The sequence below is a fragment of the Marmota marmota genome, unplaced genomic scaffold (genome assembly GCF_001458135.2).
Source record: "Marmota marmota marmota unplaced genomic scaffold, marMar, whole genome shotgun sequence".
NCBI classification, from domain to species: domain Eukaryota; kingdom Metazoa; phylum Chordata; class Mammalia; order Rodentia; family Sciuridae; genus Marmota; species Marmota marmota.
This window is the reverse complement of record NW_026000240.1, coordinates 20,320,389-20,392,477: the sequence shown is the minus strand read 5'-3', so window position 1 is coordinate 20,392,477 and position 72,089 is coordinate 20,320,389. Positions and strand designations below refer to the sequence as shown.

The 72,089-nt window shown below is 36.0% G+C and overlaps 1 long non-coding RNA gene across 2 annotated transcripts; it reads left to right on the top strand.

Moving 5' to 3' along the window:
- Positions 1-29,589: 29,589 nt before the first annotated feature.
- LOC125613544 lies at positions 29,590-70,672 on the top strand. Of its 2 annotated transcripts, XR_007344078.1 has the most exons (7): positions 29,590-31,530; positions 31,943-32,107; positions 44,386-44,626; positions 46,780-46,896; positions 47,408-47,436; positions 56,608-56,725; positions 68,860-70,672. It is a non-coding gene; the product is annotated as an uncharacterized LOC125613544 (long non-coding RNA). The 2 variants fall into 2 exon arrangements; XR_007344079.1 differs by lacking the exon at positions 56,608-56,725.
- Positions 70,673-72,089: the final 1,417 nt, after the last annotated feature.

Here is a 72,089-nt window from a genome sequence, read left to right as displayed (position 1 = left end):
TAGAGCTTTGTCTCCTTGTTATCCCTTTCCTCCATGTAGATATAAGTAAAACATGATTTAAAGCTGATATTCTATTAAGTGCCTTTCAACATTTATTTTAAATGTATCATTTCTTGGTCTGACATCAATTCATCCTAATGTCTCAGATAAAACTTCCACTGTAACAGCCTGTGATTTCGGCTCAGGTGACATGAGGTGACTGAGAGGCACTACCTTGCAGGCACGCTGTACTCCAGTTTTTCCCAGAATGACTTTATCTGCTTATTTTTGGAGAACTATCAGTAACACACCAAAAATGAGAGCAGCTGTCTTGGGCCTTAAGTGTGGAGACAGGTGGGTGATGGGCAGGAGGAATTCAGGAGTCAGAGAAAGCCCAGGGCGGTGGGTAGCTGTGGAACGTCCTGTTCCATTTCCTGATCTGAAAGACACGTGAAATCAACTTTGATGCCTGCTCTCTCTTCCTTCCACGCACACGCCCTTTGTGTCTCTTCTGATTATAGGCATTCTAGGTATTTGGACTTACTATCACAGACTATAACATTCAGAGGGGAGAATTTAGGGCTCTGTACTACAGCAGCCTGTGGATTTCTCTCCATAATACCTTAGTTGAAGAGAGGAACTGTATCTTGATTATTATTTTCCCTGAGCCCCTAAGAGCTTGCCTCATGTGCAACCAGTAAGCCTTCAGCGAATGAATGATTGAGACAGAGAGGGAGGCATGGAGACCGAGATTTCCCCAGCTCCTGCTTTCTAGAAAGAGTTTTGTCTCCTTGTTTATCCCTTTTAGAAGAGTTGGGGTGGAGAAAGAGAAAACTACACTTAACATTTGTTTGTAACAATCTTTCTTCAGTTAAAGTGCTTCCTCTTTCATCTGTGCCCTGTGAATGCATGTGTGGGAAGAAGTTATAAAATTATTTGGAAAAAACATTGACAGATAATTGCATTGTATGAATCTATACATATTCATAAATATATATTCTTTATTTAGAGCTATGCGTCATCATATCATGTGCCATATTCGTGCTTAGAATTCATTTGAAAAAGATGATGTCTAACTTTTATTATCCCCAAAACATGGGTGGCTTGCTTTTTTTGTTTGAGAGAATAATCCTTCCTTCTTGTCTTTGCTTTAGTATCCAAAATAAGCTTTTGAAGGTGCCCCCCCCTTTTTTATTTTTCTATTTTCTGTAATAAATGCCAAAAAAATCCCCGAGGTTTTTAAACAGGGGTAGACACTGTTATCCCTCTGGCTATTTTCTTCTCTTCCAGTGATTAGAGTTTACTGTTCTACAGCTCTTCAATAGGATTTTCCTGGAAATGGAGTTACATGTAAAAGTATTAACTTATGGCATTATGTACAGCATCAGGAAGGATAAAATATTATGAAGAGAGAGAAGCTGCATTATTTTGTTTAATAGGATTGGTGCAATAAATAGTCCCTAAAGAGCATGCTTCAGTTCCACTTGGTACATTCTTTCTAAATTTGCCATGAAATGTATTTTACTGATAAGAGTCTGCTTTGTGATCCATTTCTCTAAAAGGCTGGTTAAGAGAGCCACACTATAAGACATTTCTACAGAGTCTTGTGGTACTTCACTGAACATAAGAATTTCCATTCTGATACTGGTGGGAACAAAACACATATCTTACCAGCTCATGTTTTGTGGCTCTCCTTCTCACTTGGAACATGAAATACTGAGCCTTACAAATCAACACTTTATGTACATTTATGTCTCAACAACATAGCTGCTTGTTTTCAGTAGGATACATAAACAAACGTAAAACTTTTCTAAGAAAATATTATGAAAAATTTTTGAAAAATATATCAATGAAAAAAATCATTGTAGCCCTCAAAAAATGGGACCTTTGCTTTTCTTTTAGACAGGAGAGATCAAATGGAACTGTTTATTGTTAGGTATATATCTCTTTCTGACTCTAGCACAGATTTTCCAAAGAGAAGTCAGGTATGAATTTTTACCAGATTAGGATTAAATTCTTGACTTCAAATGGAAGGTCTCTTCCCCACAGTGGCTCTCAAAGTACTCACCTGGAAAATGGGGTTCAATTAGGTTCCACCTGCTCTGATCTCTGCTTATAAGGCTGAGGACAATGTCAACAGGCCAGGGAGGGCTGTACTGTCCTGATCTCTCCTCTTGGTGATTTTGTTATATCTATGAAGAGATCTAGCTATCCTTTGATGCAGTTGGTGATGGTCCCTCTTCATAAACATGCCCTTAGAATGGTGTCTGAGAAAGTCCTAGAGATCATAGTGATAAACAGACTCTGAATTCAGCATCTATTGACTGGAGCTTTCTTTGGATTTCCATACATTTTGGAAAAAAGTAATGTTTTAACTGGTTTTTACAGCCCTGGCCATCTGGAGGAGTCCTAAATAGGGCTCTGTGGGCCACGAGGTATTTTTTATTATCACATATAGAGATTTGAGGTGGTTTGACTTGTGCATCTCCATTTTGAGGGTTATTTATTGAAACTAACTCTCCCAAGTGATGTTCACAACCAACCTCTCAGAGGTTTCTCTCACACTCTTAACAATACAAAAAGCACTAGAGAAACTAAACTTGGTAGTGTTGCATTCAGAAATTTCCTGAAGAGTTTTGTTTTGTTTCTGTACTGGGGATGGAACCCAGGGGTCTTATGCAAGCTAAGCAAGTGCTTTACTAGTGATCCACACACCAAACCTCTGAGATTTTTATGCATATGAAATCAGGAATAGAGATCTTAAAATGAACAACCCAAAATGTTAATGCACTTCAAAGTAAGAAAAAATGTAGTATTTACTTTCTAGAAATTATAAGGAAAAAAATCAAAAAGTGTTATGGAATGTTTGGATGTGAGTTTGTGATATGGATATGGTAGGTTTGGATGTATGGCATCCCTCAAAATATTCCATTAAAGTAAGAATATTCAAAGGGGGAAATGATTAGATTGTGAGAGCTGTAACTTCATCAGTCCATTCCAGTTTGATGGACTGATTGGGTGCCATAGCAGGCAGGTCCGGTGTGGCTGGAGGAGGTGGGTCAACGGAGGTGTGACCTGCAGGGGTGCATCAACCCTGTGGCCCCTCCCCTCACTATCTAGGCTTCTCTATCCCACCACGAGCTGAGCAGCTTTCCTTTGCTGGGTCTCTCCTCCAAGATGTGCCACCTCACCTTGGGCCATACCAATGGAGTCAGCCATCTATGGACTGAGACCCAAATACATTTTTTCTGTTTCAGTTGTTCTTTGGGGAGTTTTGGTCACAGTGATGCAGAAACTGACTAAAACAAGAAGCATTCTAGGTCACGGATTCATTGTGTTGAGGTTGATTTACATACTTGAAAAAAAATGTTCACAAACCTTATATTTCTAAACTGTTCTCTCTATTTTTGGACATTGATTTTGGAGTGTGTGTGTGTGTGTGTGTGTAAAGTAGATTTCTAATAGTGAACACCCCAATTCATAACATCACAAGTATAGAAGATAAGAATTTTATTTACACTGCTTTGAATGGTGCCTATTGTCCTCTGAAAAAATTACTCTCAAATACAAAATCAACATAAAGAAAATGGGACTGATAAGAAAATGGAAATCTTCATATCTAAAATAGATTACAGGTCAACTATAAATAGATTCCACAAGAATTATAAATATGATAGCGATAATAAGGAATGATAGAAATATTAATATAAAGAAATCATCATGGATCAAAGATAAAGGTACTAAGTATAATGCTGGCTCTTACTAGAAAGTGGTTCTGTTATGATTGCTTGGATATGAACTGATTTGAGCTTCCCATTATTTTTCTGTTTGGCCAATTTCCAGCAGTCTTGGAGGAGCAGCTCAAGAGAAGTAAATTCTATTGTATCATGGTTGGAAAGGTGCCCAGTAAGTAACAAGCTTTTTGATACAGAGGCCCCAGATCCTCATATATGCTATACTAAAGAATCAGCTTCTCTCTGTTTTATGTTTTGTCTTGTCCCTAATCCCAAACTTCAAGAAAATATAAATTCTGCTATTAATTGAAATACAAAATTCAAAACCATATTTGCTTCCACAAATATCACCACAATTTTAAACTGCTAAGATATCAACTTATTCTTTTTCACCTTTCACTCTTCTTTGTCTAATGCTATCTAGTTATTATCCTAAATAATAAAATATGTATTTTTAAATTTTGTTTGAATGATATCTGAGTTATATATAATTTATTCTATAAGACACAATCAAACTTCTTTGTAAGCTTCCATTTTTGTGAGCAATATATAGTTGATCCTACTAGTGAAAATTTTTTAACTTTTCACTGAATATTTTGGCAGAATTATTTTTATGGATATTGCTAATAGGAAAAAATACTGATCTATGGAAATAAGTATTAAGGTTCCTCAAAAGACTAGACATGGAACAACTATATAATCCAGTATTTATAGTAAAGAATTAACATCATCATGCTACAGAAATACATGCCCACCCATGTTTATAGTAGCATGATTCACAGTAGCCAAAACTATGGAACCAGCTTAGGTGACCATCAAAAGGTAAATGGATTAATAAAACGGAACACACATGCATGCACACACATATATTTAGACATAAGGAAGGATGAAATTATGTCATTTGCCGGAAAGTGGATGGAAATTGAGAATATTATATTAAGAGAAATAAACCAAATTCAGAAAGTCAAGGAAACTAGAGAATAAAAAGGAAAAGAAAGGTGGGGGAATCTCATAAAAATCAGAGGGAGATCAGTAGATAAGAGAAAAGGGACGAGAAGGAGATAGGAGAGGAGGGAAAGAAAAAATACTGAGGAATGATAGTGGCCAAATTAAATTGTTTTCCTCTTTGCATGTATAGGTAATGAATCCCAGCACAACTATAATGCACTGATAAAAAATATGAAGCAAAAGGAAAAAAATACCTTTTAAATCACCAAATTATAAATCCTTAACACATGGAATTGTGGGAAATAATTTGAGTCTGTCATCTCATTTGATACTTGAGTGATAGGTCTAATGCTTTTAAAATAAATATGTGTGTACATCATATATAATATGTATGATAAATTTTGTGTATACATAATACACATGCTAACAGTGTTTCTATGCTGTTATAAATGCTAAACTTCTGGCTTTACTTGCACATTTCAAGTAGAACATAATTTAGATACAATTTTGTATTAATTGCATTGTACAATTTTGTATTAATTGTGTTGCATTTCTTTATAAGATGTTAGAAAGAATATATTGGTTATAGTCTTATGATGTGATAATATGCAGTCTGGAGTCCTAAAGGAAAAAAAAAATAAAACCTCTATGGAGAAACTGGGTAGTAACTCTATTTGAGGAAAGTATGGTTAAAATGTTTAAATACTTAAGAAAGGAAAACATTCAGAAGATCTCACAGTTTCACGTCAGTTCTGCTCTTTTTGCTCTAGTTTATCTACTTTCTAGTAGCAATTTCATAAATTAGTTTTGAATAATTTGTTACAAGGCAATTTATTATATTCAAAAAGAACCTTCATGAAAAGATGTGCTTCATCTTCTATTTCACTCAAAATAACGTTTTTTCCCCCTTTCTCATTTAAATTTTCAGCTTCATACAGTCATCACGCTTGACTTCATGTTACCTCTTGAAGTGCTTTATGATCACATAATTGGGAACAAGGAGGAACTAAATGCACCTAAGCAGAAATGGCTGCTGCTCACCAGCTACCTAATTATTGTCAGGAAAGCTAAAAATGTAGAATGTCTGTCAACTTTCAAAGCAGCACACATGGAGAGCAGCGGTGGGGAAGATGGAAATCGCAGCTGGAGGTAATGATTACTCTGAATGTCTTGCTACAGCAAACATAGCATTTGGCAATTCATGAACGTTCCTTTTAAATGTTCAGAACTCTTTGCAAAACAAACCATACATTAACTAAAACACCAATGACTGAACTGCCTACACACAAAGCCAAACATAATTTTGGGGAAGGTTATTTCTATGCAATTTCAGAAAGAAAGAACCATGAATCTTTTCCTTCAGAAACTGACTTGGATGACAAGGAAGTTTGAGATTAAATAATACAGAGACTTTTGCTTCTCTGACATCTAATATGCAGAGCCATGCCCCATAATTCTGGTTTGTTATTTTTAAAAATTTAAGGACAATGTCTACCCAAGTGATTTTTAAAGTGTGGCTATCCATTGTTAAATCATTCATAGTACATGAGCTTTACTTTCTAGCATTGTTTTGTTTTTTAAAAATGAATAGAACAAATTATGTTCCATGCTTTTATAATTATGTCAAAACACATTCTATTGTCATGTGTAACTAAAAAGAACAAAGAGAATGTATTCTATACAAAATAAAAAATTAATCATATTATTCCCTTGATTAAAGTCATTTAAAATCTACTCTTAGCTTTCAGAATAAAATCTAAACATCTCACTTAAAATAAATCAATCACCCCCTGGGTTTTCTCCCCAGCACATGGCACCCAAATCCATTCATTAAAATTCCCTCTGGGATATTAAGCCCCTCTTTCGGGAGGAGTAATGGCCTCTCTGGCCCCTTTAGCATGGAGGAAAGTGTTCTCACATTGGTCCCTGCCCACATGCTCCTTCTCTGTCCAGTGACCACCATGAGCTGCTGTTCCCTGTAGTGTTGGCTGTCCCACTGTTTCCCTGGAACAGAGAGAGGCATCTCCTGATTTAGCAGTAACTGAAGGATACAGATGGACAGATGGACAAACCACACTATTTGTTTGTTTGTTTGTTTACTATGACCCTTGGGAAGTAGTCAACAAAATCTTTTTAAAGTGGATGAATAAGTAACCTTTTTTCCCCAAAAAATATCACCATGCAACACTGCTGGGCTTCATTGAAGAAGTACTGTGAAGTTTTGGCCTTTGTTCTTTTGAAAGCGTCTTTCCAAGAATAGTACTAGGGCCTCATTGCCGGAGAAATGGGGTTCCATTGCAAAGCCCTCTACCATTGTAGACAAAATCTGCATTGTTGGGAAGAAACTGCTTTTGTGTCCCAGAGGAAAGATTATCTGCAAAAAAGGGCTGAAGGTGATAGTTACCTTGAGATCATCACCTTTCGTCTTTCTCCTAGTTGTGTTTTTCTTTTTCCTCACAGAAACAATTTTGTAACAATAAATATCATTTTTTAAAATGTTCATTTTAATTGTTTGCAATCCTGGTAATATTGTTAAGAAAATGAGAGTAGAGGAGAATAAGGGGACAATAAAATGTATTGAGTATCTCTGTATTAAAAACAGTTATCCCTGGCAGACACAGAGGTCCCTATTCAAGAAAAATAAATAAAATTATAAAAAGTGACTTGTACAGATTCTCAAGCTGAGGACAGACAGAGGTAGGATTGGAAGTCAGGAGTCTCTTACTCTAACCAGCATTTTTTCATGATTCAGCACTTCTTTAAAATCCTGAAGGAGTGAGAAAAGCGGAAGTCATTCAGTGAATGTGCCTTTGCACAGAATCTGTGGGAAATATGGAAGACGGTTTTTGAAGAATGGATATTTGAAGGACTTAACAGGGGAGGGTTGGTGCTTTCCTGGTGGTTGCAAACTGAGAAGTTATGAATATTGTTCTGGTCAGATGATTTTCTACTGAAATTATATGCAGAGGTCTTTGAAGTGTGGCTTCCTGGTGTCAGTTGGAATGGTAAAACTCAGTTACATTACCCATTTTATGGAGCTGTAATGAGCTATTAAAACACATTTGAGGGAGTAATATGAAAAGTCTAAATAATCATTAAAGTACCATTCTAATATTTTTGTGCTAGTTTGGAAGGCTACAAATCAAAGGTTTTTCAGGTTTCAACACCTCTCAGAATACATATATAAGATTCTGGGGGCTGGGATTGTGGCTCAGCGGTAGAGCGCTCACCTAGCACAGGCACGACAGGGGTTCGATTCTCAGCACCACATAAAAAGAAAGGCAGTGTGTTGTGTCCATCTACACAAAAGATTCTCTCTCTCTCTCTCTCTTTAAAAAAAAAAAGATTCTGGAAATCATCTGAAGTTAATATTCTCCATGTATTCTAAGGATAACATTTCTTTGAGATACAAGTACATGTTATAAGTTGCACAGTCAAATATATTTGGGAAGCATAGAATTAAACACAGTTAACAGAGGAAAAACTTAAATGTGCTAATGTACCCTTTGAAGCTGCAAGGGGTAGGAAGCAATGTTTACCAGAATTCTTTGACCCTGGACCCTTGAAACTGAAAGAATCACTGAAGATATTAGTGTCTTCCAAAGTCAACAGTACTTTAGTCACACATTCAAAACATTATACTCTCAACAAAGAGGTGGTTATCCCTTAGAAATACCATGACCTCTCTTCCCACCAGTCAATTTACGGATGAATATTTTTCTGTACAAATACTGAATGTTGCAGGATTTGTTCTAAATAGCTTTTTGTAATTTCCTGACTAATGATGACAAAGTCCACCTTCCCCTCGGCTTCTGAGTGTTGAGTCTTTTCTACAGACCATAGGCAGAGGTTTAAGATTGGAATTAACCTATGGAAGAGTTCTGATTCTGATTCATCAGGAACTGGAATGTGAGTTCTCTATTCTCCACTACCCTTTGCCCTCTGTAATACAGGTCTTAAAAATGGCAGCATCTTTTACAAAATTCTGACAATAGCATCCTTATTTTTTTTTTAACAACACCACTCTAGAATCTACAGAATCTATCTTGAGAAATGCCTCCAGATTACAATAACACTACTTTATTCAGATGTCAAAAACATGATCCAAAGCATGAATCATTTGTTCAAAGTAAACAATGCCTTTCTGCTGAGGAGTAGTTGTCACTTTGAAAGGAGAACCCTCGATTTGTTTAAAATCACACACACAAAAATTAATCTCACAACTTAAAGGAGAAAGTGAGTCTACCACTCAAAGGCTGAAGTCATTTACTTTGATGGGCTGCATATACTCCAACTGAAATTTACCCAAATATGAGTTTCTAAGCTGGAAAAGGAAAGACATGTCTCTGGAGGGATCTGGGAAGAATTTTCTTTTTCCATACAGTTCTCCAAAAGTTCTACCACATATATATCTCCAAAAAAACAACAACAAAAAAATGAGGTTGATTATATGTTGAACAGATTCATGAAGAAATGTGAAATGAGCACTTTCAGGGACTTTGGAGGCATCTGTTTGTGGGTTGGTCACAGGTCCCTGCAGATCTGCAAGGGAAGGCTTCATTTCCAACACCATGTCCACTAGTCACACTGCTTTCTTGAACTTTCCTCTTACTGACCGAAGCGGTATTACAATCACAATCAGGGAAAGAGGTTAAATTGATTTTCTTCTGTGGATTGAAAATACACACACTTTTGCATTCTATCAGCATCTTTTAAAAATTTTTCTTGTGCAGTACAGTTATGAAATATCTCACAAACTACAGGATTTTTTTGATAATTCACAACTGAAGATTTCTTTGTTTTAGAAAATAGGACAGTACTGAGATGAGAAGGAAGTCAGTGAATTTTGGTGCGGTTGGTTTTCATGAAATACTTAGGTTTGTTTATATGTAGAGATTTATACAGCAAAATTTTCAGAAAATGGTATTTTTATTCAGGGAATATTTAAATCAGTTTTTTTTCACTGCTGTGACCAAAAAGCTGACAATAATAATTAATGATAATAAAAAAATTTATTTGGAGGTTCATGGTTTCAGAGGTCTCAGTTCATAGACAGCTGGCTCCTTTCCTCACAGCCTGAGATGAAGAAGATCACCATGTCTGAAGGGTGTGGTAGAAGAAAGCACCTCCAGATCTGGAACTAGGAAGCAGAGAGAGAGAGCTTCCCTCACCATGGACAAAATATAAGCCCCAAGGGCATGTCCCTATCTATGGTCCTCCCCCAGCCACACCCTACCTGCCTACAGTTACCTCCCAGTGAATCCCTATGACTGACTTAATACACTGATTAGGTTAAGGCTCTCATAACCTAGTCATTGTACCCCTGAACTTGCTTTCATTGTCTTACACATGAGCTTTTGGGGGACACTTAATTTCAAAGTCATAACAGGGACAATTTTGACCCCACACCTCTTCCTCCAGTTTGAGCAGTGATGGATGGTCAGTATGGGTGCAGCTTCCACAAGGTTGGACATAGTCCTTAATCAATTGGAACTTGAGGCTTCCCACCTGCTATCTCCCTTTGCTGGCTGATTATTTATTGCCATTACCTTCTCCTACTGTCAATTTCTTCTGCAGCTGAGCATTGTCAACATTGAGCTCTGAGGCAGAGCTACCAACTGAATCAGCTCTGGTGCTGTGGTGGGGCCTCTGGGGGCAGAGTTTACTTCTCTAATCTGGGTGCTTACTGCAGGCTGTGCTGAGCTATCCATCCAGGACTGCTGCCCCTCCCCCAGGACCTACCCTTGCACCCCCAGCCAAAGCTTTCTCTCTTGTGCTGCTAACATCCCAGTTTCCTAGAGCCCTGCCCTGATGCCTCCTTTTTAGTCTTCTATATTCACGATCCCCTTTATCTCATGTGTTTGTTCATTCTTAATCCATTTATTGATTTTGAGGCAGAGGAAGTGCCCTGCTTATTTATTTTATTTTATTTTTCAAATTAATACAGGTTCTTATAAATTGGCCCAGGCTGGCCTCCAACTTGCAATCCTCCCTCCTCAACTTTCTGAGTAGCCGGGGTTCACAGGAGCATGCCCCTGCCCACAGCTAGATAATGTTTACTGAGAAGTTGTTATGTTCTATAGGCTGTTTCAGGCTAAGCAATTTTAGAGAAAAAGCAAAACTAATTTTTGACCCCACTGGATAAAGGTGAATGCCTGGGCTTCAGATCATCTACAGCCACCATCGCCATTTAGTCTTGGCTCTAATCATTAGAAGGTGATTTTTTTTTTTTTTTTTGGCTTCCTATGCCGGATGTTAAACCTCCATAAACAGAAAGAGTTCTTTGTACATGATCAAGGCCTCTGGTATAGCAATTCTGTACTCTTTCGTGTCTGTAAAAAAAATCAACACTAAAAGGTTACTCACGGACATAATCTTACAGAACAAATCTCATTTCATGAAGCCCTTTAGTTTTTCTAACCTGCCATATTCAGAAAACTGAAAATCTTGATTTCTGCACCAAAATAACTCATGCCGTTCAGCTTATTTCTATGAGCCATGCTTCATTAGTAGAGTGTTGTAAAATATCTCAGGGAAATGCTTGTCAAAATGAGCTGAACATTACCTTAAAATGTGAATTATGTTTTACAAATTAGTACACGACAGAGTCTGCCTAGATTTCTATAGATGCACAGCACTAACACCAGTAGGAGATTTAAACTTTAGAAATATATTTACTAGAGGAAAAACATTGATAGGTTTGACATTTCAGTTTTTAGGGTTATATCAATTCATTATCTATTATAGGACTAATGAGTTAATTTGAGGAAATACTTTAAATCATATGTCTAAATGACTAAAAGTCTTGGCTATCAGTCACAGGAACCAACCGGTTACAATGTCCTATTTGGAGAATCAGCTAAGATGTTTATGCGTTAATCAACCGAGATGCAATTGATACTTATATTCCTTTGGTGCACTGTTCCTTTAGGGTGAATCTAAAAGTTGATGATCATGATTTTCAAGTGGGTTTTAAGTGTTTTCTGCCAATTTTAATTCTCATCACTGAAAAACTCCTTCCCACTCCATCCCCTACTTCTGGATTTTTAAAGGATTATAATTTACTCAGATTTTTATAATGAACAGATCTTAATTATCTAATCATGAGTTTTGACAAGTCTAGTCACTATCCCAACCAAGATGTAGAGCATTTCCATTGCTCCAGAAAGTTATTTCTCCTTGAGTTCTAGTTGAGGTTCCTGCTCCATGGACATGCACAGGAGTGATTTTCATGTGGATAAATTATTTATTTTTGTCTGTGTTGAACTGTATATAATGGAATCTCAAATTCTACATTTTTTTTTATACCAGAGGTGCTTGACCTCTAAGCCACATCCCCAGTCCTTCTATATTTTACTTAAAGACAGGGTCTCACTAAGTTGCTTAGGGCCTCACTAAATTGCTGAGGCTGTCTTCCAACCTGTGATCCTCCTGCCCCAGCCTCCCTGAGCTGCTGGGATTAGAGACCTGCATCACCACACGCAGCTACAAACTTTGCACCCTTCACCCCCTTTGTCTAGATCTTCTTTTCTATGATTCCTATTTACAAGGTTCAAGTACACTGTTGTATCAGTGTTTTCTTTTTATTGCAATGAAACATGCCATTGAATACATAAACTACAATATATTTACCCACCCTCCTGTTAGTGAAATTTTGGGTTGTCTCCAGTTTGGGGCTTTTATCATTTAACACTGCTATGAACATTCTTTTACAAATCTTTGGGTGTAAATACTTAGGATCAGAATTGTAGGGTTATATGTTAATTACATGTTCAACATTATAAGAAAGTTACAATTTTCCAAATTGTTTTAATCATATTTCACTGACATTTGAATACACAGGAGTTTCACCTACTTCACATCTTTGTTAATATTTGGTGTTCGGTGTCCAAAATGGTTTATCATCTTGAACTCAATTTCCATTTTTCCCAGTGGTTAATGATGTTCAACATCTTTTTTAAACGTTTAAGGTTTATATATTTTATTTTGCAGTGTCTGAGTCTTTCACCTACTTTGAAACTGTTTTAGTTTTTATTTAATTATGTGTCTTGATTGTATTCAGGGTATAAATATTTTGCTGGACATTCCTACTGAGAATATTTTCACTTTTCATTTTGTGGCCTTTGATAAGCAGAAGTTTCCTATTGGATACAGTCCAGATCTTACTTATTTATCCTGTTTCGTTTGATCTCTCACTTTCCATTTGTCCTCTGGATCCTCACTATTCCTAGTATTTACCTATCTCAAGATTATAAAAATACACCATTTTCCTCTGAATGCTTCATGATTTTAGCTTTTATATTGTTTATCGTGTCAGTGAGCGCAGAACACATTTCATGGATGATGGGGCACTGGGAGAGTTTTGACCCTTGATACAGATATTTACTTTTTCTACCATCAAATCTGAACTAATAAAAATAAAAATTAAGAAAAACTTTGCTTCTTCCTTTGAATTTCTATGGAATCCTCATTTTGAATATCAATTGATCATACAAATGAAAAGTCATCATTGAGCTCTTTTCTTTATTACTCTGTGTTTTTAAATGACTTTTTTTTTTTTTTGCTTTTTCTTTTTCTTCTCCTTATATTTACTTACTAAGGTTTTTTTTTTTTTTTTTTTTTTTGTAGTAGTAGTAGTAGGGATTAAACCTAGAGGTGCTCTGTTACTGAGCCACATCCCCAACCTTTTTAATGTTTTAATTATGTATCTTTATTGTATGTTTCATTTTGAGACAGGGTCTCACTAAGTTGCTAAGGGTGTCCTCAAATATGAGATCCTTCAGCTTTAGCCTCTGCAGTCACAGGGATTACAGGATGCCCCGTGAGGCCTGGCTACTATAGTTTTGAAGAACTAAAATAGGGTAGTAAGGAATTTTTTTTTTAGTTTGAGACAGGTTCTCATGAAGTTGCTTAGGGCCTTGCTAAGTTGCCAAGCCTTGTTTTGAACTTACAATCATCCTGCCTCAGCCACCTGAGCCAACATGCCTGCTATATTATAGACTTAAACAACAACAAAAACAAATCTTAGAATTCTTTTTTTTTAGTTGCATTATATCTAGAGACCAATTTGTGGAGAATTACATCTTCATGATTTTTATTCCTCTTATTCATGAACATGATAGAACTTGCCATTCAAGTATTTTAAAATATGTCTCAGTAGTGTTTGTTTGTTTTTGTTTTCATTTTTTTGTTTGTTTTTTTTTTTGTTTTTTGGTAATGGGGATTAAACCCAGGGGTGATTAATCACTGAGCCATATTACCAGTCCTTTTGTATTTTTTTTTTATTTTGGGACAGGATTTATTTTTTACAACATGGTACTTTTCTGTTCTATCCATTTACTTGCAAATTATATAATTTCATTCTTCTTTGTGGTTACATAAATTTCCACTGTTTTTGTAAGCACATTTTCTTTATCCATTCCTCTATTGACAGACACCTGGGCTCATCCCCTCAGTTGTCTTTTGTGAGTTGTGCTGCTGTAAACATAGGTATGCATGTATCTCTATTGTAAGCTGATATTAATTCTTTTGGGTATATGCCTAAGAGTGGGTTAGCTGCGTCGTATGGTGGTTCCATTCCTGGTCTTTTGAGGAATCTCCATATTTATTTCCACAGGAGTAGTAATTTCTATTTCCATCAACAGTGTATAAGAGTTACTTGTTGTCGGGCACAGTGGTGCATGCCTATAATCCCAGCAACTAAAGAAGCTGAGGCAGGAGGGTAGTGAGCTCAAAGCCAGCCTCAGCAACTTCATGAGGCCCTAAGCAACTCAGCAAGATCCTGTCTCTAGTTAAAATATAAAAAGAGCTTGGGATATGACTCAGTGATTAAGCACCCTGAGTTCAATACCCAATGCCAAAAAATAAAAAATATATATATATATTAAAATGTTACTTGGTTACTTGTTTCCATCATTGCCAGCATTTATTCCTATTTATATTCCCGATGACTGCCATTTTATCTGGAGTGAAATAAAATCGCAGTGTAGTTTTGATGCTTCTCTCTGATGGCTAGAGATGTTGAACAGGTTTTCATTTAACAATCAATCATTTGTACTTTGTCTTTTGAGAAGTGACTGTTTAGTTCATTTGTCCACATATTCAGTGGGTTAGGATTTTTTTGTCTTTATATATTCTAGTTATAGTTATTTTGTCTTTATATATTCTAATTATTAATCCTCTGTTGGAAGAGTATCTGGCAAAGACTTTTTTCCAATTTGTAGTTTTTTTTTTTAAACTCTGTTATTTCTCTATTGAAATCATCTTGGCTTGGAACTTCCTTATTGGAAAGTTTTTACAACAAACTCAATTTCCTCAGTGGATATAGGACTATCCTCTGTGTTGTGTGTGTGTGTGTGTGTGTGTGTGTACATGCATCATTGATGACTTGTATAAAGTTGTATTTTTCAAGGAATTCATATTTCCACCTAAGTTTATAAAATTCCTTGGCATAATGTTTTTCATAAATTTACCTTGTTTAATGTTTATAGGATTTATACTGGTGTCCCTTCTTTTACATTAATTATTGTCCATTTGCTATTTTTTTTCTTTTTCTTGGTCAGTTTTACTTGTTTGTCCATTGTACTAATCTATTTCTCAGCTTTATAATTTTTAACTTATACAGAAAAACAAAAAATGTCCATATTAAGAGGGTAGCAGTTATGTTTCAATACATGTACACATTGCATAATGTTTAAATCAGGTTCCACATATCTATCTCCTCAAAATTTTATTCATTTTAGTATGGTGAAAACTTTATAAATACTTTCTTCTATTTCTCCTCAGATCCCCTTGTTCTTTTCAAGTTATTTCTGTCCCTCCCACACTTGCTAGCTCTCCCTGGCTTCTGGTCACCACTCTGTCACTGCCAATTCTGAGATCAGCTCTTTTGGATGTCACATGACTGAGACCACCAAGGTACTGGTCTTTCTGTGCCTAGCTTATTTCACACAATATAATGATCTTTTATTAAATACAATGTCTGTGCTTATTGATTGTATTGTTTTTTTTTTTAATTTTTTAGTATTTATTTTTTAGTTCTCAGCAGACACAACATCTTTGTTTGTATGTGGTGCTGAGGATTGAACCCGGGCTGCACGCATGCCAGGCGAGCGCGCTACCGCTTGAGCCACATCCCCAGCCCGATTGTATTGGTTTTTATTGCTGCCATAATGTGTTACCACAGACAGCAGATTACTCAGCCATTATTGTCTCACGGGTTCTATGGGCAGAAGTTTGGGTATAGCATGAATCATCTGGTTCTCAACTTGGTTTCATGAGGGCAAAATCTAGATGTTAGTAGGACTGTGTGCATTATGGAGGCCTTTTAGCCACATAAAATAAGATTCACATTCTTTAGGGACTGTAAGATGCTATTCTGCCTGGAAATTTTCTTTGTTATTAGTTTTATATTTCATTGAATTCCATTCTTTTACTTTCTTTCTTAAATTTGCTCCTTTATTTTATTCACTAAGATGGATACACATAGATCATTGACTTTTTAAATCTTCTTTTAAATGTAAGCATTTAAGGCTGTAAAATTTCCTTTGCTTTAGCTATATCGCACAAATTTTGATGTACATTTTCATTTAGAATTTTTTATTTTTTCTTTCTGTTCTTTGATTCATAATTTTCAATAGCATCTTATTTACTTTTTGAAATTTTAATCTGTCTTAGATATTTATTATTTAATTAGTTTGATTTGGGCCAGATAAATATTCAATGATTCAATTTTTTGAACTTTATTTTGTTATTTTCCCCACAGCATATGATGAATCTGATGAACTTATCACTTAAAAGAATATTTATTCTTTAGTCAATAGTATATAAATACTAGTTACACATATTTAATAGTCCAGACTTAAATAGCATTATGATCATCATTATTACTATTTTGCAACTCATTCTGTTTGTTAGTGAAAGCTTTAAATATCTGTTATTGTTTCATTGAATTTGCATATCTGTCCTTTTAGTTTGGTCAGATTGCCTTTTTGTTTTATATTTTGAAGTTCTATATTATGTACATCATTTTTTTAGGATTGTTAGGCGTTTTTGATGAGTGGTTGCACTTGTTATTCTTGGTAATATCTCTTTCTTGGAAACTACATTGTTTGATATTTCTATAAATGTACTATCTTTTTATTGCTACAGTTTGAATGGTTCATAATTTTTATGGGTTTACTTTCAATCTTTGTCTTTTTGTATCTGGTAGATAAAAATATAATTGACTCTTACTTGATTTCCAGTTTGAGAAAAATTTCCTTTAAATTATTAAGCCAATATATATTTAATATAACTATTGATATCATTGCAAATTAGTCTTTAGTTTTGTTATTTGGTCTCTCTTTTTTCCGTTTGTTTGATTTTTTTGTTCTTCTGCTTTATTTTTTATCATACAAACTTTACTTTATTATTCTAATTTCTTCATGAATTTGTTATACCTCTTTTTATTAAATAAATGATAGTCTTCAAATGTTAGTTTAACAGTATAAACTAAAATCTAACTAACATTTACAGAACAAAACCTGCTTTGTAAAACAAAGCACTCCATTTATTTGGACTGAAAATTGAATCACATTACATAAGTAAAAAGAATTTCATAAAAATCTAGTTTGTTTTGCCATTTAAATCTCACAGTTTTCTTCTGTATGTTTTATAAAATCCGTGATGCAATGTTATTATTTTGCTTTAAATATTCAGTATCTTTTAAAGAAAGTAAGAAAAAGTAGATGGAATTTTATATTTCTCCACATACTTATTTCAATATTCTTAATCTCTTTATGTTATTTTCAGTTTCCCTTTGTTTTTTCTATTCAGTCTGAAAAACTTCTTTTAGAATTGTTCGAGAGCCCTGGCCTGCTAGCTACTATGTCTTTGATTTTCAGAAAAATATCTTTATGACTTTTTATCCTAGGAGCAGTGGGATGCCTTTATCAGGATTTAAGCAAGGGAGTATAATTGTCTTTGATTTTTTGAGATCGCTCATCACAGGGATAAATATTTAAGCACAGATGGGCCAAGAGGATGCAGGAAGCCAGATCAGGATGTAATTACCATAGGCTAGATAAGGACAGGATGGAGGTAGTGGAGATGGAGATGTAGCCTCTAAATACAGCTCTGCTTACTAAACAGCCTTAAGGAGAAAACAAACATTTTGGTCTCAAGCAAAGTCTAGACCTTACTCTAAATTATCAAATTGAAATTCTAATTTATCAATGTTTTACTTTTAAAATATTTTTAGAGCTGGACATGGAGGCACATACCTATAATTCCAGCAGCTTGGGAGGCTGAGGCAGGAGGATCACACGTTCAAGGCTATCTTCAGCAATTTAACAAGACCCCAAACAACTTAGTGTGACCCTGTCTTGAAATTTAAAAAGGAGGCTGAGGATGTGGCTCAGTGTTTAAGCATCCCTGGTACCAAAAATAAAATAAAATAAAATATTTTTACATTAAAAAAGTCAAGCTTTTATCACATATGAATAAACTGACAAAAAATAAGTTTTCTATTTGTCAGTTAAGAAACAACCAGGAGGCATTACCTGAATCTATTCACCTTTCCTAATTTGTCTACAATAAGTAAATATAAACTAGTTCTCTGTAAACCATGTTGTATGTGGATATCCTACACATTGATAGAAAAATTAAGCATTCTCTTGTATACCCGTAGTCTAACAAGATTCCAGACCAGATAATACAAATTATTATCCATTTTTATAAGAGTTGACATCATTTCAAGACATATTTGTTTGTTTGATAACTAATTACTGGGTCTTACCATTACCTTTCCCATGCAAGCTTCTTAATTAGTGAGTTACAAGAGTAAAATATGAGTGCTAACCATACTAAGGGAAATTTGAAGTGTACCTTCTTCATCGCTCCTTCTTCCCTTCAGTGGGGTGGGATGGCCAGAGACAGTCACACATTTTACAGGGAGTCTCTTCATCAGGGCACCTCTGGTTCTGAAAATCTCAACTGTGGATAGTCTTAGCCCTAGGAAGTGTTTGGTCTCTGACTGGGGGTTGCTACCAGCGTTTAGTGTATAGGTAACAGGAATCCTTATCATTCTGCCCTATGCTGTATAATCCTACACAAAGAACTGCCCTACCCCAAATACTAGAAGAGCCCAGCAAGCATATATGAGGCAGGAATGATGTCCCCTTTCTTTCAAATACCCACCATACTTAGTTCAGTACCTTAAACGACACTGTCACATTTTCTTATATTTTATTAAAAAATGAACATATCAATAAATGAACCACATATAAGATTTTGTTAATATACTATAAAACATGAGGAGATTTGTATCTCTGACTGGCTGAGTAGAAATAAAAAGCTTTTATTTTAGTTGACCATTCAATAATTTATATTCGTAGCCAATCCCTCCTTCCCCTCCTTGCCATATTTAAAGTGAATTGCTCTTCTCCATTGTAAAGATGGCCTGGATCCTTTCTATTTAGCATGGCACATGCATTATAAATTAATATGGGCTTTACTCAGTGTAGCCAAGAATACAATAGAATTACTACAGTCTCTTTCTTCTCATGGAATTGCAGTGTACTCTCTTTTGTGGCCTAATACACCATTAGCCAAATTATTCTCGGTATCTATATTCACTAAGTAGAAAGAAGAAGGTTTAAACTTCTTTGCTTCTCTTCTCCACATTTTATCTTATACTGAAAAGGTAAAATGTCCTTGGATACTTTTTTCAAGTTCATAAGCTTCCCTTATGCAAGAATAATATAGCTGCTTCAGCATAGTGGTCCTTTAAAATGATTTAGCAATATATTCATCTGTTTACATTCAATAATCAAATACTGAATGTGTATATGTAGAGAGATGTTATGCTACAAACAAGGAACATACATACTAATAAGAGAATTTCTGCCCACAGACCTTAGCCTTGAAGGAAGACAGGAAGTCAAGTGTCATACCTAGAGGGACACATATTCTATGACAAAGTCCTAAGTGAGGTCCAGAAGGGAGCAACCAGTTCTACCAGCGTTTGTGTGTGAGCTGTGGGGAGGGGAGAGGAGACAATATGGAGAATACCTAAATGACATGGTGGGCACTTGTGCTAGAACTTGAAAGGTGAGTGGATGTTAAACCTACAAGCAAAGAAAAAACAGAGTGCAAGTGTCAATAGGTAAAAGGCAAATAGGCAAGAAGTAGTGGGGGCCTTCAGTGCCTTTGGAGTCCATTTACTTGACCTAGAGATTGGTGGTAAGGAGCTGTGGCTGGGGAGATGGGTTGATGATCTTCTGCATGCCCTGCTAGGGACTTCTAAATGTATACTACAGGCCACACAATGGTTCTCCAAGAGTGGTCTCTGTTTGGTAGTATCAAAACCACCTGGGAACTCCTCAGGCTCACTCCAAACTGACCAATTTGGAAATGCTGGGGAGTGAAGCCCAACTCTCCATGTTTGAACCCGCTTTTGAGGTAATTTTATGTTTGCTGAGGTTAAAAAGCACTAGGCTAAAAGAACCCAAAACCTGGGATTACACTGGGTAATAATGTGCTCATGCCCATGTTTTAAAAGATTATTTCAGTGATGGTTTGATTGGAAAGAGAGAAGATGATATACAGGGAGGCTAGTAATAGTACATTGTCAAGAGACCACAAAAGCATGCCCATATGATCAGGAAGGTGGAGAGAGCTAGAGCAAGAGCTAGAGTAGAAATAGAGGTGTGTGTGTGTGTGTGTGTGTGTGTGTGTTGGGGATAAAACCTAGGACCTTGGAGCTGGGGATGTGGCTCAAGCGGTAGCGCACTTGCCTGGCATGCACCGGGCGCTGGATTCCATCCTCAGCACCACATCAAAATAAAATAAAGATGTTGGGTCCACCGAAAACTAAAAAAAATAAATAAAAAATAAAAATTTCTCTCTCTCTCTCTCTCTCTCTCTCTCTCTCTCTTTAAAACAAACAAAAATCCTAGGACCTTGAAAAATGTTGCAAGTGTTCTACATCCTCAGCCTCGTAAAATATATTTAAAGAGGTGGAATCATAATTCAATTGAAAGGGAAGAACCTGATAGTATCCATATTTCCACCTTTGATGACTTAGAGCAGGATGGTGGCACCAAGCATAAGACATGGGTGTGGAAGGAAGGCACTTGTGCTTTGGACATGTGGAGGATGAATTTCCTGAAACACGATTGGGCAAAAGTATTGAACAGATAGTTGGACATACAATCACAGAGCTGTCTGAAAGTAGAGATGAGGAAGTCTCTAGCTATCCTTGAAACTGATAGCAGATGTGAAGGACAATTGATTAGGTAGAAAGAGGATAAAGCAGTGTAAAGCCTCAGGATCACTCATGGGTGTGGCAGAGAGGAGCATCTTCACTTGCAATGGGGAATAAGTGACCCATTGTTCTGTGAAGTAAAAGGAGAATGCAAAGGTACCTGAGCATGGAGATCAGAAAGAATTCAAGAAGGAAGGAGTTTATATCAGAGCTAAAGGATGGAAAGATGAAAGCTGTATTTTCGGTTTTAATGTTAAGGGCTCATTGGCATCCTTGGTCAAGACAGTTTCTGGACTATAGAGGAGATAGATTTTCTTAACTCTCCAGTCAGAAGCCACAGTAAATACCCCATTTTAGAAGACAATGCCTGTTGTTTCTCTGCCTTTGCTCAAGACTTTAGCACTCCTGTGAAGTTGCTAGATGAGCCAAATAAGGACATATTTTTGAGACAAGAATATTTAATTCCTTGAAGAAAGGATAAAGTGCAATGGAGGTTCTAGAAAAAAGAGAAGAAGGAAAGGGTAACTGCCGCAGTCTGGCTGGGCACAATCAGGAGCCACTTGTCAAAAGAAACTAACTTTATTTTTAGAACCACACACGCCAAACAAAACAGCCTCTCAGGAAAAACCCTCAGAGCCTCAACTGCCACAACCGGCTTTCCACAAGCCTCTCTCTCCCACACAAGCTTCTCTCCACCTCCCACAATCCTCCTGCTCTTGAGGCCGATTGGCTGGGTCACGTGGGCGGAGCCAAAAAAGTCCCCCAATGAGCAGCTCCGTGGTCTGAAAGGGCAGGGAAACAGCCCAATGAGCATCACTGCAGAGGAGCCAATCAGCTAGATGTTGCTGGGGCTGCTGTGAGCCAATCATCAGCTGGCAACTGGAAGTTTGCTGGCAGCTGGAAGTTTGCTGGGGCCCCTTCTTCGGTAGATAGAGCCAACAGCCCAGCAGAGCTTGCAACAAACTCCACAGTCCTGGGATCACAGAGAGGAAATGAGAGAAACCTTGGGGCTCAAGGAATTACCTGTGTGCCACCTGCATTGCATTAGTCATGTGGCAGTGGTCATTGGCTGGTCTACCTCTCCTCTTTCTCTCTCTCTTTCTAACTCCCTTTCTCCCCCACCCCCTCACTAATTAAGAAAATTTACTGAGAGCTAATTTTTGAAGTGAATGTTCTAAAGAAAAAAACATGCTCCACAGTTTGCTATATAAAGTCATAACTTTAAAGTGCCCCCCCCCCCATTATGGTCTACATTCCATTGCCCTCATCCCCATACAAGGACAGGAACCAAGTCAATAAATAACCTGAGATGAAATAAAATATTCTGAGGCTCTCTCTGGCTTCTTATTTTTAGAACTGGGTTAGAATAAAACTTGTCCCTAGAGTTTGGGAGAATTAGTTCATGATACCCAATAGCATTAAACATTTAATTGGCTTCTGGCTTAATTCTGGGTGCTTGAGATAGATTCTATTTAATAATTTAGACTCCATTATTTTAGAGTCAAATTGAAATGACCTTTGGCTATCTGGGAGTATGTATTTCCTTGGAAATCCTCGTATCTCTGAGCTTCACGCATTCATACATGTCATCCTACACCGTGTGGCTTGTCTCTAGCAACAAACATCATTTATATTTGTGTCTTTCTCTTGCCATCTCAGTTTTTCTATGTAGTAGGAATGTCTAAGCTCAATTTCTCAGTTTGTTCTTCCTATTAGGAAATTGCTTCCATAGTGAACACATCATATTAATTCAACATGAAAAGAGTATTTGGATGGTGGAGAGGTTCTAGGGAAAGAATCCAGAGGAAATTCTACCAAGTTTCTGTCCTGCCAAGACATCAGCAACAAAGAGGATGTATTTGTGGAAAAGAGGCTTGTGAATTTATCATATAAATGGTTACGAAGCTAATGAACATATGAAATTACTATCTTAAAAAGATGCATCTCTGCTTTATAGAATATAAATATTCATTAACTGATTGGAAGTGCACATATTATAAGAGCTCTTGAATTTACAATTTGCAGTATTTGTCATATTGCATAATGCAAATGAACTCTATGGACAAATAATTGAAATAATTGATAGACTTAGTTGGCAATAATACAAATAATTACTACTTGGTTTGATAGAGTTCTTCCAAAAATTCAATTTATTCAGTAAATATTTATGGTGTTCCTTCTACACAGTAAATTTAACTCTTCACTATTGCAGCTTTGGCAGCAAATAAAACTGACATGGTCCCAGGCTTCCATGAATTTGCAGCTTAATGGAAAAAAAAAACAATTGTAGGTAATAATGCACTTGTTGGGTGTCATAAGAAGCAAAAATAGAATATATAGCACTACAGACCTATTTTAGGGTCTGAGTTTCTTGGAGGAAAGGTGAAATTGAAGAGATTTTACTCAAATAATACCTAAATAGAACAGTTTGTTTTAGTGTGTTTAAGGTGAAGAGGTGAGAAAGGTCATTGGGGATGAGTCACAAACCCAAAAGAATCCAGTATGGCTGGACCATTCTGAGAGCAGTGGAAGGTGATATAGATGGGGGACGGACATGGAGGCCACATCAGCTGCCTCAAAGGGATCCAACTTCACTGAAGACTGTAGAAAGTAATTGTTACTTTTAATTAGTGAACATTTTTGATCATATCTGTGCCTTATGAGCTGTCTCTGGATAACAGCATGGAGAAAAATTGGGCAACAAGTGTGGAAATGATTGACAGGCCACACAGGGGTCCCCACAAGGGAAGATGGTGGTTTCACTTGGATTAGGGAAATGGTAATGGAAATAGAGATATGTGAGAAACTCTGAGCAATAATTAAGCTATAGAAACAGTGAGTCTTAAGGATTAAGACTGTGTGTGTGTGTGTGTATTGGGTGAAGTTATTGAGAAAAAAGAAAGATTAGATTTGTAGTTTGAGGAATTAGGTGGAAGGCAAGAGCCTTATCAAGTATTATAAAATTTTAGATAAATTCCAAAAAAAGAATGAATTCTGTTTTCTGGTATAGTAGTATATGACATAACATATGGAAGTAAGTACATTCAAAAGATGTATTATCATATTGGAGTCCCCTAAATAGTCCTATGTACAAAGCAACCCTTCAGGAAAATTAATTATGCAGGATTTATTTTTATATAATCAAAATCATTTCTGTTGAACTTTCCAGTTAATTTCAGAGTATTATATTCAGTAAAATGCTACTGACAAACAGTATTAAACATGATTTAAATTATGTTAGGTTTTGTGTTCCTATAAATGAATCACAAAACATGTCTCACGAAATCTCCTCTATTCTCTTCTTGGCTATATCATCTCTCTCTGTAGCTGGATACCCTTTTGTACCACAATCTGCCCGACACATCCAAAGCAGAACCCAATCTCTGGCGCATTCAGATCAATTTCCCCCTGAGGTCTCTGCCTTTTTCATAGATTCAATTTATACTTCTTGGAGATCTCAGGCCCATTTTTGTAGAGTTAATGAAAGCAGGGAACCTCACCTACATGCTGCACTCTATCTCATACACTTCTTGTACAAACACTTGTGGCAGATGCTATAAATAACCCTGTTTTACAGGTGATAGATTGGATACCTAACATTATGGTCACACAGTTAATACGTGACAAAATATCAACTCACAGTTAGGTTTTCAGATCTCCAAAACACCTAAGTATATGCTCTTCACTACTCTGCTATTAATATTTCTTTTCCATTTTCCTGGTTGGTTATCAAATTCTATTAAAGTGGTTTATACATTGCAGGTCTGAGTGTCTCTATTTCTATTCTCTTAATCCTAATCAGGCCTTTGAACTTCATAAGGGCAAAAAAAATATAACAATTTCTTTGCTGACTTGCCTTACCCACGCATTCATCTCTTTGATGCATTCAGCATATTGATACCTGAATAATTGTTTTAATTTGTAATTTTTATTATCAATTTCTTAACTATTATTTTTAATTATTGTGTCCTATATAGGCTAAACCTCAAATCTTTGGGCCTGATTTCTATGCACAGTCTCCATCTACAGGATTCTTTCTGAAAATTATTCCAGGCTATGACTGCATGATCCTGAAATTCCAATCTAACTGGCAGGTGCTGACTGGATGGGCGTCTGATCCAAGGATGGGCAATACACAGGAGGTTAGCAACTGGAGGGGTGATGGGGTGAATCTGCCACCCAAAGAATGCTTTTCCAAAACAAGCTTCTCTCTCAGGAATGTACTCATCAGCTCCGGGAAGGTAGGAACAGAGTGGAGAAGTTCATAAAAATGTTAGTCAGAGAATAGGATTAGTTTGAGTTATGAGAAGGAAGCACATTAACTCTTGTGACTGAGCTGAGGACACAGTAGCCTTGTCTCCCCAGAGCCCTGAAATCTGTACTACATCTGGGTACTAGGATCTGGTCACTATGAAGCCAGGTTGACTTGTTTCTATCATCTGGGATGGTCCCTCAGTTCTTGCTGTACTATATCTTCATTTCTAAAGTTAATCCTAAAAAACAAATAAACAACAATGGAAAACAAATGCAATTCCATTCTACTTGAAGGAAATGAGGAGGATATATATGTGTGTGTGTGTATATACATATATATATTTTTTTTCCTAGAAGACCACAACTTGAGGGTTTTGCTTTTCATTTTATTAATTTATGCTTCAATGTGAATGATCGTATATACTCCACGTCCCAGAGACCATGCTAAGTTTAAATATATTGTGACATTTCATTCTTATCATCATTTCAAGTAGGTTTTAATAACTTTTCTTAATAGATAAAGCAACTGAGGCACAGAGAGATGCAGTTGTTGGCTCAAGGTGACATACCTAGCATACAGCAGAATCTGGGTTTAAGTTTCTGTGTGATTCCAGAACCCACGTCTGTATGATTATCTGCAAACCTTCAATTGGTTTGCAGGACCGTACAGTGTTCTGACATAGAACCTTGTGTCTCACGTGTTCTTCTGCTCTTACAAAATGAGTGTACTTGTTGTTTTACTAAAAAATCAGTTTTAGTCACTCTTTTGTTTGAAGAGGCTTCTGTTCCTTCCTTTGGAATACCTTCCAACCTCATCTACTTATATCCTAATATTTCTTGAAGACCCAGCTCCATTCTCAATTCTCTTATTCCATAGCAAGAATACAATTTTAGTTTTTTATCTACCTTTCCACTGATAAACACCAGTTTATAATTTTTTTCTCCCTTAGGTTGAAATCTAGAACCCTTTATTCCTTACGTCTATGAAAATGCCTTTCCAAGTGGGGTCATGATAGACTCTCTCATATTAAAAACATAACTTGTTATTTGAAAATGAGTAAAACTATTAAATCACAGGTGCAAAATACATACTTAGTTTTACCTTAAGATTTTGGTGAATAAAGAGTGATTTTAATCAGCATTTAACAAAGTAATTTTAGTCACATGACAACTTAATGACTATTTCTTTGTGTATTCAAAGAATGTATGTCAGTTTAGTTTTATTTCAATGATAATGGAAAAAAAAGATAATAATGAACATTTTTGTTTTTGGTGCCCAGCATCTATTCTCTCTCTCCTTCTAGTAATAAATCCACAATTTTATTTTAGGGGAAAAGTCTTTTATTCTCAGTTCATACACTTGAGTGCAGAAACCATCTATTCCGGCTCCTAGTGCATCAGAATTGCATTTGTTTTCAGGGAGAGATTAAATTCTTCATTATCCATCCCTTCCCAAACACAAACTCCATGCATTCCACTCACTGTATATATCTAATTAGCCACTGTTCTCACATTCCACCAGGATCAACTATATCATTACATTCCTTATAAAAAGGGTGAAGTGAGGTGTGTTAATAGGCAAAATACACAAACATAAAACCCTGATAGTGCTAATTACACATCTGTTGTTTTTTATTTAAGACAGATATATACTGAGCACTCTTGAATCTTATATCCACACTGTGTACTTTGGTACAGGCCAGTGGTATGTGTCCTTGACTCTAAGAAGGCTTACTATGTCACCTAGAGTGGCACAGAGCGCACAGGCGTTACTCTATACTTAAGAAGTGGTCTTCATTTTTTTTTAGTCTGACTTGGTAAGTCCTCAGGGAAGATAATCCCAAACTGGGTATCACATCAGGTAAGTTTTTGAAATGGACTCTTTTATTTCTTTGTCATAGAATAATTGAAAGATTTCTGGCTATTTGATTTGGGGTAAGCTAAAACAGTTCCTCTCACACAGTCCATACTATCAACATGCAGTACACTGGAATATTTATTAGCAGTAAATCATGAGGGATCCAGAATTCACATGATATGAATCTTGAACTGTACAAGATTAGCATTAGCTTTGTCTCTCAAGCATTTTAGTTTATGAAAATGATCACATAATTTCAATTGGAATGTCCCTGAAGTCATCATTTTATTATAACTTAATCTTTCTCTTAACTGAGACTTCATAGAAAATAATGCCAATTGAGAAATACAGGACTGAGCCCTCTATTTATGATTGTTCTATTCAGGAAATACTTTAGACATGATCTTCTTGTTGCAAAATTAGCAATACTGTAAACAGGATGTTTATGTTTTCCCAAAGTAGTGAATCCTCAATGTGATGATATTTGGAAGTGGGGACTTCAGAGGGTAATAGGGCTAGATGAGGTCTTGAGAACTCATGAAGACATTAATTTCCCTTATTACAGAGGAGGAGACGCAAGATTCATCTCTCTCCATCATGAGAGAATAAAGCAAGAAATGATCATCAGTGAACAGGAAGAAAGCCTTCATCATGAAGGCACCCTGGTCTCAGATTTTCAGCCTTCAGAAGTATGAGAAAACCATGTTTGTTGTTGAAGCCATCCAGTCTACAATAGAGTGTTTTAGCAGAACAAATTGATTGAGACTTATCCTATGTAGAGAAAGTAAATATGGATATATTTCAGAAATGTTTGTAGCTGCCAACAAAGAATAACCAACTTAAAATGACTTAAACTCTATGGGTTCATTTTCTGACATGAAAAGAAATCCGGAGTTGAATGGCCTTGACTTTAACTTCTATCAAATCAATGTTATCACTGGGTTATCTCCCTGTTCTTTCATCTTCCAGTTTTAGTAAGTTGTCTTTAGTCTTCAAGTAGCTACAAAATAACTGCTGGTCACAGGTATATCCTCATGCCAGACATCCAGAAGCAGAAGTAGATCTTGCCAGGGATGAAAAACCTTCCTAGAAATCCTCTGCAAACTCATGTCTAGTTCCCTTGAACAGCACTGAATGGTGAGTCTGTGTCTGAGTTCTCACTGGAAAACCTTGACAAGTGAAAATCAAGTATTTCTCATGCCTGTGATGGGTAGGCAGCAAAGACAATCAGTGAAGAACTAACCACTCATGCCTCAACTGTCAGACAATTCTGCTACATGACTGCTTTGTAGAAGTAGAAATTTAGAAGCAACAGCTATTTGCTAAATCGGTGTATTACAATTCTAAGTTAAATGAAGATTGATGAATTCGTCTTTGGGTATGGTGAAAAGAAACTGTTCACTTTAATCCTTTATTTTTTTTAAAGGGTTTTTGTAGAAGTTGGGATTCTATTTATAAAGCAGGTCTCTATGCTAAAGAAAACTTCGAGCTTGTTCTTTTGTAAATAAATGCAGCATTTTATATTATAATAAATATTATACTCTTAAATAAATTGTCAAGCTTCCTTTTTATTTATTGTTTTAGTTTTTTTTTTTGTATCCTCCTGTTGCCAAAAGTCTATGTGTGTTTTATAAATGGATCTCTAAGTTATTGTGTTGCAATGGAAATCTGCCTTACATATGAATAGGAAACTTTCCTAATTTTGAGAAAATATAAGCATGATTATGTTATCTGGCATGGTACCTGACAGGCTTCTTATCCCAGTAGTTGTTTTGTTTATAAGCCTGAAAAGGTAATATTCACACATGGACACACAATAAAACAAAAACAAAATTCTAAAGAAAGGCAGTCTAAAGCCTATTTAAATTTGTAACGTTTAACGGTTAAATAGTTTCTCTCTTTATTTTTATTCAGAACTGACAATTGTTGAAGCATTATTTTTGCATATTTCAAAGTCAATTAGTGTTTATTAAGTTTTTAACTCATACAAGCCATCATACTAAGTTCTGTGGGGGCACAACTGAAATGAATTTCACATTTGTAAGAATTTTATCTACAAATAATGCAGATGGATAAGTAAATAAGTATAATTCAATATATCAGTCACATTATTTATCCTGAGATTTAAACACTGACTATGGAAATAAGCAGCTAAGTTTCTCTGGCAGAATCTGGGGAGTTTCTGTGGAGAAACTCCCTACACATTTGCCTTTTAAGGTGGACAAACAAAGGGAAATAGGTAAGATTTAAATAAGGAACTTGCATTGGAAGTTTAGAAAATGTTGAGCAGTCAGATAATTGGCCTATGAAGTTAAGTTGGACTAAAGCAGGCAAGGGACCGTGAAGGTAGACTTGGACTAAACTGTAAACAGAAAGTAACATGCAAGTAACACTGGCTATTGGACATTCCTGGACAACATGTATAATCAACATGTATAATCTTTCCTCTGCTTTAGAACTCCCATGCTTCTGTCTGCAAATTACTAACATTTGTTGAGCTCCATGGTCTAGTCAACATTCTAAATGCTGCAGATATATCCAAACCCTATTGGTTGCTTATTACTATCAGCTTCCCATAAAAATGAATTTAGACACCAAGAAGTTGGGGAACTTGCCCAAGGTCACACAACTTGCCCAAGGACAAACCTGTGTGGATGGGAATAAAAACACATAGTTTCCCTTCTTAATATACAGCATTTTCATATTTTAATTAGAAGAAAAGGGTATACATCAAAGCAAAATTTTTATTTCTAATTAATTAATTAATTAACTAACTTTTGTGGTGCCAAGATTTGAATTCAGGGTCTTGCACATGGGGCAGGGGCAAGTTCTCTACCACTGAACTACAGCCCCAACCCTTACTCTTTATTTTTAAACTATTTGTCTGATGATTTACTGTAGCAAATTTTCAGTGTAACCTTCAATTCCCATAGTCTTCTGCACAGGAAGATATCATGTAGAACAGTAAAAACTAGTGCATTAATAATCATAAATCTTTCATCTGGAAGGAAATTTAGAGGCCACTTAGAGTGTTACCATGTTCCTAATATTTATTATTTAAAACAAAAAGAAAGGACTTTATAACACTCATTTAGTAGACCCGTGGAACCCTGGAATTGAAAAGAACCATAACTATTACTGAGGCCATGTTTTAAGCAGATGAAATTCATTTGATATGCACAGCAATTTCTTCTCTGTTTTGATTGAATCTGTTGCCAACTGATTATAAATTAGAAAATCCCAAACTAAAAGTAGCTATTTCCAGCACCTTACCAAAGGCAGCATTAGGCCTATGCCATCAGCTGGAGATGAGGAGAGGCTGGTTACTGCTGATGGGTCTCATGTGACCTGGTTAGTCAAGGGCAGTTTGCTATTGCTATAGATTAATTGTCATAGATTGCAAGTTAAGCCGACACCCATGTATTTGCTCACAGTTCCAGAGGTCAATATTTCACCAGCATGGATGGAGTCTCTGACTAAGGGACTCTCAGCACCACAGTCAAAATATCAGCCAGGAAGAGCTCTTATCTGAAGGCTCTGGGAAAGAATCTGCCTCCACGTTCACTCAGATTGGTGGCAAAATTCAGTTGCAGGGCTAGCACTGCTGTTTCCTTGCTGGCTACCTGTCAGGGGTGAATCTCAGCAATTAGAGGCTACTCAGCTCCTTTCTCTATGTCTCCCCATCTTCCAAGACCACAATGGTACATTACTGTCATGGTAAATCCTTATCATGCTTTCAATCTCTCTAAAGTCTCCTTGCAGAGCTGATGTGACTGGTTTGGGACCACCAGGCTAATCTTATTTTGAGGTCAACTGATTGTCTTCATCACGTCTGCCAAATGCTTTTGAACATGTAATGTAACACTATCCTAGGGGTTTTGCCATGCCTGAGATTATGGGGCTGCTTTAGATTTCTGCTTTCTGTAGACAGCATGCTCTTCTTGATTGTTGTAACTCCAAAAATACCAAGTGTGCAAGGGGATGTAAAAGCCATGGAAACTGTTACATTAATGGAAGGAGGTAGCTGGTACTGGTGTGCTGAAATACTATAGAATAGAACAGTGTTCATGTACACTATGTAAAACTGCAGTCACTCCTAGTAAATACTCAAGAGCAATGTCCACACACACACACACACACACACACACACGGATTAGTACTCAGGGAGAATGTTTTATGCTTTATAGTGTCCCTTATGGAATTTTCAGGGATAAATCTCATTTTCTGAACCTTGAACTTTATGTACAGACAGTATCATTGTTGACCACTTCATCCTTTCTTTGAATATTTCTGAGATCTTTTTTGGTACTCGACATTGAACCCAGAGGCTCTTAACCACTGAGCTACATCATCAGCCCTTTTCATATTTTTATTTTGATACAGGGTCTTGCTCAGTTGCTGAGGCTGGCTTTCAGGCTCCTGAATTGCTGGGATTACAGGAGTGCACCATCATGCCTGACTCTGAGATCTTTTCTTTACAACTGATCAAATTTGCCTGAGCTACCTTAAGAGTGAGTGTTGGAACAATTCTATGAGTGGTAATTGAGACGTAACACAATGTTATATAACAGTGTTCATTTTTTTTTCTTTCTTCTGGGTTGCTTGTTTGGCGTGTGTGGGGGGGATGGTGAGAAGGCAGTAGTTGTAACATACAGATTCCAAGTATTATCTATTTCCTAGATAGGTATGTCAAGATTTGTGTGCACCTTCCCAAAGATTAGCTACATGTTTGAATGAAAGAAAATATACAATACCTACAAGTTCTTCACTGAGAATCTCTTTGTGTAGAAATGACTCTTGATTGTTTGCTTGTTTCCCTATAGAAAATTGGTAAGGCACATGTTCCTTGATATCTCAAATAGAGGCAAAAATAAAATTGACTAGATGCTGCTTACAATCCATTTATAATTTCTGTTCTGGCAGAAATAAGAATAAGGGAATGAACACCTGTTGTCTTCCATCACTGGAAAGTCGGGCTGGCTGTGTCTCATCTCAGGAGCTTAGACAATGTCCCCTGTGATCCAAGCCCAGAGAAAAGACATGCACGGGGCCCAGGGAAGTTGTGAAGATCAGTGAATACCACTCCAGGTGAGCACCTACAGCAGAGAGGACAGTGAGTTGGCATTTGATGTGTCAGGGAATAAAAGGAGAGGGAAACCATATAGCTGTCTCTAAATTTCTTAGGAAGTCTACTTTACTGAGATTAAAAGAATCAGGGGTAATCCTAAGGATGGAATATAAATATCCTTAACTCTGACAGGGCTTGGGATACATATGAAGCCTGTTTTCTTCCCTGTGCTACATTTACCTAGTATAAAATGTTAACCCGGTACATTGTTTTACATCAAGAAAGACACTGTTATGAATCATTAAAATTATTTTCAGATTATTTTTTGGTGTCCAGTGTGTATTTTACATTTACAGCACATGCCTATTCACACATTTCAGGTACTCAGTTGCCACACATGGCTGGCCAAGAATTGGCTATAAACTCTTTTTTTTTCAAAGTCCTTTTTTTTTATTGGTTTTTCAAAACATTACAAAACTCTTGACATATCATATTTCATACATTAGATTCAAGTGGGTTATGAACTCCCATTTTTACCCCAAATACAGATTGCAGAATTCATAATTAATAATAATGTATTTATTATATATTGAGGTGATATTTTAGGTGTGTTATATTAAAATGAATATATTAGAAAAATTAACTGCAAAAAAAAGACTTAAAAAAAGAAGAATTAAATTATGGCATTTGCAGATAAATGGATGGAACTGGAGAATATTATGCTAATTGAAATAAGCCAATCCCCCAAAACCAAAAGCTGAATGTTTACTCTGAAAAGCATATGCTGATGCATAGTTGGTTGGGGAGATAGGGAAGAACATAGGAACTTTGGTTTGTGTAGAGGGGAGTGAGAGGAGGGATGGGATTGTGGGGATGGGAAGGATGGTAGAATGAGACAGACATTATTACCCTATAAACATGTAGGATTACACTACTAGAGTGACTCTGCAACATATACAGCCAGAGGAATGAGAAGTTGTGTTCCATTTGTATACAATACGTCAAATTGCATTCTACTGTAAAATAAATAAATTGATTAATTAAAAAAAAGAAAGACACTGTTTATTTTGCTTCTATTTAAACAACAACTGTCTTTCTGCTTTTCTAGAGCTTTTTCTATTCTATTTGATAGACTTTTTGAAATTATTATGTATGATTGCGGATATTATTATTGCCTTTCATTTTATTATATACTGTTAACATTGTTTTCTTCTCCTTCACGATACCTGGTAGGATTTCACTTCTCCCTGGTGGATGTTTCTTTATGTGCCTTTTGTTCTGTCAGGTAAACTGGGAATAGCTGCTTCATCAGCCTGGGCCATGGAGTAAGAAAGAGGAGTCTGAAGACCAGAAACCCAGCCAACTTATGGAAAAATAACATAAGAAACATGCCTGTGCTGAGATTTTCAGGATTGTTTGTTGTTGTAGCATAACCCTGCATATCCTGACTTACACACGGACAGAGCAATTTTAAGTAGCCTTCTAGCTTGCCAAAATCATTTCATGATTTTAGTAGTCTTCTAATGACACTCAAAGGGTCAACATATTTTGTTGACAATGTGCACATAGGCTGCAAACATTTTCTGCTTGATCATGCGTGTGTAAGGCACCTGAATGTGAATTGCTTTTAGCATTCCCATCCCCTCCTGCATGGAAAACATGTTCACAAGTCACCCATTACATTTTAAAATTCACAAATGTTTTCTTATAAAGTCTATTTTATAATTCTAAAAATGATGTCTGATAGTTTCTCAGAGGAGTGGTAAAGTAATACATTAAATTTAGAGTAGAATGATTAATTGATTATAATTATTCTCATTTTAGACAGCTTATTGTAGGATTTGATAGATTAAACTGTAGATGAAGTAATTTAAATATCTAAAAGGCTTGGTTTTTATCATAACACACTGGGAAAATTTGCTAATCAGGGAGAAGGCTACTGCCTGGCTTTCACCAAACTTCACATGGAGCAGATTTAATGTTGATGAATTCATCAGAGTCTTTGAAACTAGTACTTAAACCCTGAAAGCCAAGTGATTTGTTTGTAACAGGCAAATTAATTGTTCCATGGACCACACTATTGATGATGAAAGAACCAGCCCATTCTGGGAAAACAAAATGTAAAGTGCATTTCATCAAACATAGAATAGGGATAATTAGCCATAAGATTTAAATGTACAATGGTTTAAAGCTAATCTCAGTTCATTTATTTACACAATTCTAGGAATGCCAATTATCCTTGCATATGCAAAGGCAGTTGTCTTAATGTTTGCTTTGGATATTTTCTTTCATAATTCTCTTTCTGTGCTACTACCAACTCTATTTTGATTGACATATTCATTTTTATATGCTTATATCTTCAGATTGGTTATAATAGAGTTTATAGGTCTAAAAGATTTGTTTCTTTATGTAACATTGCTTACAACTGCTTGATCTCTTCTCAGAGAATTTGACAGTAGAAATCATCTAAAATAATTTATTTTCTATATTTCTGAACTTCTGACTTCTCTCATTTAAACCTCCTGTTACCTATATCAGCCAGTGTTTGCTAGATAATAAAGACAGTGCTCATGTATTCATTTTTATTGGTAGCACATTTCTTTATAATTGTAAGTGAATTTCTACTAGTCTTATAAGGAAATTACCATTTATAAAAAAATAATCATCCATTTGTGAATATTTGCTTTAAGATCATTTTATTTTTCTCTTTCATAATTTATTTACATTTAACAAAAATGCTCTGTAAATAATTATGAGAGTTCATGAAGCCTTTACAAAGAAGATGCTATTTGAAGACTACATCATGAAATGCTCATTGATTTCTGAAAATATCATCAACTCATTTAGTAAACTTCATTTAAAATCATAATGATAGAGCAAATTGATGAATCTTCCTCTGAGCATCAGAGGAAAAAGAATATCTGTTAAAAATTACTATGTATTATAAGAAATATCTTGCTTAAATCTAGACTTTGTATAAAACTGCTTGTTTTTTAAAAAAAAAATTTACTCCTCCCTTCTATTAGGAGTTTTTTTACCCATGTTTTATTGGGTGCATTAAAATTGCACATGATTGTGGGATTCATTATCATATATTCATACATTCACACAATATAACAATACAATGAGACCCATGTCATTCTCCAGTATTTCTTTGTCCACATGTATCCCTTGGTCCTTTTCCTCTACTGTACTGATATCCCTTTGATTTTCATGAGCTCTGCCCTCCCCTTCTTTTCATTTTTTCCAACCTCCACGTATGAGAGAAAACATATGACCCTTGACCTTCTGAGTTTGGCTTACCTTGCTTAATATAATGTTCTCAAGTTTCATCCATTTTCCTGCAAATGACATAATTTCATTCTTCTTTATGGCTAAATAAAACTTCATTGTGCATATGTACCATATTTTATTTCTCCATGCATCCATTGATGAACACCTAGCCTGGTTCCTCAGTATGGCTATAATAAATAATGCTGCTATAAACATGGGTATGAATATTTCACTGTAGTATTGTGACTGATTAGTATAAATACTGAGCAGGGGTATAACTGGGCCATATGATGGTTCCATTCCTAGTCTTTAGGGAATTTCTTACTGATTTTCATACTCATTGTACTAACTTGAATCCCACCAGTAGTATAAAAGTGTTCCTTTTCTCCCCATATATTCTCCAGAATTTATTATTGCTTGTTTTCTTGATGGCTGCCATTCTAACTGTAGTGAGATGAAATACGTAGTTTTTATTTTCATTTTGTTAATTGCTAACATAATTGTTGAACATTTTTTCATTTATTTGTTGACCATTTGTATTTATTCTTTTGAGAAACATCTGTTTAGTATCTTTTTAGATTCTCTCTTCACATTCTTAATTGTTTCCTATGCTGTGAAGAAGTTTTTAATTTGATTGCATTTCATTTATTAATTCTTGGTGTTGTTTCTTGAGCTTTAGGTGTCCTATTAATGAAGTAGTTGCCTGTGTCTATATGACAGAATGTTGATCCTATGTTTTCTTCTAGAAGTTGCATGGTTTCTGGTCTAATTCCTAGAATTTTGATCAATTTTGAGTTGATTTTTATGTGGGGTAAGATATAAGCACCTTGTCTCATTCTTCTACATATGAATAACTTGTTTTCCTAACACCATTTATTAAAAATTCTAACTTTTCTCCAATGGACATTTTTTATGCCTTTGTTGAGGATCAGATTATTGTAACTGTGTTTGTCTTTATATCTTCTACTCTGTACCATTGGTGTGTGTGTGTGTGTGTGTGTGTGTGTGTGTGTGTGTAAATGCCAGTACTATACAATTTTTGTTACTATAACTTGGTAGTATAATTTGAAGTCACGCATTTTGATGTTCCTTCAGCATTGCTTTTCTGGTTTATAATGGTTTTGGCTATTTTAGGACAGATTTTTCTAGTTCTGTGAAGGATGTCATTGGTACTTTGATGGGGATTGCATTGAATCTGCATGTGGCTTTTTGTAGTATAGCCATTTTAACAATATTCTGACTATCCAATATTCTGAATATGGCATCTTTCCATCTTCTTATGTCCTATCCAATTTCATTCTTTGAAGTTCTAATTTTAATTGCAGAAGTTTTTCATCTCCTTGATTAGATTTGTTCCTAGTTATTTTTGATTCAGGCTATTGTGAATGTGTTTATTTTCCAGATTTTTTTTCCTCAGCAGATTCATTATTGGTGTATAATTAAGTTATTGATTTTTATATATTGATTTTGTAACCTGCTACTTTGCTGAATTTAATAGTTCTAGCACTCTTCTGGTGGACCTTTGTAGATCTTCTAAGTATAGAATCATATGATCTGCAAATAGTGACTATTTGACCCCTAACTTTCCCGTTTTTATCCTTTTGTTTCCTTCTCTGGCTTAAATTTTCTGGATAGAATTTCTACTACTGTTTGAATAGGAGTGGTGAGCATGGGCAATCTTGTTTTGTTCTGGACTTTAAAGGAAATGCTTTCAGATTTTCCCCATTCAATATGATGATGGCTTTGGTTTTGTTGCATGTAGTCTTTGTGATGTTGAGGTAACTTTCTTCTATTCCTAGTTTTCTTTAAGCATTTTCATCATGAATGGGTGCTGAAAAATCTTTGAAGATTTTCTCTGCAACTATTGAGATAACTGTAATTTTGTTCCTAATTCTATTTATATTGATTTGTGCATGTTAAACCATTCTTTAAAACTCTGGGATAAAATAAACTTGGTCATGATGTACAAGTTTTCTTAACATATCATTGAACATGATTCCCTAATATTTTGTTAAGAATTTTTGCATCTACATTCATTAGAATTTTTGGTCTGTGGTTTTCTTTCCTCAATGTGTCCTTATTTGATTTTGATAGAAGGGTGATACTGACTTTGTGGAGTACTTTTGATATTGTCACATCCTTTTCTATTTCATGGAATAATTTGAGATGCGTTAAATTAGTTCTACTCTAAAGTTCTGGTAGAATTCAGCTGAGAATTCTGGTTCTAGGTGTTTCTTTGTGGAAAGTCTTTTAAATTACTGTTTCTATCTCATTGCTACATTTTGGATTGTTAGTTTTTCTTTATTATCTTGAATTTTGACAGGTCTTATGCATCTAAAACTGTATTGATTTCTTCTAGGTTTTCAAATTTAGCAGAGAATAAGTTTTTAAAATAGTCCCTAATGATCCTCTGAATTTCTATGACATCTTTGGTAATTTCTCCTTTTTCACCTCTAATTTTATTAATTTGGGTCTTCTCTCATTTTCTTTTAGTTGGTTTGGTTAAACGTTTATCAATATTTTTAAAATTTTTAAATACCAACTCCTTCACTCATTGATCCTTTGTATTTTTTAATTGTCTATTTCCTTGATTTTAGTTTTGATCTTAATTATTTCCTTCCTTTTAATTGTTTTGAAATTGGTTATCAATGGCCTATAGAATCATCATTACTTGGCTTATTTGGATCTTTCTGTTTTTCTTCTGCAGGCTCTCAGAATTGTACACTTTCTTCTTAAAGCCAACCTCCTCTTGGAGGTTCTGGTATATTGTATCACTATTCTTGTTGGATTCTATGAATTTTTAAATTTCTCCTCTTATTTCTTCTGTAAACTTTTCATTATTCAGAAGTGTGTTGTTCAATTTCTGTGTATTTATGTGGTTTCTGTAGATTGTGTGTGTACACACACGTGTTTATTTCTAATTTCATTCTATTTTGATCATTCTGTTTGCTAAGAGTTGCCGTGCAGCCTAAAATATGGTCTAATTTATATACGTTTCCATAAGACAGTGAATTCCTCAAATGTTGAATAAAATATTTTATATGTATTCATTAAGTCCATTTGATATATAATATTTTTTTGGATCTGAAGAATCTTTGCTGAGTTTGTGTTTTGATGATCTATCTATTGATGAGAAAAGTGTGTTGAAATCATACAATACTATTTTATTGGGGCCTGAGTCTTTGATTTCCATCTTTTTATTCTCAGCCAGTGAATACATTCTCCTGTAAGAGTCTCTCAAAAACAACATATAGTTGGGTCTTGTTTTTTAATCCTTTCTGCCAACTTATGACTTTTAATTGGAGAGTTGGGACCATTTATATCCAATGTTGTAGAGGGATGTTTATTCATTCCTGCCATACTGATTTATTTATAATGTTTAATTTGGTCTTGTTTTTCATTTGCTTAGCTACTTTTGACATGAGATTTGTCCATTTGTAAGCTCTGGGATTTGTTTTCAGTTTCTTATGCATATAGTATTTCCTTCAGTATTTTTTGTAGTGCCAGCTTAGCAGTCATGAGTTCTTTTGTCTTCTCCTTGTCTTGAAAGGTTTTATTTATTATACATTCTGAATAATAGTTTTCTGAATGCAGTGTTCTTGGTTGACAGGTATTTTCTTTCAGGAATTGGAATATATCATTCCAAACCCTCCTAGATTTTAGCATTTTTTTTTTCCTGAGAAACCACAAGTATTTCTAATTGACTCATGTCTAGATGTGACCTGGTGTTTTTCTCATGAGGCTTTTAAAATTCTATCCTTATTCTGTATGGTAGGCATTTTGATTAAAATGTATTCTGGAGAGGTTCTTTTTTGATCTTGTCTGTTTGAGGTTCTGAATACATTGTATATCTGGATGTCCACCTCATTCTCACGATTTGGAAATTTTTCTGTTGTGATTTCCTTGAAGAAGTTATTCATGTCATTAGTTTGCATCTCACAAGCCTCCTAGATTCTAATTATTTTAATCTCTTAATGTTGTTCCAGAGTTTTTGAGTGCTCAGATCATGGTTACTCATTTTCTTTCATATTGTCTGAATGTTTAAGGCAGGCCACTGTGGTTTTCCAGTTATGAGATTCTGTCTTTAGCATGGGCTACTCTATTAGAGAGACTGTCAACTGTACATTTTATTTGATTCTTTGCATCTCTCTCATTTCCTGTATTTCTGTTTGGTTTTTATTCAGTATTTCTATCTCATTATTGAATTTCTCATTCATATCCTGTACTGACTTCTTTAATTCATCAAAGTTGTTTTTGTGTGTCCTCTTGGGATTCATTGATCATCCTGATAATCATTTTTTTGAATTATGTATCAGCTGTTATGTATTATCCATTTCAGTATCTTTCGAGTAGTTGCTTTCAGAGGTGTCGTTTTACCTGTTTTTTTGCTTCTTCATATTTTTTATATCCCTATGTTAAGTTTTATGCATCTGTTGAAATGAATTTCTCTTCCACTCTTATGTATGGACATTTTTAGGGCACATCCTTTCTTCTTTTGACAAAATGATCCAGAATATCAGGTTGTTGTGGACTTTTAGATATTTTTCCAAATGGTTTTTGTGGAATAGTTTCCCTGCTGGTTCTTTGGTGATGATTACTTTGTTTGATACAGTCTACTTTGCTTCAGAGCTTGAGGATTCTAGTTCTCTTATAGTTCTGAACAGATTAGTGTCCTCCTTGTAGATCTGGAAGTTGTACTGTATGCAGCAGGGCTTGTGGGGATGCATCCTTTGTGATTACTCTTGTTCACTTAACAACTTTGTATATCCTAAATAATTATGGTAATGGTATTCATAGAAGTGGTGTCCATAGCTTTTGTGTTAATTCTTTCTATTTTTATTATAAAAGTGGATGTCCATGAGTGAAATATGAGTGGGCCTTGTGCACCTTCCCTGGCCATTGCTCTTTGGGGCCTGGTCATTAGTTTGGGAGTTTTTGTCTCCACTATTCTTTGTATTAATTTATCGCTGAAGTTTGTGGTTAATTTGTGTGTGGAGCAAGATGTGCTGTCCACTGGCTGGATTCAGCCCAGCAGCAGAGTCTGTGTCCTGTGAACTTGTAGCATCTCTCCAGATTCTCAATACCTCACAGAAAGGGGGAGACAAAAAATAGCATGACATAAGTCAATGATGTATGGCATTAAAATAATTGCCTGGTGCCTACCATGACATCTACACTAATTACTATAAAAAATAGGATGGTGAGGTCATTAATTGCCAAAAGCAAAAAATAATAAATAGCCATGAACTGCATTTTGTAATAAAGTAAACTGCAGGTGTCAACTATGTCATGAAGTGCAAGAACATGAATGATGGAGGCAGGAGTTATATAAGCCAAGTCGTTCTAAAATATGATAAAATACAGTTCATTAAGAGAAAATAAAATGTAAAAGAAAATAAAAGGTAAAAGAAAGCTTAGAATATTCAAAAATGTTACTAGAGATAAAGCAGAGGATATATAATATAGCAAGTGATGGCTACAAAGAAAGAGAAAAATAAATAAATTAAAAGAACAAAATAGTAAATGGAGTGATGGCTTCTCCCAGCCTATGCCTGAGTGTCCTTTTTCTGTTTCTTCTTGAGCTATGTACTAACATAAGGAGAAAGAGCAAGGGCTGGAGGTTGTTAACTCCTTCCTCTTTTTGTGACATTCATTGATCTCCTAAATGGAATGGCATCAAACAAGCTGATTGAAAGATCTCTCAACTTCCCTTCTCATCAGGATGAAGTAGGATGGAAAGGGAAGTACTGTCAGTTGGAGTTTTGTCTGCACAGAGCAGTCCACATACTCCTAGGGTGGGACTGCTGCAGAGTTCTATGAGGGGAATCCCCATGAAGGGGGATTAGGTCTAATCAGGCCTTATGTTGGGTGGTGTGTGCTCTGCAGAGATTAGATTAACACAGTGTTAGGGCCTGTCAGATGAATTGCCTATATTTCTGGATTATGTTTACATAAATATATATATATATATAATTTTATTCTAAATTGATGAGATAAGTTACCTTCAATATGATATAAAGTTTTGGAATTTACTCGTGCATTATTTTTTTTAATTGCTCCTTTCATAATGGCTAAAAAGGAGAGAACAAAGAATGTCCTTGGAATAGTCTATCTTGCAGAAATTGTGACAGAATCTTGTACGTGTTACATTCTTTGTATTCTGATTGTATTGTTTAACTTCTTATATGTGCTGAGGTGACAAAGGAAATCTTTTTAGAGGATCATAATGATTTCCATGTAAGACTTTGTCATTTTTTTGAGCTTAAAAATTATTAAAATTTGCTTGATGTTTTTAGCTTAAGATGAATGTCTAGGGGATACCATATTTGCAAAGAATTAGAAGGTCATAACAATAAATCAAAGCACTGCTTCTACTTTTAAACATAATACATATTACTCTGCCAGCGATGTAAAATGATGTTCTTTTCCAGCTATTCTGATTGATTGATTTGAATAATCTCAAAAATGGATGTTAAGGCTAAATAGAATAATGCAAATACTAGAAACACAATATTAAGAGCAGCAGCCTTCATTTACTTCCTCGCCATGCTTATATCAACTTTCTCCACTGTAAAAGGTCAGAGAGGTGCAGAGTAAAAAACAGAACTCCACCACAGTGGACCACAAGACATTCCACACAAGGATCATAGAACCTTCAGCAATTACAGGAAAAGCAATAAACATATGCATGATCATTCCAGTGCAAGTAAAAAAGAGAAAGAAAGTAACATTTATACCTCTTGTTTTAGCAAATGACAGGCACCAATATGAAATGTTACAGAAGATTAGATTTGTAAAGGCAGTTTTTGAAGATATTCAACCTTAGGTAAGAATCACAGGCCAGCAGCCATGACAGTCATTAGTAAGCGACATTCTAACAGCAGGACCTGCAGACTGCTTAGCATCATGGTGCTTTTCTAAGCAGAGTTCCTGCAGTCAGTCACAAAAGTCACATTTTGTTCAGTGAAAAAGAGGGAAACTTGCTTCTCCCCAGTGTATCTGGTGATCCTTCCAAGTCAGGCAGTGAGTAATAATTTGTTCTTTTTTTTTAATAATAATAAGAGAACTTAGAAGCTTGTAATTTTGAGAACACTGAATGAGGTGTATATTTTATTCATGAATGTTACTTGCGTCATTCTTAAAAATTTCTGGTTCAAAGAGAAGAGCTGTCTATCAAGTTCCATTCTGAGAAAATTGAGTGGTAATAGGATGGAAGGGAGATTGATTCAATAAGACATTCATTAGGCTGAGTTATATAAAATTGCTAATCTAGACCTACCCTCCAATGGGGCAATTTGTAATTGAGCAATCTAGTAAATGGAACTCTTTTTGTCTCATTTTTGACTGAAACTTTCACAACCAGTAATAATGGGATAGATGTCAAGTATTACAAAAGTTCCCAAGAAAGGTGTTCTACCATTAAACCTGAATGTGCTCAGCGATGCTAAATTGAATCTGCCTATCAGTGATCACTCACCTCCAACCATAAAAAAAAAAAAAAACCAGAGATAGAAAATTAATGGAGAAAATGTCTTTTAGAGACTGCATTGCAGAGTTGTGTCTTCTATTGGTGATTTCTTCCAGGCTTTAAATCAAATAGGAATCTTAAAGGGACCCTCTCACCCTACCAAGCTGAAGGAAGCTTAAGTGGAAGTGTTTGAAAGGGAAATTCATCCAACACAATTCTGGAGTGACATAGCTCATAAAAGATTCAAATGTCTGTGGTTTCCAAGTTGACAATCTGTCGGGCACCCTATGCTTCACAGGTATTATAGTAGGTTTTAGAGAGGGAATCTGAGAAATACCCACAAGAAAAAAATCAGTTTGGAACATAGGCCAGTCTTTGTGACAGAGACATCTTCCCGAGTTATTCAGTAATTCTTTTTTTTTCTCTTTAACTTGTTCTGCCTACCCTGGGAGAGGGCATGTTCTTGAATTTATGGTTTATTACACACTGTAAAAACAGAATACCAGCATAGTGTGCATAAGTAATAGACTTTCCAATTGTTTTGTGTTTTAGATACATAAAGAATATATGTTTGTCTAGAATATTGAGGGAATCCTGTATATACATGAAAATTAGGCTTTTAAATTTCAGAAGATTTTTTTTTCCACAGGCATGGGTAGAAGAAGTTATTTTCACAAGACAATGGGTACTATGACAGACAAGAATTGGATTGTCTAGCCAAGTTCTCTCTCATTAGTTCTTGTTTTTCCTTCACTTTTTGTTACTTTTCTCTCACACACACTATTGTTCATGTATTTATTGTTTACTTATGTTAAGTGAGTCACTTTTGCAGTGATTTCTTTCTATTAGGAGGTTCAGGTGCCGCACATTGAAAGAGACTGCCACTCCTCTGCCTAGGCTAGTCCACTTCCATAGACATCTGGGTCTGACCTGGGTTTTCCCCCTTCCTCCCTTGCTCAAGGGTTTCCTACCCTCCCACTAAATGACTTCCTTCAGCCCTCACTTCCTTTTCCCTCCATGATCCTCTGTGTGCCAAGGAACTCTTTTTATCTTTTTAGAAAGCTTCGTCCTGGCCAAGTTTAAGGAAAACAAAATAGTTAATGACTGAGATAATCATTTGGAAAAGCAGCAAGAAATATGTGGTAAAAATTAAAATACAGCCAGATTTGAAGGCTTCTCAATGTAAATGAATTGCATAACAATGCAGTTTCACAAAATGAACGTCAAATGTTTTTGTTGAAATCTGAGAACATCAGAAGAATATGCTTTTATGCCTACGCATTGGGTCTATTGGAAAACAGACAAGAGCATGTGCATCTACTTTTATGAGTGAAAGGATTTTAACAGAAGATGTCTTTAAAGGAGTCACTTCTCAACTTTTTTTGTGTGATGTGTTTATTTTATTTATTTATTTTTTACATTTGAATTAGATGGGATATAATTTCTCATTTTTCTGAGTATACAGGTTGCAGAATCACATTGGTCATGCAGTCACATATATACACACAGTAATAATAATGTCTGTTTCATTCAACTTTTCTTATGCAACATCTATAGAAAATGATAATGCTGTCACTGTCACGTGGAGAAGAAGGTTCATGGACTGAGGCTCCTGTTACCTGGGCTGAGGACACCTGTGTTCCTGCACTGCTATAACCCATTCCTAGCATGCTGACTGGAAGCCCTGCTTTAGGGATTATTACCAGGACTGACTCCATTTAAGGTTTTTACAAGTGATCGAGAAGATGAAGTGCCCAGTAAAATCTTCAAGTTCACAGATGACATTGAGCTTCTCTAGGTAATTAAATGTCACACTGATAAGGACAAACTGCAGACAAAAATCTCTTGCTGGTATGTGAGGTCAGGACACAGAAGATGAACAGCACTATGTGAATGTAAGGAGGACAAACATGAATTTTATTTATATGGTAATGATTCTTGAGCACCATTGATGATACAGAGAAACATTTGAGAGTCATTATTATCTTCTTATCCAAATGAGCTCCACCTGCAGTCCATGTGACAAGTAGTTATCAAAATGTCCCTTTTATAGGTTATTTTGTTTAATTCTCAAAACATTTTTGTGCTATAATTTATAATGTCTATTACAAATGAAGAAACTGAGGTGAAGTGAATTATTTACCCTCTTCCATCAAGGAATAGGAGTCTGCAATTTGTTCTGATTTCTGGTCCCCAAAATAGAATTAAAAACTGTTCAGAAATGGATTATTGAATAACAGCTTGAGAATTGGAATGAACTGAGAAGGTGAATAGATTTCTATAAGAGCATATCCTCTAGATAGGAGAAATGTTTGATCTAGAAAATAATTTGAATATTACATATAATATGGCTTGAGTAAAATTCTAAAAGTCTAGATTTAATTAGCATAGATTTGATTTTAAAATGACATATTCTTTTGCTAGGCTGCCATCATGAGCTGAGTGGCTTATGACTTAAACAATAGAAATGTATTGTCTCTTAGTTCTGAAAGCGGAAATTCATAATCAAGGTGTCAGCAAGGTGGTTCCTTCTGAGTGATGACCCTGCTCCATCTTTGGGTTGTAGATGGAATCTTCCCCTCTGTCTCTTTGTATAGTCTTCCCCCTATGCATGCCTGTCTCTGTGTCTGAATTTCCCATTTTTATAAGAAGTCCACTTATAATGGATTAGAACTCACTCTAATGACTTCACTTTAATTAATTACATCTGCAGTGACCCCATTTCTAAATAAGGTCATTCAGAGATGCTGGGGGTTAGGACTTCAACATATGGATTCTGAAGGAGCAAAATGGAATCCATAACAAATAGCCTAGAAGCACAGTACAGTAGATGATACATTTACAAATGATATTGCTCTGAATCAGAGCAAGACCTGAAGAGTCTGTATGCTGGGGAACACAAGGCATTGAGAGAGCATTAAGGCAATTAAGAGCTGTGGGTGTTGGCAGGAGGAGACTGTGGCAGAACTGTAGCATCACCATGTTGCAGAGTTGTAGATCACCACTGAGGTCACGACCCAACAGCATCTAAAGAACGATCTGCTCTCCCTGCCCAGCAACTACACAACCAATTGATTTGATTATTAGTATATTATTGTTATGATTTATTTATTTGCATTTACTAAATTACAGAAAAAAATCAAATCCCAAATATTTAAAAATGTGGCTTACTCCAAAGCTCCAATAATCTCAAGTTTTTTAAATGTGCAATGGCTTGGCTTTCTCTTTGAGATTGAAAACGAAAGCAAAGAGACTTTAGACAAGTTTGTGTTAGATACGTTAACAGTGATACTGGATTTTAAAATGAATCTCAGCTATACTTCTCCATGAAATTGGAGAAGCACTTCAATTAAATTTTATTTTGATTCAGGGTACATTCAGCCCCATATCACAATGACACATATACATGTCACAATGTCCTGAGAGATGTTTTAAGGTATATAACATAATAAGGAAATTGCAGTTAATCTTTCCTCTGTGTAAGTAAGACACGAAGTGATGTAGACAAATGAGAACACATTTTCACCTATTTGTCACTGTGCCCATCCTCTAGAGGCAGTGTCTTCAGTCAGAATTGACTCTCAACTTAGTGACTCTTAGGATTTCCTGTGTCTAGGACTGACTGCATCATTCCCACATGATGAAGGTCATTGTTCATGGATCTATGGTTTTTAAAATGTCTCTGCAATTATTTTCAGTTTATACTGACTCTCTGAGTCTATAGCAGAATAGATTTTCTTCCCTCAGTCTCAAGTCTCTTAATATGTTTCTGGATTGCCCCCTGGCAGGAGGTTGATTGACAGCTTTGGCAATGCCAGTGTTCACCAGGCAAATCTGACCAGCAGCAGAGAGCTGATATAATGTGTATACACAACTAGTACTTACTGTTGATCTGCAAATGCCCTTGGGCTTCTTGTCAAGGACTGGCCTAAATTGACTTTGGTTTTTTAGAGCAGGGAGAACATTGAAATTATGAATACCAGTTTGCAACACCTTTTGAAACAAGACTGATGACTTGAGTCCACTCACTGAATGGGACTTGAATTGGCCTACAATCTCTGGATCCAGGTATGTGAGAAATAGAAGAATGCTGTGGTCAAGGTGTGATAGTGAAGACCATTACCAAGCATCATCTGCAAGTTAAGGAGATGGGAGATTTTCCTTTTGAGAATTTGAAGAAGGAAATAAAAGGAGAATCGTTGACTTATTTTTTAAAAGAACATGGCAATATTTGTATCTTTGTTATTTTTTAAAACATGATTAATTTTATAACATAATATTGGACGATAGAAAGTATAAAACCGATGACCAATATACACAGTATCCAAACACAACTAGTTAAGAATTTGATCCATTTCTTTCCAGGCTTTAAGTATATATGTGTTTGTGATTCTACTTCTGGTACTCAGATCAAATCATCTAATTATTTTAAAATTGTGATTTTTTAAAATTGCCTTTCTAGTATTTTCCTGTGTCAAAAACTGTGTATACATAATCACCTCTGTCTATTCTCTGAATGCTGATATTTCCTGATGTTCTATCTTTAACCGTCTTCTTTTTTTTCTCAATTCTCCATCAGAACAGTCATGACCTGAACATGGACAGTTGGTAAGTCCTTATCTCCAGACTTGACTTCTATCTTGTGTTCCAGACTCATACACATGATTATTAACAATTCAATTTTTCATTTAATTAATCAACTAATTGACAGTGTATTAGTTAATTCATTAAATATTGGTACATATTAGGTGGTATAATGAGTACTGAGGGCTTAACCTGGAAAATAGTGTTAGATTTGAAGGAAAATAATGAGAAATGAAGCAGGAGTTGGAAAGGCATAAAAGTCTACATTTTATTTAGGCTTTGTTTATTTATTCCAAGACTACATTATGTGCCTCTATTACATACATTCGTCTAGCACTCAATGTAGTTGTGTTTAATTGTTATTGTAGTAATTATTCTATTGGTGAGTATGTGTGTCAGCTTTTTGTCACTATAATGAAATGCCTGAGGCAATTAGTTTATAAAAGAGAGAAAAGGTTATTTTGGCTTACAGTTTGAGAGCCTCCAGTCCATGATTAAGTGGCCCCATTTCTTTGGGCCTTTGGCAAGGTAGTACACCTGGTGGGAATATGCGGGAGAGCAGACCACTCACCTCCTGAACCAGGAAGCAAAGGGAAAAGATGGGGACTAACAGGGCTCCATAATCCCTCTTGAAGGTATTCTCTCAATGTCCTAGGGACCTTTAATAAGGCGTTGTCTTCTAAAGATTCCAGCATCTTCCAATAGCACCATCCTGGGGACTAAGCCTTTAACATACACATTTTGGGGGGGGGGCACTCGACCAAACCAAGCAGTGTCTGAATTAGTCTTCTATTGCTGCTTTGACAAACTACCATACATTTAGTGACTCTAAGCAATGCAACATTATTATCTCTCAGTTCTGCAGGTCAAAATTTCAATACAAATCCTACTGAGATCAAGGTGCCAGCTGAGAACATTCCTTTGAGCAGGAGTAGGAGCAAAGCCACTTGCTGGTTTACAGCTTCTGGAGGCTTCTCACTCCTCCCCTTGGCTCATGGCCTCCTTCCTCTGTGTTCCAAGGCAGCAGCAACAGCTGCCATGTCTCTATCTGTCTTTCTTCTGATTGCAGGAGGCCCATCCAGAAAACCTGGAACAATCTCCTTACTTTAAGGTCAAGTGATGGCAATCATGTTTACATCTGCTCCCTCAAGGCCCACTTGCCACATAAGGTTCTGGGAGAGTAGGATGTGGACAACTTTGAGAAGTCATCACTCCATTTACCTTTCCCCCACCTTTAGTTTCACTAAAGAGCACTTTGACCACTCTTCCCCTCTTTCCTAGATATAGAAGCTTAGTTTTATTCCATGTGACAACTGCCCAGCTAGTAAAATTCAAATTCCCTCTTCCTGTAGTACGGAGGTGTCATGTGGCACTGGCCTAGCCATGATTACACGAGGAAGTCTGAGTATTTCTTGCAGAGATTTTGTTTTCATGGTAAGAAGGGTCACCTCTCTCTTTCAGCGGCCCTACTTAAGCCTAGAGTAAGAATATCTTGGGATGGAGGATGGTGGGAGTGAATACACCAACACAGAAGTACAGAAGGGCCTCGGTCACTGATGGCATTGTTTGATTATCCCATTGAACCAGTGGAAGGCTCGCCTTTTCTGGTCTTCTTGGGAAAAAAAAAAACATTCACAACATGCTGAAGCCATTAGTGAAGGAATTTTAGATACTTGGAACCAAATGACATCTTGCTTAAAAGCCAAGAGGAGAGTAGACACATTTTTACCTTGTTTGTCCCTGTTCTTCTAACAGCCTACGCAGAGCAGACATACCTTGGGAACCCAATACATATCTATGAAACTTCTCTTGAGATTTCTCCTTTGGATCTGCATTTGTAGCATATATTGATATTAACTGGTTTAAGAAAGGAGAGTGAGCAAGTTATCCAGAACATCGAGTGCTTGTCCGTGTCCTACAGTGGCCTTGAGCTTGTGATAATTAGGGAACTAATGGAAATTGATGTGACTGAAATAACTAGGGCAGAGGAGAAGGTTGCTAGATACGGGCAGATCTTCTGGGAGTGAGGTTGTATAGGATCACCAAAGGGCAGGTTAAGATGTTTTACATCTAAACTCATTGATCAGCAACTGACAGACTTTATTGGGGTTATCCTATTTTTTGTTTTTGAAAGCTCTGATAGGCTGATCTATGAATTGAGGAGGGAAGGTACTTTGAATAAGATTAAGAAGGTATGGAAATTATCAAAATCAGAGAGGATGAGAGCCAGAGGTGGTTTGGTGATCCTGGAAACGGAGATCAATGGATGAATAGAGAGACATTAGGTGGTAAGGTTGATAGGACCCACGTATGCCTGGGTGTAGGGTGGGGGGGCGTTAAAGATCTGGCAGTGTGTGTACTGGCATCTGTGACACCACAGTCTTGCTTTGTCCTGCTCAAGGTACCAGAATTATTTTTTGAGCATTTACCATGTACCGAGTTATTAAATGTAAGACTATGACATAAAACTATGAATGCTTCAGAGCCCAGGATGAGGGACAAGTGACTACAGAGAAAGCTTCCCAGATACAGGGTTTAACTGGGAACCAGGGTGGCAAAAGGCTTTGTAATTCACTTAATGGAATTTATTCTTTCTTATTTTCTGCTTATTGGAGGCAACTTTTTTTGAGATGTAGACATGCTGATGAGTATCCTGCTTTTGATGACCTCATAATTCAATGCAGATTTTTTCTCAGGTGATACACTAATGGGTCACAGAGACCTGAGACCTGCCCCATCCCTCAGGGCACACAAGCAACCCCTTCCACCTCCACCAGTGTGGGGTGCACATCACTTGCAGTTTTCTATGTGTGCTCTGAGGGAAATTTTGAGATTTGCTCATCTTGGAGACAAATTAGATACAGAGATAAAGAGACTAACAATAATGATTGTATCTATGTATTATAATATAATGATATAATAAAAGAACACAATTTTAAAATATTGGGGAGATGGATTTGGTGACAGTTTAAAAGCAAGCCCTCTTCATGAAGATAAAAGGACTGGTCCTCATCTTTATGGATGCTTTAAGTCTGAAGATTCTGGTAGGGTTTGAAGTGTTAAATTCCTTATTGGTTTTTTTTCCCAGTTACTTTTCCAGAAAAATGGCATGAAATACCTTCCATCATATTTCATCAGCTGATAAATTTTGAAAATGCAGTAGCTGGAGAATATGAAGGAATATAAGGATTTGTCTCTATACCATTTCCCCCTCTGGGTAAGAAATGGATTTGAGTGTGTGATGTAGCTTCTCATTAAGTTGAAGTTGGTGGATCCTAAAGTGATATCATGCTCTTTCAATTATTTATCTCTTTTAGCCTCTAAAAGTATAAGCTACAACACTTAGAGAAGCTTTGAATACTTTTTAGTAAAAGAATTATCCCTTTATATCTCCTAAAACTATGTGTTTGCCTGTTAAAATTATGATTTTTTTCTCCCCAGATTTGCTTTGCATATTAAATAACACTGTTTTTTAATTTTTTTTGGTGCCTACCCACTTCATTAAATCTTTGTATTTCTATTGTTTTGTTGCTCTTCATTTTTGCTCAGGGAGGCATTTGACATGAAATGGCCATTGCTTAAATTCCCTTTCCCTACTGTGGCTTCATGAGACTTTCAGTGGGTTCCAAGGAGTTTGAATTATGATTTAGAGTTGAATTGAAATAGATAAGGGAATCTCTTAGAGTCACTGCAACAATGGAGCTTGAAACTTGGCCTAGAAACTCATTTGGAAAGGAGAAAATAGGTGTGAAGCTATTTAAAATATAATTAATAGCATCTCATTAATGCATAACTTGTCATGGAAACAGCATGCTGGTGTGTTGAGCTGTTCTCAAACTCCTTCAGATCTGTGGTGTCAGCAGTTGGGAACAATGTCAGATGCTACTACCTTTTCTAATGCCACCGATGTATGATTAATCCTGTGAGACCCTAGTACTGAGGATGCAGCCTGGGCCTCCAAGCCTGGTCTAAGCTCTCCCAATTCTTCCTCAGGATGCTTAAATCACAAATGGAGCTTTTTAAAACTTTTAGCATTTAGCACAAAAAAACCATTCTTCAGTTTCAGAAAATGTACAACGTAGGCTGTTATACACAATCACTAGGATAGAGCTGCTCACCACATCAACCCACTGTTATAATCAAGCTTTTTGTGATAAGAGTGTTTTAAACCATCTTGACAAATGCTTATAATTATAATAGTTATCATATGGAACACTCTGTATCCTCAAAGGGATTTAAGTGTGTGATGGAATCTTGCTTTTAAAAGAGTTTATCAGCTAGCAGATTTCCTTTCTTATGTGCATGAAGTGCATTTTAGATACATAAAACCACAATAAATGCGCTTTTGACTATGTCAACTGTTGTAGTAATCAAGCCCCTTTCTTTCCAAAGTATTTAAGCTACCTCATTAGATATCCTTGCAGAAGATGAGATGACGTCTCTCCACACATTCTAGGGGAGGCCTTGCAGTTAGATCCTTGCTTATCAGACTCCAGAGTTTAAGCAGTTTGGTCACTGGGATAATTAGGCTGCCAGAGTTCCTCCTCCTCCTTTGCCTACCTGTCAACTCTAATGACTGGCAAGAGATAATTTGCCAAATTGAAAAAGTTGCTAGGAGGCTGAAGGGAAGTAGAGGACAAAGTCAGCAAATGTTTAACCTGTCATTCTTAAAGGCTCTGAGAAATACGTGCTGAACTCTTAAAGCTGATGTCAGTTGCTTGGCCCAGGAAACACAGGCATTTCTTATGTAAATCCTGAAACACTTATCTGACACACTTAAAATATGGGAAAGGCTTACATGAATGTTCCACCAGGGTTCTCTAGCAGTTCCCGAGTGAGTCAGGCATGCAGTGAGAAGGCTGTCTTCTGCTCCTGGCCTGGCCATACTTCCAGATACCAGTAGACTGTGGCCCTAGCTCCGCCCCCAGCTGAATTCCAGAGCTCAAAGTACCAAGATTGTCTTTCATGTATTTTGATTCCCCCTTTAGCATTTTCTAGAGTAGGCAATAAGTGTGTACTAAAATGCCAAAAAAAAAAAAAGATATATCTGTGTTTTCTGGAATCAGACTTATTATTTTATTTTGACTTTATACGTCCATATTTAAGCTATTTAAGCCCATTCTCTACTACAGATACCTTTCCATATAGAGATCTATGGTAGAGGATGGGGGAAAATTGTGATATAAATATTCAAAATGAAGAAATAAAGCAATAATTTTTTGTTACTTCATATATACATACATATATATGTGTGTGTGTATATATACACACACACACACACACACACACATATAGACACCTAAATTTAAATGATAAAAAATGTTAAATTGCTTGACACTTTTATTATTATTATTATTTTCTTATGTATACATGGCAATAGAATCTATTTTGATACAATTATAAAAATCTTCGAATATATTTTGTTCTAATTAAGTATCTCTCCTTCCCCTTCTCCCCCCACCCCAGTCCCTCCCCTCTATTGAGCTTGATCATTTTGATTTGCAATAAAACATTGTCAATAGTGAGAGAAAGATGAGTTTAGAGTCAAACCTGTTTTTTTTTTTTTTTTTGGTGTGGTCTTCTTTCTATCCTGATGCTCTCACACTCAAAAATCAATGTTAAACTACTAAGCTTGCAGTGTTGTGGTTCCTGCAGAATTGAAGTCCTGTAAAGAGAGCTGCCCCCTCACAATCGACTTCCTTACCTTCTTTGTGCACATATTTGAGGGCATGTGCTTATTTACTGCAAATACCAGTGGCACAGCCCATAAATCCATATCACTATTTTGCTTTTCTCAATCTGGGAAAATGGCAAAATCAAAGCCAAATGAATTGGGTGGTACTGAGATGTGGATGGTGTTTGTAAAGGACACCAACATGCTTTGTTGTTCTGAGTAATGTGTAGGCAGTTTTTTGATGTCAGGGCTGCTGGAAGATTGATATCTCTTCGCTGAGAACAGTTTTTATGCTATGGGAATGATCAAATTGAGAAAATTATAGGCTTTCTGTAAGCGGCTTTTCTAATGTGATATGCAATGATGTCATTTACAGAGGTTAGCATTAATTTTTCTCCTTCAGTAGATGGACTATTTCATGCAGTTTTCTTTCTATAAAACCCATTGAAAAGTTCTAGTGTGTACTATAAATCTTTATTTTGCCATTAGGTTCCTGGTGGAACATACTGTGCATTTTTTTCTTTTTATTACTTTGGACATATTGACAGACACCTTTTTTCCAAAGCCAAGGGAAGCCTGCTCTTTGGGCACCGAAAAGGGAAGTATCAGCAACAGGGCTGGGGTTGTAGCTCCGTGGTAGAGTGCTTTCCTAGCATGTGTGAGGCACTGGGTTCAATCTTCAGCACCACTACAAATAAATAAAATAAAGATATTTTGTCTATCTACGACTAAAAATATATTTTTTTACAAAAATCACTAGTACATTTCTCCCAGATGTCACTGATATGTGGGTCATGACTATTGTATATGTTTCCATCTCTGCTCAACATTATCCACATCAGCTGGTCAGATTCCTTCAAATCACTTCTATTTGTTCCTTGGTCACTCGTCTCTGCTAAGTCTTTGGACTTTCATTAGGTTCATTTCATAGAATTACATTCTTCCTTGTAATATTTAAAATTCTAGCTGTCAGGGCTGCCCTGGAACTGATGGCAATGTGTCTTGTGACCATGCATCTTGGAGGAAATAGACAAAATAATGGTGAGAAATGGTGAGCCTCGGTGTTGTTTGGCATGAGACTCTCTGTGATGGGAATGGAGAAGTGTGGCAGCATTTGTCCTCATTCTGCTGTGCATCACAGTGCTTCTGACAGGCAATGCTTCATCCCAGGAGCAGATTTGAAGAGGACTTGTGCAGTACACTGTACTTCCATAAATCAAAGACCAGGGCTGCCCAGGCCCTCCTAGTTAAAAATAAATGGAATTGAAAATGAAATGCTTGGTAATGAACACTTAACTGAAAAGGTTAGCAACTGGGACATGGAGTGGGAGATGAGAGGATGAGAACCAGGGGATGTATTAAATGGACAAAATCTCTAATTTTGCAATTTAACACTATTTCCCTTTGTTCTGCTCTCAATCGAGATGGAGAACAGCTGGCCAGTCCCACCTGTGTAAGAATCCATCATGTTCTTGAATACCATTAATACATTTCTTTGTAGCCTTAGAAGAGACCCATTCCTTTAATCTTTCTAAAGTGGTAAAGGAAACTTTCATTTGCTCTATAAGTCTCAAAATTCAAAAGTGTTTCGAAGATGGTTTGTTTCTTAGGTTAAATCCCAGAAGAGAAACTTTCTCTAACTAAATTTGTTGTGCAGATGGAAGTGGAGAACAGAAAGTCAGGAATTCCAGTTATGGCTGTTAGGTACTGCAGGAGGCTTAAGGGAAGGCCCATCCAGTGTGCCTCTTTAGAGCAGGAATCTTAGTGTGCCCAGGCTTCAGTCAGCACTGGAAAGCTATTAACATCCAAGCCACTGGGATACAGTAGGCCATCGACGCCCAGCAGCCGAGTGTGTGGAGTCTTCCTGTTTCTACTAATATCCATTAATAAGCCAGAGTCATTAGCCTCACTCAGCTACTCATACTTGATGCAGCTTCTACAATTCACCAAACAACTCTTTTTTCATTTGCTACTAAAAAACTTTCCAAAGGGTTTGTGTTTCACTGATAAAACTCACAGATCATTGATCAGATTATGTATTGATAGTTCATTCTTGCTCTGATCAATAATAGGAGACCCTCATAGAACAGAACATGTCCACAGATGTGAGGGGCTGCCAGCCTCCCCTATGAGTGGAGTTGGAGCTCTCTCCAGCTGGTCTAGGAGGGTTGGCAGAGATGGTTAAGAGGAGGGGGAGGACAACTGTTTTCTGTGACCTTTCCACTGAAACAACTCCTTAGGGTTACAGATGCCTTTCTCTGTAGCAGGGGTCACACCACAGAACCAAATGAGCATCAGTTGCTAGCCACTGAGATCCTTGGTTTTATAACTAGATCTACCAGAATCTTCTCTTCCCATTTTTAATAACCTCTATGACTTCCAAACAATTCATATATCTTGAGTTTTGTTTGTTTTGTTAAGTGTGTCAGTTTTGTTCATGGCAATTGATTGATGAGTTTTATCTACCTTTTGGGATCAATCTTTGTAGTTTCTGTCTTTATAAAAATCTTCTTTTTTTACTTGCATTTTAAATGTCTTTATATGGAGCTTTGCAATGCCCTCTATTATAGTGTTTTCTTTTTCCACTTGTCTTGAGTAATCAATTGTTTCAATTTTTAATGCTATTATTTTTTCTTTCTATTTTCCTTATTTTTTTAAACTTATACAGTTGGAAATGTAGGATAACGGGAACTCTCTGTAGGCTCACTGGAATAAACTGACAAAGATTAATAGGAGAAAAGGCACACAGATGTATTAAAGAGCAAAGGGGAAGGATCACAGCAGGGGGTGACAGCAATTATTCAGGATTATTCAGCAACTGACATACCCCGTTTTCTAAAGAGGAGCAGGAGGATGGAGAATGGAGACACTTTTTAGGGGACTAAAAATGAAATTTAGGGAGTTGGTTGGGTTTAGAGAACTCTCATTGACCAGAAAAAAGCCTGCTTGGCTTGCAGAATGGACAGTGGTATGTACATACTTATTTATGGGACTAAAATAGAGGACATTGTTTTGTGACAAAAGCCTCTTCAGGTCTGTGGACAGACCTTGCTCTTTCTTCCTGAAATATGAGTCTAGTTAACGAAAGCTCAGAGGTGAGAAAAGAGGTAATTGTTTCTTCTTCAGTGGGTCCAGACTTTAGGTACATGAGGAGACTTTGAAGACAGCCTCTCACTGCACCGAAAGGCAGAGGACAAAGGAAGGTCAAAGGGACCTTGATTCTGAGGCAACTTCCAAGGCCTTTCTGTGTGTGGAAGCTCAGTCTTTGAAGTAAACTCCAACAAATGCTTAACTTGTTGGTCTTCATTCTTTTTATTTATAAAGACACTTTTTATTAAACTCCATGAATTTGACAAAAATAAGGAATGAAATCTCTATTATCCTACAGTGTTCATAATGTATTGTTAAATGAGAAAAATAGTTTAAGTGTTAAGTGTTGTAAGTTATGAATTCTGTACTTTGCCATTAAAATGTCAGTCATGGTCACACACCAACCTAACATTGCTCACAAACCTTTTCAGTCAACAGCTCTGTATGGGATTGGTGCACTCTTTGCCTCATTCTGGATCTGAATCATCTCTCTTTAGCCACCTAAGAGCTCAAGATCTAGCTTCCATGTGAATCATGATTTTGACAACTGTAAGTACTTAATTTACGTGGAATCATACAATGTTTATCTTTTTTATGGCAACTTTTCTTTAGCATGATGTCCACAAAGTTCATCTTTATGTCATAATATATGTCAGAATCTCCTTCCCTTTTATTTATTTTTAATTTTTTAAAAATGTATTTGTTCTAATAAGTTATACATGACAGCAAAATGCATTTTGATTCACTGTACACACATGGAGCACAACTTTTCATTTCTCTGGTTGTCGGTGATATAGAGTCGCACCATTCATGCAATCATACATGTGCCTAGGGTAATGATGCTCATCTCGTTCCACCATCTTTTCTCCCCTTTTAGAGCTGACATGTACACCACATGTTCACCTATTGATCTGTCTATGGGTACTTTGTTGCTTCTACCTTCTGGTTATTGTGAGTAATGTTGCTATGGATATGACTGTACAAAAATCTTTTTGTGGTGATATCTTTAATTCTTCTTATTATATACTCAAAAGTACAATTATTGAAACATGTGTCAGTCCTGTTTCTTTCTTGAGTAATTACCATACTGTTTGCTTACTCACTCTCTTCCTTCCCTTCCTTCTTTTTCCATACTGGGGATTGAGCCCAGGACTTGGTACAGGTTAGGCAAGCACTCTGCCAAGGTGGCTATAGTTTGTCTCCCTCACTGAGTCTTCTATGAACTCATATTTTCAGTGTATAGCCAAGGCACGAACACCCTGATTCAGCATATGTACTCCAGAACATAAACATTTGTTTGTGAGCATGCTCCCACTTACATAGCCTATTAGCAATGTGCCTTCTTTGGCCTGCATATTGAAAAGTCCTATGGAAGTGGCTCAGGGGGCTGGCTAGGGGCTAAATGGACCTGGTTGGGAACAAAATGGAGCTGTAGCTGGAGGCTGGAGGCCACTACTGCCTCTGAATAAAGCATGGCTACTTTCCCAACTACATCTTGCATCTTCTTCCACCTGCTGGGATCCTGAATCTGTTTCCCAGGGTCTGAGCCTCCACCCAACACACATCCCCACCTCTTTTAATATTTTATTTGAGTCAGGATCTTGCTAAGTTATCCAGACTGAGCTCAAACTGGAGACCCCTTTACCTCTGCCTCCTGAGTAGCAGCTGGGCTCACACTGTTCCAGGCTACCATTCTGTCTTCTACTGCAATTCTACTATTTTCTACTCTGGCAGGTATAACCAGAGTTATATTGTTTTTACCTTGCATCAATGCACAAGGGCCCAATTTCTCCAGTTACTCATTCTTTTGGTCAAAAATTAATTATTATTATATACACTTTGATTTGAGTTCTTTCTTTGCATATGCCTTCCTCTGAGAATACTATAAATCCCTATAGAGAGTTTGTGAAGAGAAAATGCAATTTGATCTTGGCCTTGAAAGACAGCTGAGATCTTATCTGGTGACAGAGGGGTTTGCAGGTCTCACATGTGTCCTGCCATTACAGCAGACTTTCCATAGATTCTTTCCAGCTCTGCAGATTCAGCCACTTTCAGATGAGCTTTCTACAACTGCTATGTTTCCTTTGAGACCATTTGAGCCTTATGTCAGAACACAACAAATTGCTTAGGGAAGATTAAGTAAATCTTAAACTTTGGGGGAAAAATTGATTTAGAAGTTTGTTTCCTCTATAGAAAAATACAAATATGCACCCAGCACTTTACCTTCCTGTTTGAAGGTTTAAGATCCCTGATTCAACTATGGATGCTTTATAAGGACTCTGGTTGGAATGACCTGCTCCGAGATCTGACTCAGCTTTGACTCTGATAAGAATGAGTCCATTGAGGTTCCATTTTTATCCTACTTTGGTCACAACACACTTTTGCCCCTCTTATCTCTGTATTAACCTTGATCTTTCCCACTGACTGTCTCTTTACTTTTTCCTGAGTCTTTGATCAAAAATTATAAAATACTCTCTTTAGTTTATTCTTACAATGTTGGCAGGAAGTGTTTATTTACTAATACTCCTCGAGCCATCCCCAGAAGTGGTAGGGATCTCGCATAATCAATCAAATCCAGTTGAGAAGGCATGAAGGCTCCAACTGCCACCTCATAATTGTCAATAAAGTTTTATTCATAGAACAAAATATTAATGTGCCTAGGCGGCCTTGAAATAACATCAAGTGTTTCTTACTTTTATCCCTAAAATGTTTTTTTTTTCTTCTTTCTCGTTGCTCTAGTCTCTTAGGAAGCTTCTTCTAGTCTCTTAGGAAGCTTTTTTCACATTGAAAAAAAAAACTGAGCCAGGATTTCTTGAGTAAAAGAGGTCTGCTCTTCCTGACATTCTTCTGAATAAATTCTGCCATTGTGGTATTTAGTTCATTACAAAGAACTAAATACCTAAAAAAAGAGTTGTATTTGCATTAAAAAACAAGAACAGTACAATGTAAGCAGTAAGTTCTACAAATTTGCAGTAAATTTTTCACAAGAGATTATATTGTTAAGTATTTCTAACATCTACATATATTTAATTGCAAATTGCCAAGTCAAAATTGAGAAAAAAGGTGAAGAGAGATTTTGCAGAATACTAGGGTGAGACCTGTTGAGAAATGCATTTATGCTCCAATTTTCACTCTGCCTTGTTACCCTGAAATGCTGCATTTGTTTACAATTTGTGTTGTTCTAATCCTCAAAACACATTTTGTCAGCACCTTTTCATTTAAAGTTTAAACTCACTTACTTTAAAGGAGAAGATAAGTACAAAGTGCAGCGTGTTAAAAATTAATTTGCAGTTAACTTTTCAAAATGTTGTTTAAAGATTTTTTGATGTTTTGAGAAACCTCAAGAGAAATTTTTTTTTTTTTGTGATATTCTTAGAGTCTACTACATGGAATATAAAGTTGTGTAATGTGATGAATAAATAAATAAATCAAAACTTAAAAGATTTAGATGATCCTGAAACTTTGGAACTTTATCCACATATATTTTCTTATTTTACTTACAATTTTCATAGCTGTTTCATCTTGACTAGTTAATATGCAACAAGCAAGTTAGGATAGGCTTATGCTTCAGTTTAGGCATAGGATCCTAGGGATTTATCACCTAGTTTATTTCTTCTCCTGTAAAGGTGGCTTTAGGTCAGAAAATTTTCCTGAATCCTTGTGGTTTCAGGAGACTTTGGCCTAATCTCCTTTTCCTTTATGACTCAATCATCTCAATACTTGGTCTCCTAGGATCCTGTGAATAAGGAAGAAACTCAGACCTGCTTTATCTATGATGCTAGTCCATCCTCTGTGCAGAGCACATTGACTGGAACAGGTCCCATGACATTGCCTATATGTAAAAGTTAAAAAAAAAAGAAAATAAAGTGGGGAACATATGGAATATTTGAATTGCATTATTATCTCTGCTGCAAACATTAACTCTATTTGAGTTGTGGAGACAAAAGGAACTTGAAATAACAACTTCTGAATCTTACAAGTGATGAGTGAAGGTGTAAGGGCTGGGCTATGTTTTCAAGTGGTACACTTCATGTTGTAAGCTAGCAGATGAAGTGTATCTTCATCATGCCTACTTAGTACCTCAAGAAGACCACTCAGACAATCTAGCTACAACAATGTTTTACCTTAACTTGCCATTTTGGACAAGTAATTCTGAGACACTTTTGATTTGATATCACAACCAGAGAAATAGTATGCCATTTTATTATGTTGTGAATGTTTGGAGAATCACAGGATCCAGCTCACTGGTTACCATTAGGGAGTAAACTTTGGAACATAAAGTTTACTCCTCCAGGAGTAAACTGTGTTAGAAATTCGTGGTAGGATTTAAATTCTGCTCTTGAGCCAAAATGAATATGAAATCTGGATTTTATCTGAAGATTAAATTCTCCTACTCTTGGCTCGTGTTTCTTCCAGAGCTTTGATGATTTAAGCCTAGGATCAGTCAAAATGAAGCGATTTTCAAAAAACCAAGTAGGGCAGCAGTTTCAGTTGGTAGGCAAGGGATTGAAAATCATAATACAAAAGTGAATACTTTGTTTGCTGATGATAATGTCTGAGGAACAAACTACCTTTCATTGCACAACGATAACATACAGAATAATATTCTTAACTTCTCTTCTTACTTTATTGATGGTCAGTAACAGGTTTTTGATTTGCAAGAATCTGTGGACAAAAATTTAGCACTAGAACAGAGGAAATTTTACAGTGGTAATGTGGAAAACTAAGGGCAATGATAACCAGCTATTTCTGTCACCTGGCATAGTCTCATATCTGTATGAAGTTGAGAAAATTAATATTTTGAACTTGACTATATACTTATTTCTTCTTTGGTTACAGGTATTTTTGCACACATGCCATTAGGCACAACACCAGAGAGTAAGGCTGGTGTTGTGCCAAAATATTTTATAACAGCCTATGCAAGTACTTATTACCATACTTATTTAATGGATGAGAAAATACAGGGTTCAAAGAGGATAAATAACTTGGCTAAGATTACATAAAATACATGGCAACATTGGAATTTCCTTTGTGAATGTCTTTGACACTGGAATTCATACTTTACCAGTATTTTAAATGGCTTGGTTGGAATTTAACTGTATGTATTAATTTTCTCTTGCTGCTGTGATAAGTTAACACAAACTTCATGGCTTAAAACAAAACAAAACTTATCTTATGAATTTGAATATCAGAAGCCCTAATGCAGCTTCAGTGGGTTGAATTTGAGGCATTGGCAAGGCTTCTTTCCAAGGGACTCTAAGGAAAACCTATCTACCTTTGGTAACTTCTGGATGTTCCATGTACCCATTGACTGGAAGTCCCTAATGCCATCTTCCAAACCATCCTCCATTCTTTCAGTCTTATAAGGATACCTGTGATTGAACTGGGTTCACCTGGACAATCCAGGATGATCTCTCTATTTCTAGGCCAGTAGCTCAATCTCCCTGCAAAGACTCTTTTTGCCTTCTAAGGTAGCATACACACAAGTTCCAGAGGTTAGTGCATAGATGTGTTAAGAAACCAGGATTCTGTCCATGACCGCCAATTTCTTTGGAAATGCATGTTTTGAAAACAAATTCTAAATTACTGTATTCTGTCTTTGGGGAAAACAGAGCCTGATTATTTTTATTTTTTTACTTTAGACTCTGTAAATCATTACAAAAATTAGTAATGCATATTTTTAATACAAAGAGTTACACACTTGGCACAAACTTCCTATAGCCATAAGTCAGAAAGGCATATGATGCACCTCAAAATGAACACAAGAGACATAACAGAACCTTGCCATAACAACATATGAGTATTATACCTCATCAAACCTGGCAATGTGAATTTTGATTGTCTTGGAAAAGTTTAAACCTGAGATTGGGCAAGATTTAGTAACTTATCTGCATTTCCTCCCCTACCTACATGGAATAGAATGCTACTCCAGCCACACCTATGAAAAATAAAATTGACAAAACAGTGTTTCATCTGAAAAAGAGAAAAAAAATGGGACTTTTAGTGATAATGTGGTGGTGAGACCCATCATATTCTTGGAAGTTTAAGAGAAGAAGGTTTCCCAAGAATCACATTGAGAAATGGAGGTGATGAATTGCCTGACATAAATAATGCTGCTAGAATTTGTGGTGGGGACTGTACCTTTATCTGTAGTTCTCCACAGTACTCTGTTACCTTCAAAATTTATAGGTCTAATGTGGAGATTATCAAATCATAATATTGGGGCCAATTATGATATTACTTTAAAGGCAATATTAATATGTACAGGTAACTCTCCATTGAATTTCAGTGACATTATTTATAAGGAGGAATTCATTCACAATATCTTCTGTTCCCCTGACAAACCTTATTTACATTGCCTTAGAAGGAGACAGGGAAGGAAGACATTGTGACATATTTTAGAGAAGCATTGTCCAGTAGAATTTTCTATGACCCTGGAAATATTCTTAACTCTGCATTTCCAAATGTCATAATCACTGACCAGAGGTAGTTATTGAGCCCTTGAAATGTGGCCAGTATGGCAGAGTAATTAAATTTTTATAATTTATTTAGTTTTAGTCAAGTATAAATGGTCATATATGGCTAGTGGCTACCCTTGGGCAATCCTGATTATGTAGTCATTTTATAGGGTCAAGTTTTAAGGGTCCCTCTGCACAGATATAAATAGATACCTTACAAGTTCCCCAGCACCTGGAACACCAGATGCTGGAAATCTAGCATACATAGCAAGGTAGCTCAAGTCTAAGGTAAAAACACCTCAGTACCCCTTCATCTTCCTGGGTAATCCCTTTATCTTGCCTAGATGCACATGGAAGCAGTAAAATCATTCTTAGAGGCAGGTCTGCTGCATGACTTTCATGGGTTTTAGGTACTTTGGCCTTGGGGGGATGCTTCCACTACAAAAAAAATACTAAAAATTATACTTTGTTTCTGTTGGCATAAATATGACTATCACTTTCAACACAAAAATTTTATAGTTCTTTTCCAAATTTAAAAGAAATCAAAACACTTTAATAGATTCCCAAGGGTTTTGTGGGCCCCAGAACTGCACCTGCTGTGTATGTGTGTGAGTTGGCTGTGATTAGAAAGAGTTCAGTAATGAGGATCCAAACTAATTGGTTATCACATAAGTCAAAGGACTTTGCCTGATATAAATTAAAATAAAGTTTTGATTACCATTTTCTGGATGGTTAAACATGTTCTAAATGAAATTTCCATACTTTATATGTCTCTATTTTTGATAGTTGTATACATACAGATTTAAAGAAAAGTTTAATTTTAAAAATACAATTTTGAGAGAAAATTCCAAGCTGATTTTGCATAGGATAAGGATAATCGAGAAGTGTCACTTCTGACTACAAAAGTCGGATACTTCTCAGCCTTACAGGTAGGGTCACGGAAATGCTAAATTGGTGGTGCCCATCAACATGGACTTGGTGTGGCATTGGGCATAACTGGTGTCAATTCTCCATCTTTGCTTAGGAGACACTATGATCAGAGGTAAAAAATATGAATTTGCTAGCAGTTAATTGCTTGGTCCAGAAACTGAAAATTTTGCCATTTCCTAGGTGTGTGAACTGGGGGCCAGTTGCTTACTCCCTTTAAGCTTCAATTCATTTCTATGTATAATAGGAGGAATGATTGTGAAGATGGTTGTGAAAATTAATGAGACAATTCATGTAAGTGACTTGACAAATAGTGGACACTCCATAAATATTAGTAATAACCATGAATAGACTAAGATTTACCTTGACTGAGATTGTTACCTTGACCAAGATTTCTTAACTCAGAGCTTCAGCTTCTCCTTTCTAAATTAGACTCTATTCAATCAACAGATATTTACCTGGCTTGTGGCATGGTACTGCAAAAGCCCTGTGGCTACAGCTTGGAATAAAACTCAGGGAGTTAATAGCATCTACCTGCAGAATTTGTGTGAAAATTCAATGAGACCATGTATAATTGAAGTGCTCATTATGCTTCCTGGCATACTTTATTCATTAAATAAATGTTAATTTTCTTCCTTCCTCTTTTGTAGTTGGTGTAAGGGCCTTACTTTACTTTTCTGTAAAGTATAAATCTAATTGCTTTCAATGATTTGATAGAATAGCTAATGGAATAAATCTTTTGTTTTCCTTTTATTTTACTCCAAGTGACATGTGTTGATAATATGTGATTTGTTAGAGTGATCACACCCATCATGAACATTATTTTAAATTGTATGACATTAAAGAATAGAATAGGGTAAAGATGAAAGAAGCATCTTGATCTTATCAAGTACCACTAAGATGTAGGTGGTATTCTCCAATATTAGTTTCCATTAAAGACCCTTAATGCCCAAGAACAGTGTTTGGCATTTCAATAGTTGCAAACCATAGTTTTTCAGTAGAGACTGAAAGACCAAGATTGGAGAACACTCATCTAGGATCCCATTAAATGAAGAAACTTAAAAAAAAAATAAAAATAATTAAGAAGAAGAAGAAGAGGAGGAGGAGGAGGAGGAGGAGGACACGTTTTGAGAAGTCATTTCTAATCTCTCTACTTTTTCCACTCCTTGCCCCTTAATAGGGAAAGAGGGTTGATCCAAGTCAGGATGGCTTGGTCATGGGTCTAGGTTCCATATGTTGGGAAATGCAACAGGGACTAAGCTCATCAAAAGAAGCACTAGAGACAGGGAGTGAGAAAAACAAAACTTTACCAGGGAGACTAGATCCAAGTATGGGGGAGATGGCTACTTTTGAACATGTGTGTACCAAGATGGAAGTAAACAATGCTTTTATGACCAACATTTGCTCAGATAGTCCGGGCCCATGTTGTATCAATTGATAGAACCCTTGAATACTTACTTAAAACTTTTTTATTGTTAGGGAGAAAAATCATGCAGAGTGTCAAATGTAGAACAGAGTTAGGAAGAGGGAAGTGGTCCCAAGGTGGTAATGGGATTAAGAACTAACAGACTGGAATCAAGGAAACCAGAAAGGGTAAAACTGAGCTAGAAGCAAATTGGAGAAGGAGACTTTCTGCCCTGGCTTTGAGTACCATGTATCATTTGAAATTAGTGTTTAGGGGTCACATTTGGGGAGGCATGATTAGGTGGGTTAACATAATATATAATGTTAAAATATTAGTAATATAGCTACTTCTGGTATACATTGAATTATAAGAATTTATTTTTCAGGAATTTAGAATTATTTCTTAGGAAATAACATTTAAAAATTTCAAACCAATCCCATACACTTTAAATGAAAAGAATTTTACCATTTCCATTGAGACTTTAGGAAAAATTCTAACATAGATACTTTCTTTTATTTGGGGAAATGATTGGATTAAATTCCCTGAATTATTTAATCTTCCCTCTCTTCTTTTACTGAATTCCTAGAAAACACTTAGCTTAGGTCAGCATTTTTCCTTGAAAATGTATGCATTTCTAATATCTTGGCATCTCCCAGGTCAGACAGATGAGTTTGTGTGGAGTGAAGTAATGATGATAGGCTCAAACTTCAATCATCTTGAAAGCTTCTGGACATTTATTTTGTAAATGAATGCCAGTATTTAAAAACACTTAATATTAAAAACAAATTGAAATACCTGAGTGAATTCCAATAGTGTACTATGCATTACTGACTGACTCACCCAGAGAGATTGGGATATTTATAAGATATGGGAAGAAAAGATGAAGGACAATAAAAACTGAAATGCAGCAGCCTTTACTACCACAAGTATCTGGGTAAAACACATAAAACATGCCATCTCTAAGTGCCATCCATAACCTGATACTTATAAAAATAAATATCGAGACATGCTTTTAACTAATATACCCCTTTTGCAAACTTGAATCACTCATGTTTAAGGTAGTTCCAAAAGCATTTCAAAAAAATAATGAAAATAGTAGTAACCACTCAGATTTATATAGCAGATTGTCTAAAAGATTCCAAGTTGTGCTCCCAAATGCATCCTCTTGTTATTACCTAAGTGTCACTCACATTCTCAGAGACCTACTACTGGCAATGTCAGGTAGTTATGTAAAATTGATGAAGAGCTATGCAGGTAGGCTAGAGGTATAAAATCCTAACTTCTAAGTACCAAATGGCCTCCATCATTGTTCTGCTTTTTACCTTTCACAGCAACACTATAGAAATTTGCAGTTTATTTTAAACATAGACTGGGATTATGGGGGCACTGCAATGCAAACTCTCTTCCCTGATACTCCCAGCACAGACCACAGAGGCCAATGACATTGAGTCTGGGCTTCTGGGCTCTCAGCCCTGCCCTCCTCTGCAGATCCAGTGCAGATGTGATGAGCCGGCCATTAGCAGTGGTGAGTCAACTGTCTGAGTGTGCAATTGCACTTAGCATCAGGTGTGTTTTTCATGCTCTCTTCTGTATTTTCTTCAATTTTAAAAATGAAATTCTTCTAATCAACATAGAAGTGAAGAAAGACTCCACCTCTGGAATGGAGGCTAGAATAAAGATTAATGGGTGGACGTCCAAGTGGAAGTTGTCTCCTTTGGGTCTGAGTACATTTTTGTTTAAAAAAAAATGAAATGTTTTGAAGAAAGAAGAAAATACTGAGTCAACTCAATCACTGGTTGCATGAAAATAGGTTGGCTGGGTGATATGATGGGGATATGCCTGTCTGTGGCTGCTGATCAGGACACGTAGGCCTCCAAAGTCTAAACCAACCAGTGAATTTTATCAAAGTCTCCAACCCAACCGGTGAATTATAGTGAAGATGACTTGAGACAATAAAGAAAGAGTCTGATTACTTCCAGAGGAGAAACTGCTGGCCTAGCATCCAAGTTGAGAGAAAACTTGAACCATGAAAGGAAAAGTACCCAAGATATTTTTAGAAAAATTTACTTAGATTATTGAAAGAGAAGTTAAGTACCAAAATTTATATTGAAAGCTGATGATATAGGACTTTGGGGGAAACCAATATCCTGTTAAAACTGCATTCCCAAGGATGAAAAGTTTTGCTGCTGGTGGGAGGAGATGTGTAGGCTCTGGTTTACAGGAGTCACCAAGGAATACCTCCTTGGAAGGCAAGCACGTAGAACCATGAGGAAAGAGCCTGGTGAAAGAGGCCATTTTTGTTTACTAATATGTCCCAAGGATGTGTAACAATGCCCTGCATGTAGTAGGTGCCCAATAAATACTTAGTTAGTAGGAACTTTGAAAAGCCTCAGCTTCTACAGCCCACTTAAAACAACAACCACAAAAATAGATTTTATAGTGTTTCAGGTGGATATATTGCATGTCTGTAAAATACATGTTTGTTTTTAAATTTGTTTAATTAATTTTGTCATCAATATTTGGTATATCTTGATTTGGTGTGGAATGAATTTTTAGAAATTAAACATGAGTTCTTAACAGGGCATCTATAGGAAATAATATGGGTTCAGTTTGAACTCATAACTCCCTTTCAGGAACAAGCTTGATTGAGTCCATGTTTTCTTTATCTCAAGAACTTCCAGAAAACCATCTCTGTCTTTTATTATTCCATTTGATTTTTCTTTCAATGTTTCTTTATATAATTCAATTTGTTATATGAGACTTAGTCACAATCCTCCCCAAAAAAAGTCCCTCAAAGAATTCACTAATTATATTTAGAATTCAATAATAGTCCTACATATGAAGTAGCATTATGGTAGCACGTTAAGTGACATTATACATAATAATATTATATATAATAAAAAGCAGTACCATTATCTTTTAATGCCTTTCAAAGACACTGAATGGCACATTGGACTTTCTCCAAATAGTTCTCTGTTATTTGTTTCTCTTCCCATTAAGTGTCTCTGCTACCATTGTCATTGAAGATTTATTTTAAAATGCTATTAAACCCATATATTGGTTTTGTTTAGTTTTATTATTGTACTTACATGTGAGCCTACGTTAAAATTGGAAAGATGAAGTAATTCATCGTTTAGCCTGGATAAAGACATATTGTCATTTAGCAAAGAAACCTAACCATTTGTAGCATTGTTTCTAAGAAAAAAATGAGCTTCAAAACTGGGTTTTGTATCAGGCAATGTTAGATGAAAAATTATAGACCAAATTTTTCTATGCTAAATTGCAGAGGTAGAGTAATATTGAATTTCCTTCTTAGTTCTAACAATGGAATTTTTAGTTAATTTTAATCTTAAAAAATGAATTTGCTGATTTTCTTGATTTCTGGAATTCTAGAATTTCATATATATTCAAATATATGGATTTCTTTGCTGAGAAGTCATAGCACTGTAAATAACAGAGGGTTCGTCAAGTTTGATAAAATTAGACATATCACTTCATTTTCATGTCATATATTCTTCTTACTTGATGAATTAAGACTAATTTTTATCTTTTATCTTCTTTTCAAGAAGGAATAAATTTTAAATAATGAAAAAGAAAAACCCTTCAAATTCTCATCAGAAAATCACAAATATTAATTTGTACTTGGTAATCCAATATAAGAGAATACTTATCTGAATTGCTTGTTATAAATTAAATTTTGTGCTTTAAATTTTTCCATAAGCATATTATCACTGATAACCACATACAGCCATGCATTTTGTTTTCCAACTCTTACAAATTGAAAAAGAATCTCGGCCTTATTCAGAGAATTAAATGTGTGAATATCGAATGCAAGGGACCAATCTCTGTGTAGTGTTTTAAATTTTTATGTTTTGCTCTTTCTGTTCATACAGGTAAGCAACATGCTTCTGTGGCATGAGAGAGATACAATTATTTCAAAATGACACATTTACTCTAGATTTCAATGGTTGATACACAGAACAGGTCCTTTTTTGTCTTGCTGAAGCATGAAAGCCTACCTTTTCTTTCTTATTCCTTCCACTTTTTAACAACAACAACAACAAAGGAAGCAATAAAACAAGCAAAAAGAATAAAAAGATCATACTTTTTTGGTGTTAGTGTGCTTTCGTGCCTACTCATCCCCAACAGTATGAACAATAACAGAAACTTGCTTTTGGAAGATCTTTCATCTCAGAAAGCAGCATACTAGAGTCATCATTAATTTTGTTATTGGCATTCAGGGAAAACCTAATGAAATAACAGTTTCAGAAGGTCTTTGCACCTAATGAGCACCCTGGGAACTCACAGCTCTGGGGTGAAAAGTGCCTTCTCCACTTCAATGACTTTGGGTGCTGTTGTTTCTAAAGCACTGGTGGAAAATGAGCAGTTTCACAGTTTTATTGGGCTGATTTCCCTTAGGTGGATCAAAGTAGATGTCACTGGCTTCTTGGTGATTCATGTTAATAAGACCTGGAAGATTCACCTGAACCTGGAAGCTCTCAGGAATGGGATGTGGTTTTCAGAAGCAAATGCATTTGGGGTGCATTAATAGAACAAGCAGCCAAGTCACTGTGCACTGGGCTAATCACAGTGTTGGGTCACTGGGTCAGATGACAGGATCTCACTGTTGAAAGGTGTTGGCAAGCCCCCATGTCTTTGGTGGACGGTGAGGAATCTGCATGGATGAAGCAACAGGCAACCATTCTTCATGGAGCTCATTTACAGTGGGTAATTTGAAATCCCTGAAAAAAGGAGGGAGAAATCATCTATATTACATCAAAACCATGCTTTGTTTGCTGAGTGTGTTGCTTTTTTTAAACAAAGAAAAATGAGATATACCACTTCATGCACTCATTCCTGAGAAGGCCTTAAGGTCTGATACATGCGACCTTTCCTGTATTTCTTTAAATACAGGGGAAACATCTTATCTGCTAAGTATTATTCTAAAGTGATATTTGATACTGCCATCGAAATATTTCCCAAGGTCTTGAGGAATGGAAAGACTGATGTGAGAAGCTTTATTCAAAAAATATTAACTTTTATAAAAGGGAAAGGCATTTGGATGAAATGATGTTCAACTGTATTAATCTACACAAACTCCACGAATGCCCATGAACACAAGTCCTGCTTCTCAAACCTCCAGCTGTAGAGCAAGAGTTGTTCATTGACCAAGAGGAAAACTTTGGTATTGTTTTCTCCTCTGTCATTTACTATCAATTCAATTTATTAAAATTTATTATAATTTTCCTGTCTACTTTTTCCCATGGTATGTTTTGAACCTTTCTGGCGCCAGGGTAGTTCCTAGAATTTTTAGACAATTGAATTTTTTCTTTTCTTCAGGTTTTCCTATAGGTCCTCCAAATCTTGTTTTTCTTCTCATTTTTATCTAGTTAAAGTTTCAGCTGCTACAGTGACATATGGTAACTTGATATAAAGTACCCTTATTATGGTTTCCATCATCCTTAAAAACCCTATATTTCTTAAACATATTAAGGAGTGTTCCTACCACATTTTAAAAGTTGGATAGCTTCATTATTGAGTGGAATGCTTAATTCTATATTTTGTTCATTTCTACTAATAATTTAGAAACTCATTTCTGGAAAAAAGAAAAAGAAGCCTGTTACTTTAGTTGATACTCATATGTTTCTACTGAGTTGGTCTCTTCAGGCTACAATTTGAAAGTTACTTTCTGTAAGTATAGTTTTAAGCAGGGGAAAGATATTTAATAACAACAAATCAGCTCAGAAAGAGGAGGAACACAAATATGTTAGATAATTCAAAACATATAGTGGAGCATTATATTAACACTTTCCTGTTTTTCTTTTTAACATTTTTTAGTTGCCAATGGAATTTTTATTCTATTTGTTTATTTATATGTGGTGCTGAGGATCAAACCCAGGACCTCACACATGCCAGGTAAGCACTCTACCACTCTACCACGAGCCACAACTCCAGTCCAATTTCCTTTTTTTTTTTTTTAAGAAAGAATCAGCACGTATAGAGTGAAATGATTTACCAAAATAGTAATACTGAATAAGAATATTTTGATTAATCTTAAATCCTTTTTTATTTGACAGTTTGGAATAAACAAACAGGGATTTTGCATTCCTCAGTAACCCAATCCTGATGAAATGGATGACCTTGTGCTAAAACTAATTCTATTTTTAAAAAAATGTATATAGTTGTACTATATTTCCATGAAGCCTGTGGTAGCCAAACAGAATGTTTATTTCTCTTTGATCTTTTAAATTAAATGGGAAGAGTAGTAATATATTCTGTAGTTAATGATCAAGCAGGAAACATGCCACAATATGAAAGGTACATCTAACTCAGTAATCTAATATAAAGAGAAATGGTTTATCAGTTATATTAGCATATACATGTATTTATTACAAATATGGATATGTGAATAACTGAAATGAAATTTTAAGAATGCAAATAGAACATTCATTTACTGACATCAGAACACTGAAATGAATTGGAATTGGAGAAATTGAATAAATAAATTCATTCATGCATGTACAGACACAGTGATCAATAATGGGTCAATAACTGGCTTCTTCTTTTAGACTTGCAATGAGATAATGGGTTCACAAACAGACCTCTGGAGGTAATTCACACAATGACATTATCTTAGTGAGGTCCCTTAAGTTCTGGGTCTGATGACTGAATTGCAGCTCCAGAAATTGGTTTGTCAGTTACTAAGGGATTTTAGGAGATGTATGCTATCAAACTGACAAAGAACTGATCTATTTAACAGGTTGCCTAATCATTTAATTAAAATGAGAAATACAATTGTCATAGAGACCAGAGGAACTAGTAATGCTGTAGAAAGCCACATGGGACACCAAATTAAAACCAGAAGGTTGCTTGGTGAGCAGTGAGTCAGAGCAAGCAGAGCTGGTTGCATGACTGAAATAGCTAGTAGTGCCAACTTATAATAACCCAATACATCTGCTGCCATCATTAGGTCTGGGCTGCCGTGGGAGCTACTCAGTTGAGCCTGATGTATTAATACCACCAACATGCCAGCTTGTGAGCTGGAGCCACTCTGCTTCCAAGGATGGCTTTTGCTTTGCTTTTATTACCTATTTTATGAATTGATTTTATAAAATTCTGATTC